Genomic DNA, 72,089 nt, shown 5'->3' with positions numbered 1-72,089 from the left:
CCCTTTCCTTCAAGGGCTGAGGCAAGTGGTCACTTCTTGCTGAAAGGGATGTCCTAAAAGGGCAGTCAGGGGACAAATTCCTCATGTCAGTTAATTCTGCTGGGGTTGGAGTCAGATCAATGCACATGAAAGGGAAGCGATTGAGTAGCCTCCTCAGTCTTTCCAGCTCTGTTGAATAAAGATTTACACTCAAAAAAGGCTACAGGATATTAAAAGGGGAGAAAAGAGTGAGAAGGGTTTGTTTTACTGTAGACAATATTCAAAATGTTTTGGAATTCATAGGCTTGAAAATTATAATAACTTTTTTTTTCCCCTGGGAGGGCAGTAGGCAAGACTCTTGGTGGGTCATTTTTGCAATTAACAGTGTACTATGACTTCTCCACCTTGTAACCTCTGACTTTGGCATAGAGTGTAAGAACTTCTCATGGGGTACGTTAAAAATCATTCTTTTCACAAGCCTTTTACACTATGTATGTAGGTCTAAATGGCTACGTAGTCCATCACAAAGACATTGCTGTTGCTTAGTTTTCGGCTGGTGAATATGTGAATAGGGCTGCCAGGGTGAAACTCAGAAGTGTGGTGGAGATCTTGTCTGAGCAGCTGAACAGAGCCCAGCAGGGCTGTGATTCTAGGGACTGAATGTCCCTGGGAGACGGTTTCTTAAATTCCAGAATGAGGTTTTGCATCTAAGTAGTAGGACAGAGTAGATGGGTCTGGTGCAAATTTTTGGCTGGGCCAGGTCTCTAAAGAATAAATGGCTTTTGAGATTCAGATGTTAGTGATGGTTCACAAATGTCTAATGTGAAAGGCAGCTATTCTGCTCATCAGCTTCAGCTAGGTTTAACGAAGCTTAATGCAAACATTTTTGTCTTAGCTTTTCTGATGCGCTGAAGAGCTGGGAGTTATGCTACTCCCCCAGAAACCTTTCCCAGAGGGAAAGTAAAGCTATATCTGAAATGAAATGTCTCAGCTAAGTTGAAATGGAAGGTTTGAAACCCAAAGAAATAATTTAGCAAATTACAAAAAAAAAAAAAAAAAAAAAAAAAAAGCAAGTTTAATTCTTTACTTTTGACTGAGCTATTTATGGCCCTGTAAAGTGGTAGAAAAGGAGTGTTTTCAAAAATATGTCATTGCACAGATAAATTTGAGATCTCAAATTTTTATTCTTGATTTAGGGAGAAAAACGTAAAAACAAAGAATATTCCAGTTTATCCCTGCTTGCTGTAGGGGTGCTTGCACACTTCTGTTTGAAAGTGAAAACACTGATTATGGTTGACAGAAGGACACTGGTCTTGGCAACCCACCAGCTGGTAACTCTTCTGTGTGATGGTCTAATGGGTTAAACCCTAGACTTGAGAACTGAAAACCCAGATCTGTTTTCAACCATCCGTTGTGTCATCTTAAGCAAAGGATGTCTTCCCATTTCCTTCTGGAAAATGGAAACTTTTGCTTTTGCGTGGTTTGAACTGTGAAACACAAGGGTGGTTTGTTATGAATACAGCTGAAATTTGCTCTTCTACCCAGGAAACAGGCAGCATGGCATGAAGTATTGCAGTGCAAATTATACTTTCCTTTATTTAGGCTTTAGATTATGGAACTAAAATTAAATTTAAACTCTTTGCGGAAAGGTAATTTTTCCTAATCACTCACACTGCTGCACAGATCTCTACAACTTGATTACATTCTAATTAGATTAATTGGATGGAGAATAATTTCTTCCTCCAAGAAGATCAACTAGAAAAGACAAGGAACTCTATAGACTATGCAGGGGAAAAAAAAGAAAAAAACAAAACAGAAAAAACAGCCCTCATTCAAAGCTTCAAAACCAAAGCACAAAATGCATAGTAATTAAATTGTTAAAGAATTTATGAGCATATCTGGTTGAGCTACGTTTCCCCCCCCTCCTTTCCCCTCTTTCATCATTTTCCCTCATGCTCTCCCTCTTTTTCTCCTGACCATAAAATGAGATGTGGAATTCCAATTCCTTCATTGATTTTTGAGATAAAAATTTAAGAAACTCGCCTAACAAAAGGTTGCACTCCTGCATTCTGCATGCAAAATGGATTGCCTTTGTTACGGGGCAGAAAATATTGAACTGTATAATGCTGAGAGGTCTTTGGCCTGAATACTAATAGTCATTACTTAACAGAAATGAATATAAGCCAAGGAGGTTCAGCTTCAGCTTATTGGCTTTGACATCCTGCAACTCCTTGACAAAGGCAGTGAGTGAGGGGCTCGAGGCTGAAACATGGGTCCAGGGGGTCCAGCACTTGATTCTTTTCTGCCTGGCCCAATATTACTGAGTTGAGCTGCTGAGACAGCTTCTTCCCAAGAAATACCTGATTTGTAGCACGTGTAGTTATTTCAAAGTGAATGGGAATGTAGTATTAGAAGGTCATGTTCTCGGTGTCCTCACCGGATGTTTCATTTGCTCTTTCCTCAGGCGGAGCTCACCTTCATTTGGCACGAGTGCAAGCTGAGGGGAAGCAGCGGGAGATTTCACTGGTATAAACTCAGCGCGGAGGTTCATCCTCACCTGGGACGCACGGTCAAGCACAAGTGCGTCCCAGCTCCTCCCCTGCCGCACTTGTGTGTGGACGAAACGGGCAAGCTGCAAATGCGAGAACGCTGCTGGCCTGGAACTCTGCGAGGGCTGCAGGGAGATGCCAGCTGGAAACTCATCCTTGAAGCTCCTGATGTCTCTCAGTACCAGGTTTAGAAGCGTCAGGGCCCGTTAACTTTGGGGAAGGACACAGAGGTGCCTCAATTGCTCTCTGCTGTGTCTTAAAAATCCATCTGTGATTAGAACAAAAAAGAAACTTCACTGATTGACCTTCAAAGTGCCCAAACAGATCAATTATAAGGAGCAAATGGGACCAGACGCATTCTAGTAACTCTCAGGTCAGCGCTGCTTTAGTCCAACTGGCCTACAAGGCTGCTGAGAAAATGTGCCTTCCCACTATTCAATGAATGAGCAAATTGTACCTATCTGCAGCTGCATTTAAGATCATTGCTGCTAAATGATACAGTATGTAGCGCTCTTAACTTGCAGCCATTAGTTTTGCGGTGAGACGGGTGGCAGATTTATGCCTTGCCAGTTCAGCGGCTCTGCAAGGTGTTTGGCTGGTTTGTGCTGAATGCTAAGTGAGCTCTAGAGTTTGAAATATGAAAAGTATTTGGATAAGGCAGATAGGCCACCTTGAAGACATAATCCACAGGAATAATGTCAGGGCCTAGCAAAGCCAAAGCAAGCAGTTAAATTAATAGCAAGAGATCTATTAACGGGATTAGCCACATGTTGTAACACTTAAAATGCTTTATCTCACAGTGGTTATGGCAGGGACTATATATTTCCTCAAAACAAATGGCTAGGGGATGATTTATAGATTAGAGAGGATGGAGAGAAATTTTACAAATTTGATTTTCCAAATCTCCAAGCTTTGGCTGAGGGTGAAGGATAGTCACTTGGCCTTTCTGAGGGCACCTCCATTAGTGTTTCAGTTGGGATTGTGATATGCTTGTGAAGGGATTCCCCCTGCTGTCCCCATCGATGGTATTTTGGTTCACATCACGAAGCCATCTCAGGAAGTGTGACTGGGCTTTGGTCCAGACAACCATAGCTGCACTCCAGGAGCAACCCAGTGTGTCCCATCCATGTTTGGAGCATGGGCTCCAAACTGGGACTGGGGCTGGTCCAAACAGACCCCCCAAACTCACACAGCGTAGACACTGTGGCCTCAGCACTCTCAGCTCCTACTGCACTGCATAACTTTTTAACATGGACGTAGGCGAGGAGACAAGCATTGCCCTCACTTTTAGAGGTGAGCTGGGATTTTGAGGACCCTTCATTTCTAGGGAGAAACTTTTGGGAGAGGTCAGAGGAGCTTCTGGTTTCTGACAGTGCAGCTCATCTGTGTAGCGCAGAATCATGTCTCTAAGGCTTATCTGTTTAGGCAGTTGAAATACCATGAGGTATTTTTGAAAATGCAAGGCCCCAACATTTTGTGGGTACTAAGTGAACAGCTGGAGTGTATATGTGTGCATATATACCTATACCTATGAATATTAAAATGGCAGATTTGAGCTGTTAGAGGTTTGTGGCGTCTGTAAGATTGAAAAGAAGAAAGGAAGGAGAAGATGGAAAAACAATGAACAATCAATGGCAGGGACAGAGCATCTCTTGGATGACCAGATCTGAAATATTTCCAGTATTCCTCCCCAAACCTGCCTCAGTGCAGTAACAGAAAAGCTCTCCTGAACTGTAGTGGGAGCAAAAGTCATTCTCTAATCCTTAATGTCTCACTGGCACGTGGCAAATTTTGGGATGCTCACAGACCTCTGAACTTCCTGGTTCATGGTGAAGTCTGAGCATATTCTTTTATCATTCCTGATGCTTGCTAGTTAATTTTAACGGAATAGAAAGAATGAAAGAATCAAATTTAGTCATTTCTTTTACAATGCCCCTAGAAGGGGCCTCATAAAATATGAATTCCACTGAATGTGCTTGTTTCTAAATTCGGAACATGTGTCCAAGTGAATTTGTAGTTACGGAAATGAAGGACAAACTACTTCGGTCAGGGAAATTTGCAGCAAAGTTGCTGCCCAGCAGTGCACATTGGCCCCTCCAGGCAGCCCTGACATTTTCACTCTTGGCTCCCTAAATATATCCCAGTGAAGCCACGTCGCTCTTGACCTGTGACTCTCCTGTCCAGTCCAGCCTGGTAGTCCCACCACATCTTGCCTGGGCCCTGATCCTTAGTATCTGCAATATTGCTATTAGGTGTGCACACAGGAATGGGCTGATGCCCTGTTCCTGGGAATGCCAAGGAATATGGTACCCTGCCTCACTATGACTCCCTTTAGCTCTATAAAACAAAATCAACACTTACGCTGGACGAGGAAAGATTTTCCTGCCCTGCGAAAATGTCTGCGAGTTCAGCAGATACCCTCTGCTGACCTCGCTGGGGTGGAAGGAGGAATTCGCTAACATTGTTTGCAATATGAAAGCCTGAGAGAACAAATTGCTTTTGATCTGTGAAAATAATTCCCTTGGCGATTTGGGGAGGCTTTGTTTCCATCTCTGCGGTGTTAACTTTATGTTTGTAATAATTAATTTCACGATAATCAGCTCAGCGTTGTGAAATGCTGAATCATTTCGAACCACAAATTTCTTTTATTTTGCAAATGTCAAAGCTGAAACACTACCAAAGATGAAAACGTCCTGGAGGTAGATAGAAAGCTCTTGAATATAGCCTTTTTTTTTGTGCAAAATTTTAGTTTTGACAAATAGGTATTTTCTGTAAGTCCCAGTTCCCTTCACGTACTGACGACTTAGCTTGCCTGCAGGTCAATGTTTTTCTCCTCCTCCTTTAATTTCCTTGTTTTTAAGGTGTGATATAAGCTCCCTAGAATCTTTTCCAGGGCTGTAGCAGTCGTCACTAGCGGAGAACATTTCTCTTCAGTAAGTGAATAGCGTACCAGGGAGGGAAGCACGCTATCAGAGCAATAGGGAACATTACAATAATAAGTTGTGTGCCATCATAAATTACCTGGCAGGGTGTGAGAGAGAGAGATGGGAGCAAGGGTGTTTAATCAGACGAACACCAAGAAGTTGCAGAACAGAATCACCCCTTCTTCATGGGAAAATTGTCCGGTTCATGACTGCTGTACGCTAGTAATTTATAAGCTGGTACTGGCCAAATAGATGTGATCCGCTGATATTAGGGGAACTGTGTGAACTTCTACTACTACTTGTTGATGATCTGAGACTTTTGCATTTCCAGAGTTTATACTGGGACAGAGAGCTGGCTTAGGACTCCTGAGTTCTTCTTTTGCCAGCTTAATCCTGCCACTCACATATTTTCTTCTTTCTGGAGCACTGTTTCCCCACTGCTGGAAGGAGGTGGGATACGGCACCTTTCTGCCAGAGTGGGTGAGTAGTGAGGATTTGAGCGGGGTTTCGCTCTCCTTGAGCTGGAAGGCCTCAGGGCCTCCAAGAGTTCAGTTTTGCTGCTTGCCTCTGCAGCGGGCTCTCTGCAAACAGCTCCTAGGGCTTCCCAAGACAAGTAGTTGTTGCTCTGCCGTGAACGCTGAGGCGTGGAGGTGTGCTGAGACACGGAGACTAGCAGCAGGGCCAAGCCTCCCACTGCCTTCGGGTGTGTGGTGCCTCTCTGTGTTCACGTGCTGAGATCAGGGCACGTTTGCACCTCTCCTCGTCGTGTGGATTCGTTCACTTTGAGCCTTGCACAAACCGTACGCGTGTGATGAAATAATGCAGCTGCGGGTCTCATGCACAGGGATTTCTTCTGGGCTAGAGAGCCTCTTCCACACCTTCCCCTGCCCTGGCTGCCCTCAGTTCACCGGTGCCTGTGATGATTAGCGTGGTGTTTAATTGGTGAGAGTGCCTTGGTATTTGCTAGCTTTCAAGCCCCGCTTCTCTCAGTTAAAACCACAAAAAACAAGGAGCGTTGAAAGTAATTTTATGGGTAATGAAAAGGGTCAAACACATTTGCTCTTTGATGAGAGAAGCTGTAGTAAATCCTAACTGGAAGCTAGATGGATCAGGGTTTCTGAGCATAGATAGATAGATAGAGAAAAAATTAGGAGGCTCTATGGGCTGATAGGTTGGTCTAGGAGGATAGATAGATGGGTAGATTAAATAAAGATCTACTTAACCATCCATCTATCCATCCTCAGTCTTCATCTAGGAGGATAGCTCACTCCCTATGATAAGAAATGAATCAGGATTTAAGAAGAAAGATAGATAGGTGGAGGAACAGATGAATGGCTGGATAGCTTTTTACCAATCCATCTCCATCCATCCTTACACCTAAATCTTTATCTAATCTATTCAATACAAGCAGATAGATAGCTGGAAATCTAAGTGCACAGATAGATAGAGGAGCTAGGGCAGTAGAGAGAGAGGTTATACGAATATTACTCCCCCAAAACATGCATATGGAGAATGAAAAGGCAATAGGACCTGGTGTTTCTAGAGCAGTCAGGTCTATCCTACCCTGCTCTGAGCTCAATCTCTTCAACGTGGCTCTCCCACGAGGCCACAGCCTCTGCTCTGGCTGTGCCAAGGGCTGTCGTCAGCATTGCTGTGCTGTCTTGCTCACTCGGGCCCTCACACATTTCAGAGTAGAAAAAAAAAGAGGTAAAACTAAAACGTTTTGCCTTGTGAGCTGCTAACTTCCCCTTTCCTCAGACCTGAATGCAGGATCACTCAATGGAAAGTTATGTGGAAAGTCATTGAATTGGCTTTTTCTATGCAAATAGTGCTGTGTTCCCTGCCCCACATCCATCCGAAGGTGACAGCTCTGGAGACAGAGCCTGGAGAAGGGTAGTATCAGCCCCAGTGGCCAGGGAGTCACTGCAGGAACATGGAGGGCCCCAAAGACATGTTCATCCCATTGCTGTCTGCAAGAACAGCAGCTCATCAACTGGCTTTTGGAAACTTTGCCTCCAGGCAGATGGTCTGGGAACTTTTAATTAGTATATCCTCCAGTTTGTCAGGAGAAGGAAGCAAAGGCAGAGCTGTTTAGCAGCTGAGTGCAGCAGTGAGTATCTCCTCCATGCTGTCATGCCCTGGACATCTCTCCTGCGCTCAGGTCGAGCCTTACTCCTCTGCTTCAGCTTGAAGTCTTGGTCCTCTGCTCTTCTAGACCCCTTCTCAAAACCATGCTACGCAGCCTAGTCCATTATTACGACTACTCACTATTATGCCAGCACCTGGCCAAAGCGGTGCCAGGCCCCAGGGTGCTAGGTGCTGTATAAACAGGACAGAAGGATAATTCCTCAGCCCAAAGCTTCTGCTCTTGCAGCAGTAGCACTGCTGGGCTTCCCTGTAATGCCACTGCCTGCAGGGCAGGGCTTTCCATTCCAGTAAGTGTTATTGCTCCCTGTCCATCAATACTGAGCTTTGCAGCGGAGCTGTTATTTTAACGCAGATTTGAATCGCTGCTTTATGTGCCAAAATCAATAAAGGAATCGTGAGTGATATTTCAATAATAACGATCATGATAATAAATCTGGATGCTGTTTACAAGCGTGGGGACGCATTCCCTACTTTATATTAAAAGTTCTTGACCCCCAAAAGGTTTGACACCGGGAAATCTTCTTATTGATTCAATGATCTTTGACTCAAGTCCTGGACAAAGAGAAGAGACAAAGAGGATGAGGTGGATGGAGTGGAAGCAAAGTATCAAAGAGACGTTTCTTGTTTGCCTGAGTTTTTATTATTTCACCTCATGAACCTCATCCTTTCCATGTCCCAGTGCTGAATTCGCCCCTCTTTGGGAATCAGAAGCTCACGGTGGCCCCCACCTGTCTCCCACTGGTGGCTTTATGGCCCAGGTTGTATGAGTCAGCCTGGCCCTGCAGCTTGGACGAGGTGTAAGATGGGTTAGTGGGTGCTGCTATACGGTCCATACTGTACCAGTGAGTGATTTCCCTGGCCCTAATCCCTCCCCCCCTCCGCCCAGGAAAATCCGTCACCCTGTGCAAGGTGCTGCCTCTGGGGCCGACGGCTGATGCACAGCGGCTGGGATGGCTGGTGCCGGTATGCTGCATTCGCCCGGCTGCTTTCCTCCTGGACAGTGCCTTGCGGAAAGCTTCTCTCCTGGTGAGACATAACCCTGCGATAAGCCTGTTGCTTAGCATGGATGAAAATCGACGGGGAGCCGAGTGGATGGAGGATTTTAATACCTATCCCTCTCTAACTGCTATGGAAAGGGGAAGTTCATTGGTTGTCGATATTACCCCGCTGTGATAAAAGCTTAAGAAGCTGCTTTGCAGATGCCCACTGCGAGGAGCATGCTATAAATGTTTCCAGCGTGAAGCGATACATCACAGCTCATGGTTGCTCCCACTGAGAAAGATCCCAGCTCTGGCTTCTTCCAGGGACACACTCCTGAAATGCAATCTACTGGCACCGGCACAATCAAACACATATTGTTCCCAGGTACAAAATTGGCCACCGGTGAATTAATAATAAAAATACCTTGCTCTTAGATAGCTTTTCCATCTGTCAGTCTCAAAGTGAGTTAAGAAAAGAGAGGTTATCATCATCATCATCCCTGTCTTACTGCGAGGGAAACTGAGGCAAGGGCTATGACTAGAAATGCCGCTTGTTGCTGCCGTGCCTGTCAGACGCCAAAATGACTGACTGCAGCGACTGTCTTTCCTGGTGAGACCTTGTTCTCCAACATGACTTTGTATATAGTCAAACTTTCTGAAGCCTTTGAGTCTGCTTTCCTGCAGAAGGCCAACTGAAAAGTACCTACGCTTTGTACGTGTGTGTGTGTATCTCTGCCACCTCAGGATATTTATTGTGAGTGCGCTGGTTGTTTTTAAGCAAATTTGACAGAGAAGCAGAGATTCACTGTGTTTCTGCAAATTTCATGACAGTAAGCGGCTGAGGAGAAAGTCCTCGCAAACACCCCGAGCGAACCTTGCCGCGTCATCGTGTACTTCATTAGACATCTGAGCCTCCGCGAAGGGTGAGCGGGGAGCAAGGAGGAAAACAGAGAAGACTTAACTGCAAAAAAGTTTCAGCCAGAACTCACAGTCAGCTACGAGATGTGAATCTGCGGGAAACAGGTAATTTGGAGTCCGACAGTTACATAACCATTTTCTTGTTCTCCTGATTTTCTAAATTATTACTTGTACTGCAGGGGGACCTGGAGCTGAGGGTGGAAGAAGGAACTGAGGAAGGAACCAGGCACATTAAGTGAAATGCTTAATACTCCTTTATATGAAGTAGCTGAAACAGGGGCCCTTTTCCTTCCCTTTGCCAGCCTATAACCTTGCCCCTGTGTCTGCCTTGACATGAGTTCACAACAAATTACATCAGTGTTTTATAGAGAAACACAGATTTCATTTGACCATTCAAGGATACATCTGCTCAGATGTTCTCAAGCAGCATCCTGAAAGCTCTGGAAAGTTATTTATTTCAGCCCATTTAAACTGATTTCACTAATGTATTCCATGGAGTGGGTTTAGCGTGTGAGCTCTTTAGTAAAATCATTACTGTATTAATGAGACCTAACCCAAAGCCACTAAACACGACTTTAAAGGAGTATCTCAAAGCTGCTATTGAGATGGATGGGAGCAGATAGAACATGTTTGTAAAGTTACATTTAGTCAAATCAAACTGGAACTCATTAAATACTGCAAAATAATTCACTGAATAATTCACTCAGGTTGAATATGAAAGATTTGGAGAACCTCGGGTTGTTTGATTGAAAAACAGCTTATTTATACTCCTGTGTATGCGACAAAGCAAAAATATGAGTTGAAGGTGGAGAGCTCTGTCACCTCGGCATCATGGGCCTTCGGTGCGGAAAGGTTCATTAAAACTGAAGCTTGACAAATTCTGATGAGAAATAAGGCAAGCACTTTTCTAACAGAGGGTAATTAACAGCAGCCTGACTGATTTGGGGACATCAGGGACTTTTTGCGTATTTGTCATTTTTTCTGCTCGCTGGGACGGCTCTTCGACAGGAGCTGCTGCAGCTCCCGGCGAAGCCTGGAAGTTGATGCAGAAAGTGCTGGCTGAGGGTCCTGGGTCAGCTCGGACCGGCTGCTCCTAATTGCTCTGTGTATCCATGGGAGAATAGTACCAAGCCAAGCCTTGAGAACAGCTTTTGGGGTAATAACCATGTGTCTGATTCCCTATGTACCACTTAATGTGCTCCTGTCCCTAGCTGTCCGTAGCTACGAGTGCAGAGCTGTGTCAGCCCGGAGCAGCGCTGTGCACGCAGCACGGCGTGCAGCAAAACCCTCCTTCCCTCCTGGCTTTGTCCTAAAATCAGCTCATGAATCCACTATGGGTTCATGTTGCATCTTTTTCTCCTGGCAGGCTGGAAGACAGCTCCAAATACAGCTGAGATTTGCAAGGGGGACAGAGTCTTGCAGCAACGACACCAACCTGCGTACCAAGAGTGCCATTCCTACGAGTTCACCTTTCCCCTTCTGCTTTTAAAGTAAGGAATAAACCATTACCCCTTTTGGGTAGGTCTGCAGGCCAAATCTCAGAGTTGGTCCTAACTCTTAAGCCATCTCACAATACAGAAAATTATCATCTGTGTTCTACATACGAGAAAACTTCAGCAGAGATAAGGTGACCATCTAAGGCATGTGTCTCCTCTCTGCACTCCCTGCTCCTTTAACCCCCTTCATGCCACCTACGAGGTGACTACAGCCACAGCCCAGGCCTCTCCAGGCAAAAGAAAAAGCTTTAAACAAAATACAATTTTACAGTTCATTTCAGTTAATCACAGAGTCTATGTTCCGAAATGATCTTCTCAGAATTGCCTATGGAGAAAAGCAATGGCTGATTGGCATTCCATTACTAAACAGCTAAGCCATTTATAATGCAAAAAAACAGACTTGATGGAAAGATTTGATTCAGTTTTCAAGCTAGACTAATTCAAAACCCAGTGCTCTATAAATCAGAGCAAATGTTCGTTATAAAAAAAATATAGCCAGAGCTCATGTGCAGTATCAGATCTATGATTTATGCCCATATTCCATTAAACTGAAGGACAAATGAGGGGAGCACTGGGCTGCTGCTGAATACTAGATTTTTGGCTGCCCTATAATAAACACGTTCCCAGTGACCGTGTAAACAGTCGCAATTGCAAAGAGCATTGAAGATGGTAGGTTTTTCTTAGGTCCAGCTAAGCCTTGCCCTCTCCTTGCCTGCACGGACAGCAAAGCCTGCAGAAGGGCAGAGGATGGAGGAGACTTTCTCACCAGCACCAGGTCCATGAGACCAGGCTCACAACTCTGCTGGGCTACTTCCAAGGTGGGCAATGCTCATTTAGGGTTACATATGCACTATGCACCATCCAGATGTATGTTCCCATGCACACTGGCATGTATACACACTTGGGTCAATGCTGCGTGCTGCCTGCAGACCGCATGTGGTGGTGGGTATAGCAGAGATCTGTCTTTGCTCCAAGGTGCAAGCTAGTAATTTGCTCCAGTTCCACTGAATGCGGAGCGTTACACGGGGAACCTGGCTTGTCTGAAGCCCAGAAGTTAAGATTTGATTGGAAATCCAAATTTTAAAGAGTTGATTAAGGAATGAAATAGAAGGCAGTAATTCTGGTGGAAAAATGCAAGACAATAACCCATAAATTTACAGAACTGGGCATCCCTCCCTGCACTGCCCAGATGCTGTCCTGTCTGCTTTCTGATGCCTCTCTTCCCTATGGCAGGAAGAGCCAAACCATCTCGAGGCCAGGCGATTTGCCCAGGTGAAACCTGCTGGAGAGGGAGAATTCGACCCCAAAGCATCCAGTCTTGGGCTGCAGAAGAACAAAGCAGCTCAGGAATTGCCCTAGATTCTGTTTCCTTCCTCCTAAATTTCCATGATGGCAGCATCATTGCTCTTTGAAAGACTTTTTCAACTTTGGTGCAATGAATGATATACAGATCGGATTTTTTTTTTTTTTTTTTTTTAATTCCTGCTCCCCAGGAATGAATTTGCTGCCTATATCCTGATATTGAGATACTGTTTACTTTCACTATAGTTCATAAAGGATGGGGTGGAGCTGGGGGCTGTTAACATCTGTTGGCAATCTAAAGCTCATAGGGAAAAAAATGCCATCTTCCAGGAATCGTCACTGACATTTTAAAAGCCATGTCTGAAATCCCCAAACAATTAAGAGGCATCTTTTTTACATTCCCTCAGTATCTGAGGCTCTATGCAGTCAAGGCACCAGCTGAGAAATACATGTTGATCTTGACAGGAAAAGCTACGATTAATGAATAATGGAGCACCAGCAATATATAACTTTCAGGCGGGGCCATCGTAATTCAATCCAAACAGTAATATCAGGGTCTTTTCTTGGAGGAGCCTAAGCAGCAGTTAAATATTAAATAAAAGAGATGACATTTTATTTTATTTTCCTTTGGCAATTCAGCATCTCCTGATTCAAAGTAGTAGAAGGTAGAAACTGCCACCTAGCAGGGGGAGGGAAAGTTTAAATGCAAATACATCTGCCCCTAGTCTGGACGAGCCCGGCAGCCCGGGGCTAAAGAAGTATCTCATGGAGGCACAGGAGGAGAACAGATCTGCGGCTGCTCTGCTTACGTTTGGGTGGAAAGATCAGGTGGGCAGAGCTTTCCAGCACGAATTTCCCATGGATTTATGCTTGTTGTTGTTCCATCATCATTCAAATTGCTGGGGTTGTGCTAGGAAAGGGCTTCAAACTTTTTTTGCTGGATGTGTGTATGTGTGAATATGCTTTTTTTAACGAAAACAAAAACAGAAAAAAACTCTCCAAATCCACACTAACTCACAACCTGCCCAGAAGCCTTGGTTGGAGTCATCCCTAGCTGAACCAGATTTAATAACTGCATGCAACAGGTCCCACTTGCACTGAATATGGCTTTTTCTGTTTTCCTTTTGTTTTTTCCTCTCCTCCTCTTCTATTTATCTGAGGTTCAGCTTCTCTGCAATGCCCCAGAGGCTGCCTTCTTGCTGCACCACCGCTCGTGAGGTGAGACTCCACTCCAGGCTTCTGCTTCAGGCTGCCGTGTTTCCAGTGTTTCAAATCACCTCTTAAATCCCCTGGGCTGCAGCTGGGTCCTTGCCTCCCTTCCCCAGCCCCGCGTCCCCGCTCCGTTTCGATGTTCTTGTCTTCAGAGCACGAAGCTCCTCTACAGCCCCCCCGAGCACCTCCACCTCATTGCCTCCTCATTTCTTTCCAGATCTCACATCGTTCCTTCCAGGGCACCGCTGTCCCTCTTTCAGGCTGTAGGGCCAAATGCTTTCATTAATTCCCCCCAGCACTGGCCACATCACTGCTTTCACTAATGACTCCATCAAGCATCTCCTGACATGTGGTATTTAACTCTCCTGACTGTTTTCACATGCATTTTGCATGTCGAGTGATGCCAAAGAGCTTTATTGACCCGACCACACCAGTCCGAGCAAGATCAGCACTCAGGGTGAATTTACACCACGGCAGCCACTTCTATCTCTTCTTGCATTAATATTTATTAAAAATACTGTGGCAACTGCTCCGTTACTGACCACAATCCCTCCTGTGCTAGGTGCTGTGCAAAAATGACAGTTCCTGCTAGGAACAAGAGAAAGCAAATGGGGGGGATGAGGAGCTCAGAAGGTAGCAAGAGGTACCTGATGGGCTGTGGGTGCAGAATATCTATATTCAGCCCCTCTCTCTCCCTCTCTCTATATATATGTATATATGTCTCATCCTGCAAATGTTTGGCAAATGCAAACATATGTGACTGTTTTTTTTTTTTTCCCCAGCTGAAGAGAAAAAACTCAAGTTCTTACCCTAAGGGTGCCAGGCTCTGCTAATAGCTAGAGTGATTTTCATGCGAGCAAAGAGCCACAGGCTGTGCGAGGAGAGCAGTCAGAGCTGCTTAGAGCATTCCCAGGACTGCAAACAAAGATTCAATTCATGTTAAGTCTGTTTTGCTGCGAGCTGAGCCCAAGGCTGCTTCCGAGACTTAACGGGGATGTCCAGTGACCCATGAACGTGGCCCCCGCCTCGAGCGGAGGGGAAATCACAGCAAAGGAGCCGGCTGGGAGCTGCGCGCGGCAGACGACAGGAAAAGGCGTCCTGCGAGGGTGCAGGCACCCGGCGTTTCCTCCTGGGACCCCAGAGGGGCAATTGCGGGTGCAGGTCTCAAGGCTGCTGTGAGCAGGGGGGTGCAATACGTAGCAGCGCTCGTGTGTCTGATATCATGGTAGGGCCGGAGCCAACAGTGCTTTAGCTCTGCAAATCACATGCTTTCAGGCGGTGTTTAATAGCCCGGCGATAAGAATAGGTGAGCGCTGCCTGCAGAAATCTGTGCTGCTCTCTCCAGAAGCAGAGAGAGGGTTGTATTTTCAGAAGTGAAGTCGCTCATAATAACAGGGCTGATCCATCAGATAAGGGAGACAAACAGGAAAGGGAAAAGGTACGTATTTTAATTCCTGCTCGAATACAGCGCTTTATTCACGAGACAACACCGCCCCCGCCGCAAGGCCCGTTGCGATAAAGCCATGCAGCACAAGCCGCTCCGTGAAAAAGTTGTGAAACAGAGGCACCGAAGTGGAAGGACTTAGAGAAACAACGGCACAGCGACGCAAACAGCTCCATGCATTTAGCAAAGGCCTCACCAGCCTCCACGGCAAGCAGGCAGGACAATACTAAACACAAACCAAACACAGTTAATCTGCAGCTGGGATCATTTTTCAAAGGCTTTCTGGCAGACCTGCCCCATGAGCAGCTTTCGTTTCCTACCACATTTCTTTGCCAGCCGCCCGTGCGAGGCTCATTAACTTTCCGATCCCCCTTTCACAGAAGGACAATATTTTACCAATCAGCTTTTATTAGGAATAACCTTTGCTTTCCAAATTAAAGGGTTTTTATAATGATTTAGAGTCCGTAGCGGTTTTGGAGAGGAGGGGATGGTGGTGGAAAAACACATTATAAGGCCTTCAATTCTATCCAGATAAGAGAAGTACACTGAATCATTTCCAAAAAGAGAGCAGGGGTTACGATAAAGCTCCGTTCTGCTCAAAAATATCTCAGTAATTCCATTAAAGAGAGAGAACTAGTCGAAAGCAAGCAGCTGAAGATAGAGCAAAATAGATTTTTCCCAGGAGTTTAACATAATTTTTGTCTTGATGGAATTAGAAAGAATTCTCTTAATGAACAAGCTTTTCATCTCCAAGGGAAGAAGAAAAAGACGTGAACAGTCAGCCTGAAGATGTACTTACAACCTCTTACAGGTTGTTAGATGTACTTACAACCTCCCACCCACCTGATCCGCCCCCCCGCAGCCTTCTCCAGAGAGCTGCACGTCTGCTGCTGGATGCAGGTCAGAGCCGGTGGAAGTTGGGGACATGCTTTATGGGACACGCTCCTGAAATGGGAACCTCAGTAGGTTCCCCGACTGAGGCTGGAATTTGTCTGTTGTTCTTCAACTGCAAACTAAGCTTTTGACCAACTCCTCCCCACCCCCCCCATGAGATCTGCCTGCCTCCTGCTGAAATTTTCAATATTTCATTGGGGAAAAACAAAATCCATGCCTGTTGGTTGTCATTTTATTTGTTTGCAAGTGAGATAGGCTGCCAGAATGTCGACATTTTTCCAATGAAAATGAAAGCTCCTCTTGCTTTAAATTGTCCATAAATCACTTTTCCCATTCTTCTACCAGCTGAGGCTACCTCTACCGTGTACCTGATTTCCTCAGAACAGGGAAGGAAATAACTGCTTTGCCCAAGGCTATTTAAAACTCTTTCCATGATGCATCAGTCATTCAGTCTGCAGAGAGCCTGCACAATTCAGCAGCCCGTCTTTCTTCGCAGAGCCGAGAGCAGCATGTAAGGGCTCTTGCTCCTTGCATCTTCTCCCCTGGAACAACCTCCCGTCCATGTTTCCAGCTGAATCATGCACCAGGCAGGCAGCTGTGAGCCCCTCTCGGGCTGCTGCATTGCCTTATAGCAGCTGAACAGCGCAGGACTCTTAAGTCCTATTGACTCATGAGTGGCTTAAATTGATACCTCCTGTGTAGGCGTGTAGACAAGGATTTGCAGCAGTACATTCTTTTCTCCTTTTTCTTTTTCTTTCTTTTTTTTTTTTTAGAGCATACAAAGTGTTGCCTCAATGAAGGGAAGCATCGTTACCATCTTTCCTCGAAAAATGGAAAGGCCAAAATGAGAGGAACACAGGAAGAAAGGAGCTGAGTTTTCAGCTGCCTTACATGCAGAGCATGCAGAGGGGCTGTAACTTATGACAACACTTACGTTGTACCTAGGGAAATCTCTTTTCTAACTACCATCTGTAAGGCTCTGGCTGTAAGAAAAATAACACAGATTAAGTTGAACTTTTAAAACACCTTTCAAGCAAGCATCTGAAAGCACTTTGCAAACAAACATGAAGGTGTTAAGCTTCACAGAAACTAGGTGAAATAAATGAATGTTTGTCTTCTAATTAGAGGTGTGGAGAAGCTGAAGCATAAGAAATAGATCTGATTCAGTATGGCATTAAGTGAATGTTTAAACCTAAACCTAGATCTAATGACTCAACTAGATTTGAAGACATGCTTCAATATACTGAGTTATGGACTTGGAGATTTTCAGTCGGGTAAGGGCATTAGGTAGCTATTGACCTATAGGGGATTAAACACATAATCCCTACAGATTAATTTGAGATCTGTCTCAGCACAACTCGATGCGTGGATGGAATTTTTAATCTGTTTTTGAGATGTTATTTTATGCCCAGGTTCTGAAAGACTAGCAGATCCTGAGAGCCCATTATGAATGGTTGTCTCCAGGGCTGTCAGCTTCCTGGTGGAATAGCTGTGAGGCTGGAAGTCCTGTAGTCCCAGCTCTGAACTGGGATCCCCAGGCAGAATTAGGGCTCTGGAAGGTCAAACTTTTCTGCTATGCTGTTGGTTGAGCCTAGAGCGTATCCATTCTCCAATTACATTTGCCCACAAGCACATACCCAGAAGCAGCTGTCTGAAACTGAACAGTCTAGAGCCAATCTTCTCCAATGGCACCAAGTCCATGAGATCCCTGCAGTTTTCACAAAGGCTGTTTGTCCAGCAGGACAGCCTAGCATCATCTGTCAATGTTTTCTTAGCATCTCCCATCAGTGTCTTCTTAGCACCCTTCAGTGGTCAAGAGCATCTCCTAATCAGGATTCTTCACTGTGAGGCCTAGCATAGCTGCTCTGAGATGCCCTTTGCTGTACCCTGCCCACTTCCAAGGCTTGGGCTTCAGTCTTTCTTTCTTGCTAGAGGAAAGAGGTCGCACTATAAGGGAAAAGACAGTCCAAACTGCTTATTAAAGAAAGGTTCCAGAGCTGTTTCCCTTTAGTTGCCATTTCTAAACAGACTCAGGGAGCTTAAAAAATCGAAACAAGTTCTGTAACCACCGCAGACCCCATCCTGACAGCTCCCTGCTTCCTAGGAGGGGCTGCATTAGCCCAATCTGTCATCTATCCCATCTTGTCCTCTTGTAACACAGAGACGCATTCCCTGTCATCTCCAATAGGGACGGTGGCAGGAGGGGAAAGTTATTACTTGTGGGAACAACACAACGCGTGGGACTTGTTCTGCATAATGAAATCTCTGTCTGTCATCTGCATTCATGTATCACCCTCTCCATTGCAATAACTAACAGGGAAGTGAAACCAGCAGTTACCCTGCAGTGCTTTCTGGCAGCACTGATGGCTCTGTTGCTGGAGGCAAAGTGACAAGTGTTACCTCTGCGAAGGCCAGGGCACCTGGATCATACGCAGGACAGGTAAGTCCTGGGCAGCCACTTCAGCTCTAGGATTGCATGAACAAGAGGGACACAGTTAAATGTGGGGTGGGTAAACGAGATGCAGAGACACATGGGGAGTATGCACCTATGGTGTGAGCTACTCAGTTCCCTTTCCCTCAAATACACCATGGGAAGAGTCAAAGACCATCCTTTGCAATCAGACCCCAGATTCCCTGGTTTTTGAAGAACTTGTGGTGCTGATCCCAGTATTTGAGCTGTGAAACCCAACTCATTCCAGCTTTGTTACCATACGAGTTTATGTTCTCTGATCCCAGACTTGTCCAAGGCCAGCCTGTTTGGAAGAAGATGTGACATCTGATCTAGACTGTGAGCAGGTAGTCATGTTTCTGTTGAGACAGGAACATATAATACCATGTTTATACTGACTTGGGACTTAATAGTGCCTTCCTGAAGACACTGGAAAACCAGTTGATCTGGCCTGGTGTAAACTCTTCAGAAACATAGGTATTCCTTCAATATTGCTTTCCCACTTGCTCTTTCCTTCCATGATCTGTCCTCAGACACTGGGCTAACTTTACTGTGAGCCACTATTAAACCTCTCTGTTAGGAGGGAGGAGCAGGCAGCCTTGGGCTGGTCTGAATAAAAGCCCCTGTGCCATACGCAGAATATGCTCTCCTTCTCTGTACAGGCACTTGAGAGGATCGCTCTCTGTCCCCAGGGTCTTGGTAAGAATATGTCAAAAACGGTGAAGTGCTTAGCACAGTGCTGGAAAAGTCAGAGCAGCACTTTAGGGAGGCACTGAGTGTATCAACAGCATCAGTCCACCCCTTTTCTGTAGCACCCTTGGGTCCTTGGGAATCCTCCTGGGTTTGAAAAACACCCAAAACTCATTCCAAAGGACTGAGCTTTGATGGGAAGCCTTGGCTAAAATTCAGCTGAGTGGGTTTTTTGGCCAGTATTGGTGAGGTCTTGTCAGAGCTCAGTGCCTCCTATCCTCTACTGCTTCTGCAGAGCCCTCACTTGGAGAGACCATAGTACAAAATTGACCAGAATAGGCCCTCAAATCCCTGTCTGCTGTCCAAGAGCAAGGAGAATTCAGCTGAGCCTTCTTCCTCTCGAGGGAAAATAGGAGGGCAGGGGAGAAGGACAGGGGAGTCTAAACTGGGCCCTCTGCACCCTTGGTTTGGGGTGCTCCTGGGGAAAAAAGATAGGCAGTCTTTTAGGGATTGGGGCCAAGTGAATGTGTGCCACACCAAAACTACCTAATTCATCTCTACAGCTTTCCCTGGGGAATCAGGTGTTAACGGGGTGTCATATTTATCTTGCTGACAGCTGGCATCACCGATAAGAATTAATCAGCTTTAAATAAATAAATAATAATGATAAAAACCCTCTGATATCTACTAACAAGGCCATTTGTCCCCCTCCTTTTTTTTTCAGTACTGCTCTTATCTTAAAAAGAAGAAGAGGAAAAACAGCAAGGAAGATAAAAACGTTGGGTAAATCCAGCATGGCTGGATTATGCTATTGGACCTAAGTTTTTCAGTGCTATGGAGCAGACACCTGCTTCATGCTCTTGGCTGATAGCAAGCACAGGTAGTTTTATCACTAGTTCTATTTCCAGGAAAATATTTTTCCAAGTGCAAGTAAGGTCTTTCAAAGCCTTGCACATACACATACATGCTCAACATGCACAAACAATTTATTTCTACAAGATTTGTGCTGGAAACAGGCTGGACAGAAGAGGGGAGGATATCTCAATAGGGTAGTTGTTAGCAAGCTGCAAGTCAATCAATAGTGTTGATGAAGACACAGTGGGTTTCTGTAGTCCAGTGGTTTTGATTTCGTCGTAAATAGAAATAATGGATCTCCTATTAACCAATACGATTGTAAATGGCATTGTAGATACTCTACATTTGTTCCTCTAGACGAATACTTGTTACCTTTCTAATTAGTTTATCATATAAGCCCAAGTTAGAGCCACATAAGGGATTACTTATACCTGCTCTGGTCAAACAAGGAGGCAATGCTGAGTCTTCGTAGTGACCATGTCCCACCAGGTAGTTGCCTCATGCTCTGCTGATGTGCCATGGGACTATGGAAGTAGACAAGCAGAAACCTTGGAGCTGGTGTCAAGTGACAGATGGGCTTCACATCTTCATGGTGCTTGCAAGTATCTCCCCTGCCAGCTTCAGACTCTGAAGCTGAAGGACTTCTCTCCACCCTGGGGAGGGTGGCTGTGGTGGCCCTGCTCTGTGCCCATCCATGCCACCCTGCTCTACGAGAGGAAGCTGTGCCATCCACTGATGAAACAGGGATGGCAGCTGACTTTGTTTCTTCTCCCCCTCATTCTTCTTTGCACTTTTCTTTTAGCACTTTTATGCTCATCTTAGGGTGGCAAATTTTCTTTGCACACCAGAGAGGTGGGGGTTTCTATGAGACTGCATGGCAACACCAAATAATTCTTGAGAAATGGAAGGCAGAAAAGAATCTTAGACTAAACAAAAACTATAGTAAGACTTGGCCAGCATGACAAAGTCACAGCTGGGGCCTTGGGATCATTCTATAACCTCCTTTGTCATCTCCATTTAAGCATCATTGCTCTCCGGTCTGTGTCCCTAAGACCCATGCTGACGGATTCAGGGGAGCAACAGCTACCTCCAGCCTATCAAAACTCCCTGGAGCACTACCCGTCTGCTTTAGTGACCCTTCATTCAAATCATAGGCCACCCTGGGATGATGCAGCTCTTGGTAGGATCCTGTGGCCATAGTTTAGCTTTAGCAATTGTCCTAAGCAAAAACACATTTCTAAACACCCGGTGCAGCTTACTGTATTTTCGTGTAAATATCTACGGGATCTTATCTGTTAAAGTCCCATCTCTTGAGCACATAATTTTCCCAAAGTCAGAATCTATTAGTAAAATCTCAGCCCCTGTGACAAGATAACAGAATTCTCAAATTAAATAGGGTTTCCGCAATTACAGCTTCTCCCTTTCTTTCCCAGTATTAACACCATAAACGCTGCTGTCAAACAAGATAAGATCTGAATTCTATCCTGACAAGGCAAATGTTATCAGAGATCAGTTAATTATACACTGGATTTCAACAGAGGCAAATAAACCCCCTGCGGGTTAGTGTGGAAACTGCTGTCTTCCCACCAGCTTTTCTCTGGGCCACCAGGCACGTTTCCCTCACCTCTTCCTGTCTCACTACTATGCTGAGAAAATGGCATCCACATTTTCTGCCCGGTTTTATGCCTTTTCTTGGGGTAGAAACGATGCCTCATACCATGTTGCTGATATAAAGAGGAGGAGGATTCAAGAGTCACCTGCAGGAATGGTCTTGCCAATGGACCTGTAAGGAAACCTGTTGGTTTCCTTAGAAAGCAGACCGCATGGCTCAGCAAAGAGCACTAAAAAGAACCAGCAGACCAAGTAGCCAAACGGCTTTCACTAGAGTTGAGATCCGACTATCTACAGGGGTCTCACCCCAAGGTGGAAGTTCCTTGGTCAAATTTGCTCACTGTTTTATCAAGGCTCTGGGATGCCCTAAGTCCTGTAGCAAAGCTGAAGGAAAGACTCATGCAGTGAGTGCACTGCACCTCAATTCTGCCATCTAAATTGGAATTGCCTGGTCTAAATTTGCCATCTAGGGCTCATGCCATGGTGAACAGAGAACCAGCTTTTTGAAGGTGCTGCTCTTGTTGATGCTGGTGAGATGGATCCTGCTCTCCTTACTCTGAATGGCATTTGAGTGAAGAAGATTTGGAGAGCCATGCGATCATGCTACAGCACAAAGTGAGGTAAGTCCACAGTGTGAGGACACTTTGATTTCAATGCTACTATCTAAATGTGGTTTGCCAAGGGATTAAACAATGCATATGCAAACCAGTATATGAATATAATGTCTTTTCAGCCTGCTGAATTTCACTCTGAGTTTTCTTAGGTGTAATTCAGTTGATGCAACAGGTATAAATTCTAGGTAAAGAAACCGCATTCTCTCATCCATCTCCTAGACTCAGCCATGCAGAATCTCCACTGCTTTTCCTATGTCTAACTTATTTCTCTATAGAATGTCTCACTCTGAATTTTCTTCCCCATCTCAAGATATTCTTAGCCTTCCTTTTTTGAAGAAAGATCAATTATTACATTTTTTTAAAAAGTTGTTTCCTTACAGGAATTGGCAGAATAGACATAAAAGGTATATATATGTAGTGCTGCAGCTGACTGAGACTGTAGCAGGCTTTTCTTCCCCTTCTCTGTATTTGCAAATAAGGTATTCATACCTTATTTTGGATGGATATCTGTGTTATATGATGGATGTTCTTAGGTTAGAGTGAATTAGAATGGTGCTGTATTCGGATCTTCTGCTACAGCACTGGAATTACTACTGATTCATCCCAAGAAACTGAGGAGGGTATTATAAACCTACTATTAAGGGCTGCTGGCCACAGTTTGCTATACAACTGATAGTAAGAAATACAGGCCAAATTCAGAAAATCACTTAGAAAATCAAAGGTTTTGGATATTTCTTTGTCCACTGCATGGAGAACTGAGCTCAGTCCTGCATGGTAACTGCTCTGAATTACTCTTCTCTGAACCACAGATACCACCGAAGGTGATGTCAATGCAGTCCATCATGAAGATTTACATCCGTTGAAGATATGATCCAAATCATCTTGTCTTTCTAGAGAATGGCTTTGTTGCATCTCTCTTTTATCTCTAAAGTCATGCCCCTCTCTATCAGCTCTGTCCTTTTGCCTGTTCTGTTTCTTTCTGTCCTGCAAACGTATGCAGGGTGTTCCTGCGAATGGCAGGGTTTACTCATCCGCTGATAACTCCAATCTAGTCTAACAAAGAAGTAAATGCACAATGACATCTCTTGTGCAAAGAGCTGTCATAAAGTGTGGCTGGCAATCCAAGTGGTATAAATGCTCTTTCGATTAAGTGCCTCATTGAGGTAAGTTGATGATGCTCCATTAGGCTGAAGTGATAGACTTCCAGTTCTTGATACGATTGGTGGGGAGAGGGACTCGGTGCTAGAGTAAGCAGTGCTACGCTCTTACTTTCTGTACTCTCCTGCAATTCTCTTTACTCTAGGGTGATACATTGCAGCTTTGCCATTTCTGCACCAGGGAGGGCTCCCCCCACTCCATCACCCTACACAACGCTCATGGTTGGACACCTAGCACTGTGACTGAGCTTCCTGGAGTCCAGCAACGTTGGGTGAGCCCTGCTGTGGGATGCAGCACAGTAATAGCTCCACAATATGACTGAGCTGGCAGGGGGAGAACTCTTGGGTTTCCTGCATCATTCCTTTCTCCCCTTATGCCCTCCACCTCCAAAGCTATCATCCCTTTCCTTGCAGCATGTTCCCACTAGGCCAGACTCTCCAGACTCTCTCGAGAACTGTGATCTTAGAGCAGCTTTTGGAAGTTGATGGAGTGCCAGGGATTTGTGTCAAGTCTGCTGACGTGTATTGTTTAGATTGCAATAAAGGAAGCCCTACAGCCCCTAACTGGCTATAGTAAATAGTATTGACATTTTGAGTTCAATGCCAGCTTCCCCTCAAGGATTCAGTGTTCCTGTGGCTAAGCTTTGCCCCAGGGAGGTCCTTCAGCTCTGTGCTAGGATTATCTTAGCTACAGCCAAGTCCAGCCCAAGCCAAGCAAGGAATTAAAATTCTCAGCATTTAAAGGGGATCCAGCTCCGTAAGAATGAAAGATGGTGGTGCCCCACTATTAATTACTTCAGTTTTACTTGTGATGGCTGACAGTTATTGCCATGGCTACTAAGACATGGGAGGAGCTCCATCTTTTACTGATGTTAATGGTGCACACTGGGAAATGCATGCTCACTGCCTGATTTCTTTCTTCCACTCCACATGCAGAACACTTTCTTCCCCTTATTAAACAGAACAAAATGGAAGAAAAAAATCGGAATATGTAGAGTGCTTGTTGCTTGCATTTTCCAGCTGGCTGGCATTTCCCATCAGGCTGTATGCAAGGTGTCCATTATTGTTATTCACCGTAGTACTTCAAATAGCTATTATTATTTTTTGTTACTTCCTTATTGAACACAAAAGCATCAACTTTCCCTCTCTCCTTAGTAAAATAGGATGCAAACGCTTTCATGGTTAACAAGTCCCGAGCAAATGCCTGGCTCAATAGGTGTGACAACTTCTTGGCTAGTCAGTGACTCCAAGGGATATATTGAAAACCTTCACTTCTAACTCAGAGTGATGTAATTTACACTGATGCTTTAGATGCAACAATAAAAATAAAGAAGCACTTAACTGCAGAGAAAAACATAGGGATAGAGATGCAAAACAAATTTTATTTGCCTGCAGAAAGCAGAAGAGGTAGGTCACCATCATTGTTTGACCACAGAACAACTCAAAGAGCCATTCCCTGAGAATCCTGGCCAGAATTTTCTCCTAACTCTCTAAGTACACATTCAAACAGGACTTCCATCATGTCAAACTTGTCAAAAGTGGGTAATACAGAGAACCACTTAAAAAAGACCTCATTTTCAGGACAAGCTGATCCTTCTTTCCTTGAAAAGAAAGCCCCATAAAAGATCTTAATTTAAGCAGTCGCAGATTAAGCTGCCCAGAAAGATTGCCTGCTTTCACTGGTGAATTTACTCTGGAGCATTTAGAAAATAGCATGAGGCTGCTAATGGCACATCATGCCTCTGTGACCCATCAGCTAAGAAATATCAAGTGGATGACTAAAACGAGACCACAGGACAGTCTGAAATGTGATGAAGACAGTGAATCCACTGCTGGACTCTTGCCGAAAGAGTCATGTCGTGCAAAGCCAGGAGCATGATGCTGTTGTCCTTGCCAGATCTGAACGCTCACACTGATCAGGTGAACACCACCACTTCTGGGAGCACGCACTTTGGAGAAGATCCTTTATATATAATTGAGGGAAATCAGTGAGGAAAGATGGCTTGAGGAGCCCTCTGAATGTGGGGTGGATTTAATGGCCTACTGGAACTCCATCTTTAGAGGAGGACACTGATCCATTCTTAGAGCTGGGGGACTCCCTGCACAGCCTTGGACAGACCCATCATGTCTTCCTCCTGCTCTCTGAAATGTAATACTCCCAAAGTAGAAGGTGACTCAAAACTGAATTGTTTAGAAGTAACCTGAGCAATGTCTGGGTTGCTGCTAGTGCTACTGGAAGGGGGTCATTTTTTTGGGAAGGGTTTAATGTCACAGCAGCGTGAGAGCTGGGGGCCTAGCTGGTATAAAAGGGTAAAAAAAGAGATGAAAGGAATAGTCGGAAGAAGAAATCAAGTGAACAGAACCCATTTCCTTGAGATATTTGAGCACTTGGTTAACCTAGTATCAGCATGCTGCAGGAAGCCTTGTTTATTTATTATTTATTTTTGTCTTAAAAAGAAATGTTCACTTGTTTGACAGTTTCCATCTGGATTTTTATGTCATTTTCTTTTCTCTTCTTTTCTTTTTCTTTTATTTATTTTTTTTTGTATGTCTTAGCAGAGCCACTCTGCCTCCATTTACATCTGTAGAGATGTAGACGTGGCTTCAAGGCGTGACCTTGGTGGCAACACTTTTGTCAACTGGGAACTCAAATAGCCGTAGGCTGCAAGCAGGCTCTGCCTTACACCTGCCTTCCCCTCTTTGCCCCAGCTCTGATCTGCCTGGCGCATCTCAGTGCTTTATATCACAGCCTCGACATTGAGGGATACTTTGTGCTGCTGATGCGTAAGAGCTAGAATTGAGCTTGTTGCTAGCTGTCCCTGGAGGATAACTTTTCATTATTGATGTGGAAAGTGGAAAATAAAATAGACTATTACACTTTTTATCTTCAGGGAACATCCCCTCCCCAACCCCTCCCTTCAGATATGAAAGCATTTCAGTTCAGAGAATCATTCTGAGTACAACGAACAGAAGTCAATTCTGAGAGCAGCAGGCACATTTATTTACAGCGCAGGTGACTTGCAACATGTCTCTACCATGTATGCTTTTATTATTCCCTGACAATCCTTGAGACAGGACGTCTTGTACCTGGAGTGCCATTGCTGTGCTGCTTTTTACAGTCATTAAATCTGACTTTGAAGTCATAAGAAAAACCCAATTCCTCAAGTTCAAGGTCTGCAGAAATGGCACATAAAGGAAGTTAAACAACATTCCTTGGATTGAACCACAAGCCAGAGAAAGATTAAAGGATGTTGGTGGAGAACATTTTAAAAATTCCATCTTTTAAGAGCATCAAAGTGCTCTCTGCCTATCCTCCACTTCCTCTGACTGTTGTGCCACTCAGGGAGAAAGCATCATCTGATGCTTTGCAGATGGCACATCCCATGGACATCTGTGCACAGCTGGCACACAGAGGTGCTTGCATTTGCCAGCTAGCTGGCCAAGTGGAAAATGGGTATTTGTAGGTACAAGGCCTTTGATTTTCTACTGGGAAAAGGACAGAGGCAGTCAGAGATGGGGGCATAAATCAGAATTCACTGATATGGATCCAAGAAAGCTTCCAGATCAATATTAAAAAGAGTGAACTAGTAAAGGAAAACTGCACACCCTCTCTATCCATCAGCTCTGCACATGTCTGCTTATCTGATCTATGTGCTCCTCCCAGGCTTCTCTCTTTCCAGATCTACAGCACCATCTAGCCCTCTAATCATTTTTCTGTGTTCGAGTCTCATTTCTTCAAGGGAAGAGTCAGAACACTTGGAGTCCAATGCTGAGAATACTTTTCAATATTTACTCTTTTACAGGGGATCTGGGAATAAAATTAGAATAAAAGATGCTGACACCATGGTATTCCTGCACAGACAGGTCATTGGCTGTACAGCTAGTTTATTGAAATCCGCTGTGAAAGACTGGGCACTGGCTTATATGCAAAATGATTAAAAAGGTTCCCTTAGCTTTGCCTGGATATTTCTACACCTGGTGCAGGCAGCTGAGATTTCCTCCAGCACCCAAGTAGCTCCAGGTAAGAGACCATCATTTTCTTTTTTTGCTTTGGTAACTGCTGGAGTCAGGAAAAACTGTTGATTGCTATTGAGAGGGTCAATACATTGTTAAATGTCAGTGTTGACTGGAACAGCTGCAGCTGTCTTAGTCCTCTGGGAAAATCACCCTTGGTGTCATAGTTGCCGCCCCTTCACTGCATTGGGACATTGCTTCCTATAGTGATATTACAGCAGAAAAAAAAGCCTGCAAACACACTCAAAAATGGAGAGTTACAGGAGCCTAGAAGGCAGCTTTCATTTTACAGCTTGTCTCTGCCTACTGGGACAGGGATTTGTAGCTGAAATGCCATTTGTACTTTGTAGGCTCTTATCTCTCTGGTGTGCTGAGATAGCACCTGATTACCATAGTATCGGAGCGTCTAACTCCGTGTGATGTGTTCATCCTTGTAGTGAGCCTGGGAATAGGTAAGTGCTGTTATCTTCCTTACAGAGATGGGGAACACTACACTGAGGCCCAGATTCTCACTTAGAAGTGCAGTGATATTGAGGGCAATATTTATTTATCCAAATGTAATTGTCTGTAGTGGGATGGGCATGAAATTCATCTCACTTAACTTCAGAAGTTGACAGGGTAGCCATCTCCATAGGAGTTGGCTGTCTAGAGTCCTTTTATACTTGGAGAGAAAACAATGCTTGAGCATCTCATTCTGCTGTTGTTACCCAAAACAGTCTAGATGAATCATGTGCGTAGTGTATTCATGTGTCTCCACTGACTATAAAGGTGGTACTGACATCTACCTTTAGACTCTCTAAAGATGGGTAACTGATGCCTTTACACTCATTGGAATGAGATGTAGAGGTATTCCTTGGAGAGTTTAGGCCTAAATGACCTACCCAAAGTGACCTTTGGATGGTTTGGGGCAGAACAGGTTATTGAACACTCTGCAGATGTTAGATCCCCAACCACTGGGCTATCCTCCATTGGTACAAGGACTGCTCAGATGGGATGAGCTGTCCTTTGCAAGCATTGCTCACTCTCACTGACTGTTAACCAAGCCTAGATGAGTAGCTTATTTTAGAGGCGTAACTTTAAGGTGGGAAGTCTACATTAATTAGTCAGGAAGTTCACTTTTTTCATGCACTTCTATTTCTAGAGGTCGCTCATGTTCTAGGGTTCCCAGTAGCCTCTTCTTGCAAGTGCTTTTGGGTACTATTTCAAACCAAGAATAGCGAAGTACAGGTATATGAGGGTGGGTGGGGTTGTGGGTGGGGTTGTATTTACATGTGTATGTGTACATGTGTGTACGTGTGTGCATGTGTGTGTGTGTGTGTGTGTGTGTGTTGCAGATTGGGGCAGGATCCTTGATGTCATTTAAGCAAGCTTTCCCAGGCAGTAAACTTCACATTTATGTGCAAATGAGGAGACAGTCACACTGAATTGGAGGGGGAGAATGTTAATGAATGTTCTTCTAGGCTTTAAGGAAAAGATATTGCCCAATGCTGTGGAAAATTAAAATTTGTTTCTAATATGTATGGTAAATTTAATGCTAAAGACCAAAGATAAATGGGAAGAGAGTTTAATCTGAGCTGACCCCATTTTGGCTGGAATGTCATTTGCTATGGTTTTTGCTTCCTTTCAGAAAGCAAGAGACACACTAATTAGTTCTTGCATTTTGCACATAAATTATTGCTCCCAAACATTTAAAGGAGGATGTAAGGGATGCTGGGAAAGAGGCTAAGGGAACCGTCCTGTATCCACCGTGAGTTTGGCCATGATCATAAATTGAAGGACTGACACTATATAAAGTCATTAACGGTTGTCAGAATGAAGCCTGTTCGCCTCCCGGTGCTTCAGTGTCCAATGTCTTGTTGGGGTCACTACTGTGAGATATGGTAGCAGTAGGCTGGACTGGATTAAATTCACTTAGGGGTGGAAAGACCTGAAGCAGGTCTTTCCAGAGGAAAGGCCTCAGAGGACCTGAAGCATCCTGAGCTTTGTCAGTCTTAGGGTTCTTTGAGATGGACCCAACTTTCAACTCTCTTAACACTCCTAACATACTCCCCACATCACTACACACACACACACACACACACACAAAAGGAGTCACATTTACATCAAATTGTATGACCACATAGACCGACCTAGCTATCTGAACTTTTGACTTGCAAAAACTCCCTTGCTCACCAAATGATGAAACCAGAGGACCTCTTCTAGCCTTCATTGCTGGAGGAAAACCTTCAGAAATGACATCATTTACGGAAGATAGGAATTTGAGCTTTCTCTTCCTTGAATAGTTCCTGATGATACTTTAAAAAATTTGTCCTACACTCTGGATTTTCCTATCTTTGCTGAGAACCAAGGGACAGGTTCCCAGAAAGCAGTGAACTTGCATAACTCAGGATAATGCAAAAGGTGGATAAAACTCAGAATGGCATCACTAGCATTAACGCACTGCATCCAAATCAGCATGCCTGACATCGACCCATTGCATCTGTCACACCGACCTTTGCCTACCAGCTCACTGAGAAACAGATCTATTCTCCCTGCTGGTGCCACACTGGTGGATGGCAATGAGCCTGTCTTCAGCTGACAGAAGCTCAACAGAAACTCATCAGCAAATAATCAAAGTTCAGAGTTCAGATGGAAGGCCTAAAAACTCATCTCAGGGAAGTTCTGGGCCCTTCATGCCCCGTCAGTGGAATTTCATTAGCTCATAACTGTGACAGGTTATAATCAACCTGTCCAACTTTAATCTTTTCAGTAGCTGTGCTTCAGATCTTTAATTATTTTTTTTTAATTTGCTTTATTTGAATTGTGAATGTACTCTGCTAAAAAAAAAAAAGACTCCCTAACCTGTTTGCTCCAGGCAGTTGGAAGAGAAGTTCCTCATACAGCCAGCAAGTCAGCAAGTGGTGTCTTTAGATGTCATTGCCCAGGGGAGAGATGTTCAGGGAAAGTGTTTCATTGGAAAGGGTTAATTGGACAAAAAATGGTTTGTTGAACTACCTAAGAGGAAATAGCATTAAACAGTCAGGCTAATTACCTATGTTATGTAGCTGCAAAATAACTTTCATTTAGGCCTTGATGCAGAATTTATCATTTTAGGACCTGAGAGAGGTAAATTGTGCTTAGTAGGAAGGAATCCCGGTTCCCAAAAGATCTTCCAACTGGAGCAGACAAAGCTCTAGAGAAAAAAGTAACTTATTCAGCCAGGAGAAACATGCAGGTCCCATAGGACACAGCTGGGGGACCTCACTCTAACTACCGGCCTCCAACTCCCCATTTTGCGGATGGATATGACAAGTCACAAGATGAAATCATAAGGGTAGGCCTTGTATGCATGGCCCTCTGCCATGTCCCTTAACTACTGCATAATACTTCTCTCCCTGAAAAGAACGGATATTTACATTTAGAACTGATTTGGTGCAACTTGTCTTCATTTGAACTGTGATCCTCCTGCCCTGTTCAGGTGAGTGTATTGAGGAGGAAGAAGAGAGAAGTAACCAAGCCTTGCGTGGGCAGGCTCTAGCTGCCCACCATGCTGCATCATGTTTATTTTATGCCAATCATTTGGAAATGCTTCCAGTGGGCCAGTGAGAAGTGCCAGCTCTCTGCGAGACGGTTTTGCATGCAATGATCTGGAGGTGCCTATCATCATTAGATCACTTTGCTTTCAAAAATCAGCTTGACAGAAGCGTTTTGTTCTGGAGGTGAGGAGATGATCTGAGAAGACATCTCCTTGGGCCACCTCAGGGACTGGATGTCTCCCTTCCCATTGCTGGCACAGCACTATGGGATAGGGCCCTATGCAAATAGCAGTAAATAATTTAGCACCTTCCCCCTTCGTCTGGGAGAAATCTGTTGGCTCTAGGGGGTGCGCGTGGCAGCCGGGAGAGCGGAGGCATGCTGCGTCTGTCAGGACAGTGCTTCAAGCAGCGGAGAAGAAGGGAGGAAACCAGCACAACATACAGAGTTTTTATACCGATATAAGTACCTCTCCTGGGCATGCGGGATATTTTTAGCCACCTTGCCTAAGGAAATTAAGCTCATATGATCATGTAATGAATGTGTGTGCATTTCTGCATGTTTATTCTGACCTTAATAATTTTTGAACCCATTGGCGGTTTCAAGCAGATTTGATGGGGGAGGAAAGTGGCCTCAGATACAATTAAGTTCTTATACACACCGTGAAAACAGTGGTCAGGCAGAGGAGAAAGAGTCTATTACTGCTCCCAGCCAGCATTCCTTGTCTGAACGGCAGGCCGTGGTGCAGGCTTCTACCTTATCAGACATCAAAGACTCCACTCTGGGGGAGAGAACTTACATATACCCCTCCGAACTGCAGGAAAAGATTAGATCAGGGCTTGCAATCAAGCATGAAATGCAGATCTTAAGGAAACCAGGCTTTGTTATTTCTTGTGCTGATGGGATTGCATATTAACTGCTTATTAGTTGGATCAGTACAAAGGCAAGTTTGGATTTAGTTAGAAGGTATAAAGCAGTCTTTTACTAACACAGCTTGTTCCTCTTCCCCACATAAGTGCATTTATGTCAGTAAAGCTGTTTTCTGCACTCAGGGAGTTATGCTGCTTTCACTTTGGGGCATAAACAGGGCTTAAAAGCCCTCTGTATTTCACATGGAGATTTCTGTGCTGAGCCGTCAGCTGGGGTGGACCAAAATAGCTGTCAGATTTGGTTCTCCTCTCTATTTAGAGTGACACAGATTAGACCAGAAAAAGGAGTTCTTGTGGCAAAAATCTGCAAATCCTCTGTGCTGCTTTACCTCGGAGACTGCAACAGAGCTACCCGGCTTTTACTCAGCCCGGGGAATGGACTTAGGGTGCTAAATTCCCAGGGAGCTTTTGAGAGGGACCTCCCCAGATTTGATAGCAAACAAAAGGGCATGATCCACTCTGCAGAACAACAAGGCTTCCTTCCTTCCATACAGCTTTTCAAGGTGAGAAAAGCACATCCGATTTGCCCAGAGGACTCCTACTTTTCCTAATGAATGATGGGTGCCTTCTCCTGGCTCTTCAGTTCTGAAGTTTGTCTACATCAGAGATATTCACGATGACTGAAGTGTTCTTCAAACATGCCTGTGAACATCCTTAAATTTAAAGTAGTCTTAATTCCACTCAACCTAATTTGCATTGGGGTTTAATACAGTTTAGCAAATCCACTTGAAATTCAGGCTTTTACTTTATTGAGATAAATTTTCCAGAGAGTTTCCATGTGGACAAGCCTTCAGAGAAGACTGGCAGCAGCCAAGGTTTGGCACGTGTGGCTCACGGGAATGGGCCACGTACTGGTTGGAACTGGCCAACATGAGTTTTGTTCACCCTCTTTCATGCCACAGTACAAGCTCCCAGCTATGTGATGGGCAAGTCGCTGTACAGCTGCACGTAATCTCTTCCAGCCTCGCCGTCCTCATGTCCAGCCCCGATTAAAGCATCAGCCATTGCTTCCCAAAGCTGTTCCCAAAGCAGCCGGGATACGGGAAATCGTGCTGCACTCTCACAGAGGAGGCCTAAGCTGCCAGGCAAGCCACAAACACTCGGAGGTGGAAAATGTGCCATAAAACAAATGCCTGGGTCCTGACAGAAGGGATTTCACAGGGTGATGCTGCAGGTCCTAGTCCAGAAACAACAGCATTTCCAAAAAACCCCAAGCCCTACTGCAGGGCAGAGTTTCTTTTCTCCAGGCTCAGCTCTCTCAGGTCTGCAAGATGCTCAGTGATACATTTACAGCTTTACAGAGTACCTTTAATTAATGGTCCTGCAAGGCTCCGTAAGTCTGTGTTAGTACAGCACTGCAGACCCCAGCGAAATAGCCAAAGGTCCCATAAACTCATCCCTTCTCATCCGCTTGCCAGCTTAGAGCAGCTGGAATTAAAATGATGCCAATACAGTGACTCCAACATCATTAAAGCTTTCCAGGACAAAAGGACCGTATCTCAAGTGTCTATTTGCCATAAACAAGCTGGATGAAACAACAGGAAATATTGAGGACTAACATCCTCATGAAGAAAATGGCGCTTTGCTGAACTCTGCCAGAGGGAATTGGGGCAGATGGCTGAGACTGCCTTTAAACTTGCACAGCTTGGGCCTGGGGCTTGAGCCTTGCACTGTGTGGAGAAGGGCTGAACACCTGTGACTTCCAGCAGCAGCACTGGGAGCACTGGGTATGGGGTTCTGGAAAACCTCCCCAGCTTCTCCAGGTGCACAATACCCTGGAAAGACCTGAATTAGGTGGTGCTTGCAGCGAGGCAACAGCAACTGTCCCAGATCAGCAGTACGAGAGGAGGATCAAAAAGCCAGGTGCTGGTTCCAACACCCAAGCGATGGTGGCGGTCTCTTAGGACCTACCAGAGCTACCAAACGCTCAGAGGGAGGCACAAGACAACGTGTGCAAGGTGGATGCAATATACAGTATCACCATTGCTTTCCAAGGTGAAATCCAGAGGGCATTTCAGCCTGTTGGGTTCTTGAGTAGGCTGGGATAGGATCAAGATACTCAGAGATTAAATGATTAAATTGCTTTCAATCAAACTGAAAGAGATACTAAAAAAAAAAAAAAAAAAAAAAGGAGAGAGAGAGAGAAAATCCCAAATTTTCACCTTGAATCCAACAAGCATTTTATTTGCCCCTCCAAGTGGACTGTTTTGTTTCAAGTGGGATTATTTAATCCTTTCCAAAATGTCACCCTCTTTGTTTTCTTCAAGAAGGTCAAGCTCCAAATGAAAAACGTCACCATGAAATGTAAAGTGAAAAACTCATTTTGAAAATACAAAACAAATGTAATTTTTGGATCTTGTCCAGCATTTTCATCTGCCAAAACAGTTTAATCTATCCTGATCTGAATTCAATGAAGAATTTCCATCCCTAATGTCTGCTTTTGGGGGAGGCTTTTTTTTTTTTTTTTTTTTTAAGTCATAAATTACGGTCCGTTGTCTCTCTCATGCCCAGCTTAAGAACTCAATGCAAAAATCTGAAACTGGGAAAGATTTGTTTATTGCAGCATTAATTAATGAAGGTCTGCCACCAGTAAGATCTGACCCAGCTGCTACGGTGTCTGTAAGTTAGATGTCCAGCTCCTATTGGTGATTTAGATTCACCTACAATACTCCCTTCCTACTCCCCAAATTAAACACCTATTTTTAAGATGATCAAAATCCTCCCTGTGGACATGGTGATCTCTCTTGACCTGGAGCATCTTAGTAGCTGTCTGTATAGCAGCCCAAGGTGTTTCCTTGTGGGTTGGCTAATTCGCTGGTGCCCACTGCATGAAGGACCTGCCTGCTTCCTTGTATGGCTCCAAGGAGTAAATTAAATGATACGATGAAACATATTACATTTGCATCTGGCTCAAAGGAAACATAACAGCATTAGGCAGCCCTGGTGCTCATTAAACGCCTCTGACTAGAAGGATGTAATGAACCAGTTTTATTGCAATAGTAATTTCTTCCTATCACATTTGCTGGTTATATATTCATGTGGGATGCGGGGAAGGGAGGGAGATCAGGACAGATGCATGCTCTAAGATATATTGCGTGTGGAAAAGATGACAGCAGAGTGTATGACTGACAGATAGGAGAGAGGTGAGGCAGAGAGTAGACTATCCCCAAGACCATTATAAGGCTGTCAAACTGACCTTTAAAAAAATTATAAGAATAATAAAAAGGGGACCCTCTGCTCCTGGCTTCTGATGCATCGGCGGCTCTGAAGCTGGTTTAAAGAGCAGCGATTGCTGCTAGCCCGACTGCCCTGCCGGAGCTGCAGGTGAGGAACTGGAAAGGTCCTTCTCGCTCCCTAACTGCTCTGCTGTCCCAGGCTAAGCGGTGACGGCTGGGGCTGCTTTTAACACGGCTGCTTTGCGCACGAGCCACAGAGTATCAGTGTTTTACACAAACAGGACCGGCATCACGTCCCCAGGCGCTTCGCCGGCGAGAACGACTCCCGTCGCCGCAGCAAGCCGGAGCAGAGCCGCGGGGACGCCTTCCAGCTCGCGTCGCAGGCGCAGGGCCAAATGCCAGCCCGGCTTGCAGCTCTCGCCTCCGTGTCGCTTGCGGCTCTTTCCTGGAGAAAATGACTCCAGGCAACAAAGTGTCCGGTGGCTCATGCAGGCAGGGGAACCGAAAACACGCAGGGTGCCCTTGCTTGTGCTCATCCCGGCACGTCCCAGAAGAAGCTAGCACCAGGTAAGAAGGTGCAGAAAGGACCGAGACTGTCTCCCCAGAGTTTTAACGCTAGACTTGGCCACCTTTAAGCAGGTCCTAATCAAGGTAGTTTTATAAACTTTGCACAAAGAGATAATACGTGATTAACAGCCATTCTAATAAATGTCTAATCAATTTATACGGGTTGCTGTAGAGTCCGCTAAATCAAAACCAGGTTGCTTATAACCGTGGCTCATAGCCATCTTATAATACCTTCCACTGATGTGCTTATAATAATCTGCAACATCCGCTACTGCTGTCGGCAGCTCATTTAAAACAGCAGCTAATGTTTTTTTAACCTGCTAAAAGCATAGGGTGAATAAATATTCCTCAAGGTTTGTAGGTCACATGACCATTCATGGCTGCAAATTTTGGGCCTGATCAATACCCCATAAAAGGCAAGGAAGGACTCCTGTTGCAAAAGAAGCTGGAACTATGATATAAATATAAGAAAGGTAGTACTGAGGTAGACCCAAGGTCTGTCTTGCCTGAAAGAGGCCAGAAGAAGATGCGTAGAAGGACGGATGTAAGAAAGAGGGCAACTAGACACCATCCTTCCTTTGGTCTATCCTGTCCCTTGCAGCAAATACAGTTATGGGGGCTTGCAGAGAAGCGAAGGTTATATCTGGACCTTTGTGTTCAATAGTCATGGATGGATTTATCCCTCATGAACATATCTTACTCCTCCTTTAATCTATTTTTCCTCTGGCCTCCATGAAGTCCTGCAGCAAAACATCCTGTCATGTAATCACAGAGCTTGTGAAAAGCACAATTAATTTAAAATTTGAATGAATAGACACATATGGATATATGCAAAATGTCTTGTGGAGGATTTAGATTTTGGATACAACATCCCAGCAGTATTTCGGGTGACTAATACAAGTGCTATTTAGTGGCCCAGATGTCCCAGCCATCATCCAGCTGCCTGTCCAGAAAGGCTTGTGTGCCTGGGCTTCTGCCTCCCAGCCTGTGAAGATAGCCGTTTCCAAAGGAGAAAAAGGGGTTAGCCCTTAACTGAAACCCTTAGAGGTCTTTGGCCAGAATTTCTGCTCTTTTCCAGCATTTCTGTTTTCTGGGGTCTCACGACGATAGAGGAAAATGATAAATTAAAGAAGTGAAGCAAACTGTGAGCTGTTTCCACAGCAGGTAAGTTTTGTGGTTTTGATATTCCTTTTTTTTTTTTTCTCTCTCTGAACCAGTTCACATAACCCTTTGGAAGAAGCCCCGTTTGCTAAATATAGACTAAAACCTGTAGCTGCCTGGAAAGAGAGTGTGGTGATTTCTGAAAAACCCAAGCCTATAAAAGCTGACACACAGCCCCTCACACTCTGTAAAAACCATCTCCTAGTGGATTTATTAGTCTTAAGCAACAGCAGTTGGTCTGAAAAGAAAATGTATTTAACCTTTCTTTTTAATTGTCGCACTGTTAACCTGTCAGTTCTACATGGGGCTGTTAATAATTCTGCTTTAAATGTCTCAAAAGGAACTTTCATGTTTAAATATTAAACATTAAAACTTGGATACGGTTAGAAAAGAAGTGATACAGCACTTTGAGCAGCAATGTGGCTCAATCCAAAGTCTGTTGGCGTGCCTGGGAATTGTCACGCTGAATTAAAGAGGCCCTGACACGGGGTATGCTGCAAATCCTGATCCTAGGTCAAATCTGAAGAGCTTTAACTGGTGTTAATAGTAGGAGTTTAGCTTTGGAAAGGACTGAGTTAGACCTTTCAAAATGGCTTCTATCAGCACCTTAAGATAACCTACATTGAGAGGGGAAATTAATTAATTTGGCTCTACTAACTTAAGTTTTAACTGATTTTGGTGAAATAGAAGTGAACACAAAGCAAGTGGGTTTTCAAGGAGGTTTTAGCTTGGAATCACCTCCAAGCTGCTTCGCAGACACGCACGGTGAATTAAAAACCATGTTGTTTTCGCCTTCAGTGCTATTTTAATCTAAGCTTAATGCACCTATCTTTTGCAAATATATCCTGAGATACACAGGAGCAGCCTTAGTGAGCTTTGCCAGGTGACACCACCGAGCCCAGGGACGAATCCTTCAGACTTGATGAATCCACCCAGGACATCAAGCAGTATCCATACAGGTCTGATAACGTAAGTGGTCTGATAACCACCTCCATATCGTGTCTTGGCTGTTTCAGTCATGATGCTTTCAGCAACCTGGGATGCCACAGGGTAAATTCAGCGGTGCTGTCTGAAGTGTCTAATTTAGAGCCTCTTAGCTTCACTATGGTTCCCTGGGCACTACTCACACCCTCTCTGCTGATGCATAAACCAAACTAAATAAGTGTAATTTATGCACGGAGGAGAAGGTGTGTGTTAATAGAACTCCCATCCAGAAAGCATCTAAATGAGGAAAGAGAGAGTAAGGGGAGCCTTAGCTCTATGCCATGTGGAGCACCAGCTCTGAATTTGGCCTTAGGCCTCAAGCCTTTTAAAAAACAGAAAGTAGAATTAGTTTGGATGAAGTCATACATCATCCTGTGCATCTTTCCGGTACTGCGTTACAAAGTCCTGGCCCAAGTAAGGCATCTACAAGCGGTTTTCAGAGTGAAGCTAACTGTGAAGCTGCCCTTGATGCTGATGCTGAACAGCATGATTTTTCCACCGTCTGTTCCTGCCCTCGATGCTTATACTTCTGCAAAGCAGAGATAAAACAAGGCCGTTCCACTTGGTAACCTATGTACGTGAATGCACGCACTGCGCGATGAAGGAATAGGCCCTTTGCATCTCAGTTATTCAGCACATCCCAGCTGAGTGTCTTTTTCTCACTTTAACGCACCCTTTCTGCACAGGACAAGTTGTTTTCCAACCAGGCAGCTTCTGCTGCTTCAGGAACAAGAGAATTTATTGCTATCAATACTTTGCAGTGACCTGAATATTTCCAAAACTTATGTCATCCTGCCCAGTGCACACTTAGTGCTTAATTATCACTAGAGGCAGTGCTAATATTGATACTTTGTGACCTGTCTGTAACCTGTGCCAGTCAATACTGCCGTGATGAGCACTGGTACGGTAAGTGACATTGCTGATGCTAGGCTGATAACATCATGCGCCGGTGACATGTGAATCAACCTCAGGGTAAGTGAGCTGATTTAGAATATAATGAATAAATATCCTTGGGTTAGAAGAGGAGATGCTGTCAAAAGCTTTCTAAAAATAGTTCATAATTGGCTTTGTATTAGGCTTATTATTGTCTGTGACGCGCTCAGAAGTTTTGAAAAAGCAGATTCCTCCTTGGGCTCTATGTCTGCACTCCAGAGCCATGCTCTCAAGGCACAGACGCTCTGCCTGTATGTCCTAGATGTAAATGCCTAGCAGAGGATTTTCTTTAGCATCATGCAACTCCCTGCTCCACACAGAGGTGAAAACAAAACTCTTCAATGATTTTCTAGAAGCACTATCCCCTGGTGCTTGGGGCACTAGTTTGGTTGGGGGACAGCTCTGCATGGTCCGGACCGAGAGCATAATTGCCAGTTTAACGCCCAAAGGGCGCTACCAACTCTGCTACCGATTACCATGAACTGCTTGTCACTGGCTCTGACCATGATTCTTGAACTCACCAAACCTTTCCTGCTACACAGCCTCAGCTTGGGAAAAAAAATCCACCTTTTCCACCTGAAGCATTTGGTCCAAGAGCTTCAGATCACCTCTGAAATGGATCTGACCTCTTGTGTAAAGCTCTCCGGGGTCTCTGCATGGAAAGGGTTTTGTTAGAGGAGCAGCACTGTCCTGTTCCCTCTAGGGCAGGTTATCGGGCTCTTGCACTGCTCCTCACACTCTTCAGAGACACTGAATAGCTTCTAGTGCCTCGTGGTCCTTTCAAGAACATCCTCTGTGGAGGCTGTTAGTGGTGAGATGAGACATTATTAGCCCTTTGAGGAGAGTAAGATGGGGCAAATCTGCTCGGCAATGTCTATTTACCAACACAGCGAAGGGAGAGAGGGGACAAGATCCCCATCCACCTCCACAGCTATCCTGCTCCCTGCTCCGTGCTGTATTTTCATGCAACCCTACGTGACTGGCAGGGCTTCTGAACGCTTCTGCACTGGGGTGCAAATGAGCTTATGTGCTTACAGCTGTACTGGGGATAATGATCTGTTCTCCTCTGGTTCCCAGTATCATCTTGTTGACAACCCCCTTGGAGGTTGACAGGTTTCTGTTGTGCCCAAATCCGCCCTAGCGGCAGAGCTCTGCCCCTTCTTGCTCCTTGCTGTGTAGGCGGGTGCTGCTCAGTGCAGCCCCCTCGGTGGACACGGCTCGGGGAGATTTGCAAGCTGTGGGCTGCAGACAGCAATCACTCCCCCACTGCTGGAGCTGCTGCTGGGATGAGTCCCGGGGGCTGCTCGATGGGCTGCAGCTCGGGGCCGGTTGTTCCGCGTCAAGCACATGCCATATAGACTGGGTGGTTATTAATATCACTAAGGGAATATGCAGATGCTTCAGCTAGGATCAGTTTGTGCTTGTGCTAAATGCCATTTGCGATAGTAAGAAAACATCATGGGCTGAGCTAGGGAATCGCAACAGCCTTTTTGTTGTTACAGCTTTAGAAGGCTGCAGCAATAGACAGTCACTTTCTGTTTGATTTTTTTTTTTATAGCCCCACACAAAGACCAATTCCTACCCTAAGCTTTCATGGAGAAGCTGCTTTTCTTCTTCCTCAGATTCACTGTCATCTTATTCAGAAGCGTGAACAGAGCAGAAAGGACCTTGTAATCTTTGTATGCAGAGAAACAGCAAGAATAGGGGCAAGAGGACCTTCAACATGGACCTCACAACTGCATACTCAGAGCTGAGAAAAAATCCCGACGGGAAGTTTTCAGGCAGTTCCAGACTCCGTTGATAATCTCCTGTGCATTTGCCCTCTGTATTGCGAGCTGGCTGTAAAGGATCCCTTAAATGACACAAACTCTTTACTTATCCACAGGCAGTATCCAAAAGGGATAAAATGCAGCAGAAATCACATCACTGAAACCTAATGGGTTTTTCAGCCAATATAGTGAAATCTGTAGAAGGGGCCTGGTGGAGGCTCTTGTTAGAGCATAAGAGTGGATGAGTTCAGCCTGTTTCTCACCGACTTAATGCCATTCTTCTGTTGAAATCTCAGTGCCCAGCCCAGGCTTTTCTACCAGAATTAAGCATATATATTTGAATTTATACTGCAGGAGGCAAAGGCTTGCAGTGATGAGCACAGACTGCAGCAGCTTCCCGCACAGTGCTGGCTATACTGCTGCCACCCCACCATTACTGGCTGATTTGTAGTAACACAGAATTATTTTTTAAATTCTCTGCTCTGCAAATTAATTTGGACCTTCCAACATCTCAGGTTGGGCACTCGTTTCCAGCTCAGCCCAGAGCAGAGGGCTTTATAACTAATACAGAATGCAGGGGACAGAAGGGTAAAGGAGGCAGGAGACCACATGGGTTCACGTCCTCACCAGCTCCTCAGGGGTGGGTGCAAGGTTTAGACCTGCTCGTGTTGGGCAGAACACGCAGGGCATGTGAGGAGTCAGGGCTGAGATGCATCAACCAATCCATGAGGGTAACTATGTCCTTTCCTTTCCTTTCCTTTCCTTTCCTTTCCTTTCCTTTCCTTTCCTTTCCTTTCCTTTCCTTTCCTTTCCTTTCCTTTCCTTTCCTTTCCTTTCCTTTCCTTTCCCAAAACCACTCCACTGTCTTCTGCTGTGTAGTCAAATTCTTACAGTCTGATAGGGTTTAGATGAGGTGTTTCTTCCTCAGGCTCTTGCATTAAAGCGTATACGTATCTTTAAGCACATGTGGAGGTAAGCCTTGAGCACTACAATTCACCCAAATCATCAGGGCTCCTTTTATTTTTACATTAAATGTTTTTGCTTTATGAAAGGAATAAAAGAACTATAACAATCACAATGAAATAAGAAAGTGAATGCCCAGAGGTAAGTACAATATAAAATCATATTCATCATATCATAATATTTTACATTTGCTCGTTGCTTTTTGTGGAGTAAAAAACCCTCAACCAAACAATCTAACAACACGAAGAAAAGAAGTAGAAGAGGAAGAAATGTGGGAAAAGCGATGTGCAGGTACAGGGGCCTGGGACAGTGAGGAGAGGTCTTGGACGAGGAAGTGATGCAGATCCAGCTGTTCACAGTTCTGCAGCAAATGAGCAACTCCGCGTGTACTTGGCCTGCTCCTTGGCCATAACTACTCGTCCAAACACGCCTGCTCTGCCTCGAAACCAGCCATCTCGGTCGTGTGAGCACTGTAGCCATGACGGCACAGCATGAGCTAAATGCAGGGGCTACTTTTCCAACAGGGCTTGATCTAGAAGTCCTGCTCCCTTGGTCTGCTCTGCTGCCTGAGCCAGCGCAAATGCAACCCCCCCTACCAGGCTGCTGGTCACCAGATTAGCTGGCTATTAAATTAAGGGGAAGAGCAGTGGAACAAATGACTTGGGGAAGCAGGGCATTCTTCATGTCCTGAAAGACTTCAGAGCAAGAATAAACGCCTTCCTGGAAGGTGGCTTTTAACAACATGTGCTGGAGTAGGTGCAATAGTGCAGGAGCTGAATCTCCTGCTAAGCTCCTACACTGGATCTCCTATACTAATCTCCTAAGCTGGACCAGATGCTCAAATGGCCTGAACATCACTGGATGTCTCTGGTGCAGGGAAGGGAGCCAGTGGGGTTTGGGCCCTCCGAACTTACTGAGTGGGAAACGTGGGCCTGCCATTTGGGAGCTCCAAGCAACAGCTTAATGAAATACTGTGAATTCCTTCCGTTTTCTGTTCTGCCTTCCTGCAGCTGGGAGAAGTTTGGCAATTTCTTGGTAGTAACATGAAGCTTGAATAGGTATTTTCCAACTGAACTGAGGGAGCTCCGGGGCTCAGCAGAGAAAAGAGTAGTTAGCTAACTTTCACACAGCTCTTAAATGTCTCTTCTAAAAGATCCACTAAAATAATAGCTTCTGCATGGGATTTGTTGGTGAGCAAGAAGGGCTTTTGTTGCTGTGTTTTTCTTCTTTAACCAGGGAAAGGAAGGGAATAAATAAAGCAGATCTTTCTCTTCAACATCCCAAGCTGTGACAGAGCCCGAGGAGGCAGTTTTGGTGTTTTGGAAGGCAACACAGCCACTTTACTACAAGAAAGGAACTTGCGCTGATTGCAGATACCATGCCTTCTGCATAAAATCCAACATGACATTTACTACCCTTCTTACAACGCTTTTAAATATATTTCCAGATGCTTCCAAAGAACACTTTAAATAATCCATATGCCATTTTTTCATGTGGCCTATAGACAACGCACTATTCTTATTTTCTGTAAGGCAACTCAGAACAATGCGTTGTGGCTTTTGTTTGTCTGAAATGAGTCTGCATGGCAAATGATCTGCAGCACGTTGATACTATTGTGCAACTTCTACAGCCCACGCTTTTCCCATGACTGTTTGCAATCATGGCACTAACATTAATTACGCATTACAGCCTTCCCACTGTGCAAGGATGCACATAAAACTGCGACATGAACTGCAACTTGGAAAGGGGTAAATGATCTTCCAGTTCCCCTAGTGAGGGCTCAACAGACCCGAACATGCAGTACTCAGTGGGCTGTTGGTTGCCCCGATCCAGCATGCTCACATCTCTCAGACAGAACGACACCCTCTTCCCCTTCCCCGTTAGGCTTTGCTCTGCTTTGGGGGCAGGGTGAGCTGGAGACCGTCAGCTATAACATCCTGGGAAGCCTGGGAACTATCTTGGGACGGGTAGTGGAGCCTGCACGGGAGTGGGGACACTGCTGGGCAGCAGCAGCAACTGAGGTGGCTGAGCAGGGCCCCCTTTTCCAGCCGTCGCATGTGCAAGAGCTCATTACGTCCCCCAGGCATCTCGTGGTCCTGGGAGGGAGGAGAAACCACCTGCTAGCCTCTGGTCACTGCAGCACGGCCCGTAGCCACAGCACAGCCCCACGTGCCTCCTCCAGATCCAGCTATAGTAATTGCAATTCTCCAGGGGCAGCTTGCCAGCAAACGTATTTCATCTCTTTCCACGGTCCCTGGTCCTTGTCTGAGACGTTCCAAGCCCTAAGATTCCTAACAAAGTCATGAAGCTCCCTCTTCCATCATCTTTGCATCAGATATCTCTACTTGTTTGCTTTGTTTAGCTCCTCATTACTCTACAAAATGAGCCAAATATTTCACCAAGACCTTACACTTCTGATCAAATTACTGCACACTAGGACTTCATACAGTTGTCCTATTTAACTCAACATCTATTGCTCAGAGGCTTAGTTGCTGTGACTCTTCACTGAGGGCATGTTTAGTACAGCTCTGCTCCTTTTTTTAATAATGGAATAATGAGAATTAGGTTTCATTATCTGCAAGTTCAAAATGCAGTGTAACGTTTACTTAAAACAACCGAGATGCTCACAAGGGAAGGGCACGGACAAAAAAACAGATGAGGTCTGCTCAGCTTGCTGCCTCCACTAACTCACCAGCACCTGACAGCAGACAGTTTGTTCCCTTGCACTTTTTTAGGAGAATTAGTATAGCAATTAAAACCATGCCTAAGGTCAGAACAGAAAGGACATGCTGTGGAAGGAAGGGAGAATATCTGGATTTGATATCTGGCTCTAGTGCTATGCTCAAGAGCAGCAAAAACATTTCCATGAGTGTCTCTCCATTTATGGTGAACACACTGATGGAGGCCCTGTCCTCAGAGGAGTTCACTTTCTTCCCTGCATTGTAAACTTGCAGCGGGGTTTGGTGAAGCTATTTTAAACATGTTAATTGCTTCTGGCGCTTTCCATCCTGTAAAAATACAAATGTGTAAGACGCTGAGCCTCCCAGGTCATGTCCCAATCTCCCAAGTGCTAGAGTCGGAGAATATAGGTTTTTTTGTTCATGCTGCCCTGGCATTTCCCGGCCGACTGCTCTGCCCTGATTTCCCGCTGCCCCGTCTTCTTGTCTGCTTGGCCCTCGCTCAGCCAGCACGGGGTGATTCAGGAAGAACAACTCAGCCTCTCTGTAGGTTTGCAGCACTCAAAATCAGGGTGCTTCAGCAGAAGGACTCGCGGCCCTTGTTCAGGGCTCACAGATTTTATTTTTGTCTCCTGTCTGCCTTGTACATAACTGGGAACTTGCAGAGGCAAACTTTGTGGCCATTTCCCAAGTGGTGCTTCAGCCAGAGCTTCCCTTCATCCTCAGGACCATCTTTTCTCAGCTTTTGTATTGCATGCATCACTCAGGGCTTCTGGTGGGACTGCCAAGTGCTCCTGCCACATAGGTCAAAAGAAAAGGATGTACAGAGCAATCCTCATTTCCATAGCTGAGCTGGGGTGTATGGAGGAAAATGCTCTTCTTGGCTTCAATTTTCTTTTTTCATCCAAACAAACTCAGTGCCAACACTCTTTCCAAAGGAAACTCAACAAGATAGATGGACACGCGTCCCATGTTCTTCTCCGAGTCACTCTTTGCAAGCAGCCAGCCCCTCAGCTGGCCGCTTGCTTTGCAGGCAAGCGTGTTGCTCTGCTAAGACAACACCTCTGCCAGTAAAATGGATTTAATTCCTTTATCTTTCTAGGTGCAGCCCATATTCTATCGCCCCTCTGCTGCCAGCGAGCCCTGCTCCATGGGAGCTCTAAGTGGGTCAGGGATCAGTATTCCACCGGGGCTTTTAATCAAACAGCGTTTTGACTGCCTGCCGCTTGCGTGTTGGAGTGTGGGCACAGGCATCAGAGGAGAGCAACAAAGAGCAAATAAAGGAGACGAAATGATATGCAGTAATTAAGTTATTCTTCATCTTCAAGATTGCTGCCGAGGACAAGATTGGTACAATGAGCCTGAGGCGCTTCTCCCTTCACTCCGCTCCATCTCAATGCCTGTGACATGGAAGATGAATATGCAGCGTTTTCTATTTGTGCTACTAAAACGCCCATTAAATGCCAGCAGGGAAAAACGATACTTAAATACCAGAATCCTACCACCCCTTGTGCCTGAGAGAGAGAAGGAAAAAAAAACAGCATTCCTTCTTCCTCTGGAGAGAGAGCTGCTTTCGGCTGGGAAAAGGGGCTGATGAGGGCTGCGGACGCGTTGGCCTGGCAGCCTGGCACCCGCTGGTGCTGCTCTAAAAGACAAGGAGGCCCTAGTCTGATGTCTTCTCCACAGAACCAGTAACCCGTCCATTTATTACACGTCTGAACCTCATTTTCCCACCAGCAGATGCTGGTAATGGATTTAGCTTGATGTGAAATATCCTCCTGCCCCTGCTCAGTTGCAAGGCTAGAAACAAGTGTCACAGGCGTCCGGAGCTGAAGTAGCCTTTAGCTGGCCAGGCAGCAACTAGTGCTCACTGGTGCAAATCTCACTGCATCATTGCAAAATTCACATCATTGCAAAAAGACTCCTTGCAATTGCACAGGCTCAGCGAGGCCATCATGGCACTCCAGGTGGGACAGGCTGCGATGACGGGGAGAGGCTGGGGCGCGAGGTGGTCCCCATGGGTCCCGCCTTCCTGCAGCAGCCCAGGAGGGACTTGCCCTTGATGCGGTGCCGTTACAGCACCACTCCTAGGCGAGAAACTTGGGTGAGAGCTGTGGAAAATTAAAATCCTGTGGGTTTCTCAGTGCTCTGGAGCAGGCTCTTGCTGTGAGAACATGAGACAGATCCTCTGATGGGGTCAGGCAGTAGTAGGAGGCAATGCCCCGCTGGGCGGCACTCGGCAGCACTGCCTTTCACGCACTCACTTTCGAGTTACAGTCCTGATTTCTTTTTTATTTTTAGCCCCTCTTGCCCCCCCCCTCCTTTAAAATCCATTTCAGAGCATTTGCATTTTGTAGATGGTAGGAGCTTGTCTCCACCACCAGCACTGATTTTTGAATATCTCCAGTCTCCCACCTTGCGGAGAACACTGGTTGCCAGCAGACACTCATTTCCATCTGCAGTAATCTTGGCAATATCTAAATAAGGAGAGCTGCCGGTGAGAGCTCCTGCGGGAGCCACCGGCGAGCCGATAAGCAGGGACTCTGCTGCTGATGCGTAATGCCAGGTTTCAAGCAACGGGGGGAGATTAGGATCACTGTGTTATCAACTGTTATCTAATTCAAGGAAATAACTATGTGCACAGCACATATTATCAGATGCACAGAGCTCCTCCAAAATGATATTAAGGCAGGAAGTTCACAGTTCCAGCTGCCACTTCATCTTTAATTCACTACCTCACCCCCGTGAGCTTCTGGATTGCCAAAGTCCCCGAGCGGTGGGTGGTCAGGTTGCCATATGTGCTCCATAAAGCTAGGTGAGCTACTGGTGGAGGGGATAACAGTCTTTAATTCTGACGCGCTGTGCTTTTGTCTGCTTAAGCAATAAGCAATGCTATTTTAATTTTTTTTTTTTTGGTCTTTTACACTGCCCACAAATGGAGAGAAGAGGGAAGCCAGGCACGGCTGCACCGACGCCGGTTTAGCCCCACGCAACTGCCCTGCTGATCTCGTCCCAGGGTTCGCCTGAAGTAGGTGCTCTACGCCACAGGGAGACGGTCCCTGCACTGGCACATGGATCATTTAAATAAACAAGGAGGAGAAACAGCTTTGGGAGTAGAGACAAAATGACTTGCTCATGGTCATGCCGCGGGTGGGTGATGGTGGCAGGGAGGGAACCCAGGTGCTCTGGCTCGCAGTGCTCCATTGCTGCACCCTCCCACCGCCTCTCTCTGTCTGACGCAAGGCAGGTGCTGATTTTCGTCTCCTACTTATGATCCAGCAGGAAAGGATTCTTTTTAATGGCAGGGGAACGGATGTGATGTTTGGGCATCATCTAGTGGCTTTTAAGCCTGACATGGCAAAGATTTACCATGCAGCTAGACCACCTATGTGGGAACCTATAAAAATGCCTCTGCAACACAGTTTCTTATTAAAAAAAAAAAAAAAAAGGAAGACATTTTAAATGGAGGAGATATTTCTGTTCATTGTCATGAAAGACTGAAGTCTTAGTTTTGGAAGCTGCAATTTAACTAGAGATGTAAATTTAAGGTTTATATCCAACATGCTGGGGAAGAGATGCCTCCTTATGGGAACTGACTGCTAAAGGCATGTCATCATACCACTGAACATTGGAGTTTACTATTATGTTTATTCAAGGTTCATTTTGTCTAGACAGAGGTGCATGAATGATGATACCTCAAAATCACCAATAACAGAGCTGATTTGGGGGGGGGGGACATGCAGCATGTGGCTCAGAAACATCCTCCTACCACCCTAACTCCGTTCATTATAACAGTCCCCAGGGATCAGGTCCCTTTGCCAAAGCACTTACAAGCTGAAGGAGGTGTTTGCTTCCCTGGACGAAGTCGAGGTTGGGTTCCTGGCCGCTTGGTGGAGTCCTGATCCAAGTTGACTGTCTTGGCGCTGCCCTGCTAACAGCATGGATGCCAAGGCGGTACAGCGGCCTGGAAACTGGGTCAAGGCAGGCCTTGTCAAGGGAGGTAGACCTTTGTGAAGTGACTCCAGGGTCTTTGCTCAGTTCTCAGCCACTGCGTGATAAACACCAAAAAGTAGACAGGCCTTTTCCAGCCCTATTTGTTCTATGAAGTGAAGTTGCTGGGAGTGGGATTGGAGCTGGAGTCTCTTATGTGCTTTTGAATAAGGTGCATAATGGAATTGTCCCATAAAGCCTCTGGTGCTTAATTTGCTATGCACTGAGACCATCCCTTTACATGCAAAATATGAGTCTTTTTGCCCCAGCAGGGCTCAAAAGTGAATGAAGCTTCACCATGCCCCCGCTGAGCCAGGTAACCCTCTGGTAACCCTTCTTCTCCACCACAAGCACATTTGTTCAAACCTCAGCCAACAGCTGGTGCATGTGGCTGGGATTGCACATGGTGCCTTCTACCTAGCTCAACTATCCCAACTTAGCCAGATCTGGCTTAGCTGGATCACCTGTCCAAGCCTTTACTGGCATGATGTGCCACATCATGGAAAAACCCACTGTGCAAAAAAGCAGCAGAAGTACCCCATGACAAACAGCACCGAGCTCTTCTTCCTGCCACTTGACTCTATCAGTGTAGGACAGCCGGTGCCACTGTTTAGGCTTCATATCTAAGTGACAGGAACACCACTCAGGTGGCATTTTGGGATCTTTTCCTGGGGATGGCCTATAAGCAAATTTCCAATTATTTAGCTGATCCGCTGCTACAGCAGCTGCATGCTTGTCCTCAGTTTAAGCTGCTGCAAGGACATTGGATATGGATCTAGATCCCCCTACTGAGTCTCAGGCAGTTGCTTGTGCCAGTTTAAGGTCAGGATCCTCATCTGCAATACAGTTCATGGCTCAGACCCCAGCTTACATCAAAGAGTGAATTTGGATCCACGAACAACCACGACAGCTGCACTCATCTGGGACAAGACAGCTTGCAAAGCCAAGAAGGGAGTGTGACAGAGCTGGGGACAGAGAGCTCTCTGTTGAGGGGGACCTGTCTCTGGAAATCTTCCCAAAGAGGTGGAGTGACCCAAATGACTGACTGCACGTAGGAAAAGCTGCACAGCCTTTCTCTTGGAAATGGTCTTTCTGTCTTGAGAGTGATACTCAGGACTGGCACTCCTCACTTCTGTTGATACATCCAAGGTATTCAAAACTCCCAAATATCTACAACCTTGGAACAGAGGGATGCAGAAAACTGCTCCAGGGAGTCCCCTAGAGTGGGTGTTTGCAATGTCTGCAGTTAGACATGTACGTATGCCAGCTAGATTAGCTCTCCTGAACCTGGAAAGATTGTCACTGTAGAGAGAGAGGCACCATGAATTGGGAAACCAAAAATGAAACAGCCAGAATATCCTCCCTCCCAACTGGGTAAGTGCAGATCTCTTGTATCACTGTGGTGGAAATGCTTCTTTTGATATCAGCCCCCTGTTTTCTTTCTCTCTCTCTTTTTTTTTAAAAGCTAACCATCTAAATGAAAATTAATATTGCCCTCCAGTCAGAATATTTTCATTTCAAAAAGGTCAAAAAGGGTTATTTCAAACATTTCAAATTGTCCTTTTTTTGAAGGAGGCGATATGCTGAGATCACTTTGCTGCTGTGAACGGTCCTGAAGTTGGAAACTCAGTAACTTCTGTAGGGAGGGGAGGGAAGGGTCTATTACAGACTTCTTGAGAGGCTTTATTTGATCTCTCTTAAATCCTGGTCCGTACACCCCATATTCTGCTCACTTGGCCCCTGCTCTCCCTCTATTTGCAGCTGCTGCAGCCTGGGGCGAGGGATACTGTAGCTAAACAAAGCCAAGGTCCAGCAGCAGGGACAAGAAAAGGTCTATTCTACATCACAAAAGCACAAAGGGTGAATAATCAGATGCATGTTTCTGTGGAAATGACAGAGTAGCTAAACAGGGGGGAATGGATCTGGCACACCTAGGACATAGAAAAGCAATGAAACCAGGCAGCATAATTAAAGCTAAATTACTCAGGTTTTATTTATTATTTGTGGACTGCACAGGCAAAAATAATAAAAAATGCAGCCTTTCAGGCAAAGTGCTTTCTGACCAGAATAATGGCCTTTTTTTTCCTTGGACTATTTACAAATGATGAGTAAAATCCAGGAAGCCCAGCTTGCAGCATGCTGATTGCTGACTCTCCTTGCCACGGTGAGCTGGTAGCAGAGTGCTCCCACAGGGGATGTGGCAGGGCTCACTCTGCATCTTGGGTCACCCAAGTTCTACGGTGCAGGGGTGGTGACAGCAGAGCCAGGCTGATGTTGTCTATGTGACCTATCAGCCTGCCTTCCTTTAAAACCCTTGCTCTGACCAGGAAGGTCTTTTCTCTCCCCTTTGGCTACAATCAACTTATCTCTGGAGAAAAGCTCTGCCCAGGTGTTTGCCCTGGAGAGGGAGGTGTGATAGGACATTTTCTCCAGTTCTTATCTAAGACTGACTTTGCTTGGGACAGCACGGAAGTGTTTTTCTAATGCTGCCTTAGGAACTAAATCCAGAGCCCCAGGGAGAGAGGAAGCATTCTGAAGGCCAAAGCAAATATCTTGCAGCAATGAGCTCCACAGATTTTGGAAGAAATCTATGTTGTTTCTCCACTTCTCTCTCTCACTTTCCTCACCAAAACACCAGAGAACCACAAACATCTATTTTGGGTGGTCTGGTGTTGATCCAGATGTATAATCATTCACTCAGTGGCACTGTAAACTTTCAGAGTTTGCATGTAACACGTAGGTCAGCAGTATCCAAATTTTCTACCTTCTGCCTACTTTGCTTTTCAAACATCAATCCAGCAAGTGATGTGAAAACAACCAAAAATGCCTAAAATCTATTGGGACATGTAATAATTGAGGAAAGAACATTTTTTATTATTATTATTGTAAAAAACGAAGACAGAGCTATTGAAAACTAGACTTTACCTATTAACTCTTGAAAATTGTCCAAGTCATAATAAAAAGAAGTTAGAACAGAGTGGGTGTTCGTTCCTGCTAGGTAGTCATTGTTACATTATGCTACTTTTCATGATTAATTGCGAGATGATGCTTCTGTACACAATTTTTTCCTAGTCTTTGTTCAAACATGGATTTTGATGGGAGGGAGACGAAATCAACTCTCCTTCCTTTCCCTGCCTTGAAGCAGCCTGAGTTGTTGTGAGGTTTTTTGCTATTTGAAAGTGGAAACATCAAACAGTCACAACAAAGTGGTACTGAGTAAGGATAGAGCTTGTGGCTTGGTTTGCCCAGTATGTGCCATAATATCACAGGGAAATATCCCTGTAGCTGGGGAGCCTTCCTATGTCCCCTTGCTTAGTTAAGTCTCTGAGACACCAGGAAGCTCACTTCCTTTCCGTGCTCCAGGTCCCAGCTCGCCCTGGTCATCCAAAAACTTCAGCAGAGAAATAATTGGCTTGCTCCTGCTGAAACACATCACAAAATGAGGGAGAAAAGAAGTCCTAAGCAAAAATTGCTGTTCAGGTGTCATCTTGCCCTGCCTTGCTCCAGTATTGGTAGATGGGAAACCAGGGGGTGGCTCAAAGCTGATGAGAACAATAAACTTAAAGCTTCAAAATTAAAGACCTAGCAGTGCTGTTACTGTGCTCAGTGTGGCTGGAGACTGGTAAAGAGGTGGCTGTAGTCCCGTAGGACTCCATCCTACCAGGCTTTTTACAGGGAAATATATATAAAACCAGGGTTGGAGCCTTTCAGGCTTGTTTCTACTTTGGTGGTTTTCAAAGCCCAGCAAGTGGCAAGAACCTTTAGGATCTGATCTCAGGGTAGCTATTCCCAATTTTGCTATAGAAAGTTTATTGCAATTTTACCATTTTTTTTTTTAAATCAAGCCTCAGTCCTGTGATTTTGAGAGAACCTCAGCATCTCTTCCGCTTTTCCTGCTGCTTTCTAGCTTTCTGGGTTGTAAACAAAAGAAAAGCAATCTATTTGCCCTAGGTTTTTAAGTCATGTAGACTTATACCTCAATGCCTATATTACATTCAGTCTCCTGACTCAGGGTGAAATACTTCAGACAGACGGATTTTGTGGGGTTTTTTTTGCTGTGTTTGAGTTGTGAATATGTTGTGTTGTGGGTAACATTTTGGCTTGCACCCCACCATCTTGAATAGTACCTTATCTTGGGGGAGAAAATAAAACAGTCACCCCAAGGGCAAAACCATCAGTGAGAAAGATACGACGGGCAGAGGAAGATTTAAAATATCAAGGTTAAAAGATGAAAAGAGGAAATGAAAGAAACAGAAAACCTGATGTACAAGAGGAAGAAGCATCTCTCTGCATGTCATCCTGAACAGATATGGCCCTGTTGACCCTTATCAATAATTGATGTCTATGAACATGGATTTTCTATTATTCTGATGAGACCAGCTCAATTGCAAAGATGTTGTTTGGCACCTAAAATTAGTTGAGCATTAAAAATTTAGTAAAATCCTTTTTTCCTTTCAGAGACAATCATCTTCATTTTTTCCCACTGCATTGCTGCGTACTATTGAAGCATTCTAGAATGGGCTTAATTTTCAGCAGGAGAGGCAGCCTGGAGAAAGCTGAGCACAGGCTCCAGGGCTCCTCTCTGCTCTGCTCTAGCACCGATAGTCAGATCATCTGCCTCAGCTCTTCCTAAGGGACACGTGCATTTAAAAAGAAAAGGCCTTCTCTATTTTCCTCAAATTGCCCTGCTGGCATGGTGAAAAGATCAGGGTGCTGACCATTGCCATAGCTCTGGAGGACCATGAGAGGTGCCCACTGCAAAGAGACACCAAAGCTCTTGCCCGCAGGTACTTGCAGCATCTGAAGATCCATGGCAGTTGCAATGGGGATACTGCTTCCTGGCTCTATCCAAACCTTCCATTTGCTCTTAGAGGCATTTTCTCTTACACACCCAATCAGCACAGTTTATAGCAATCTCTGAATGCAATAAGCATCCAGCACAGGGAGGAGGTGGATATCCACCCAACTCTTTTCCTTCAAGAGCTAGGAAGGCTTAGCTCTTCTTACCTTGAAAAAAAAAATCAATCTTTTTCCTCCTGCATCTTCCCACTGTTCTTAAATGTTTTTCCATCTCTCCTGTTACTATTTTTAACTCTTCTTTCAGTTAGAAGAGTAAGGGAATATGGGGAACTGCAAGAAAACCAGTCTGCCAATGGTTAGCAAGCCGTAAGCACTGATATATAGAGTCCTCACCATGATCTGCAGTTTGACATTGACCCAGGAAGTCGCTAAGTATTGCTCAGTCCGGAGACTGGGATCAGGTATGACGACAGTGTGTGTTATCTGCTGATCCTGTAACATCCACCTGCCAGGCAAAAAAAAAAAAAAAAAAAAAAAACAACAACAAAAAAAAAAACCCCAAACCCTTAAAAATAGACAGATACACTGGATTTTGTCATATTTTACAACATGAATCAACAAACTTCACCTCCAAAGTGAAACAGTTGTGCTTCATCTCTGGGGCACACACCACATGTCTGTGACCAAGAGGCTCCAAACTCCTGCCTTGAAGATCTGGAGGTGACCTATAGCTACAACGTGATACTTACTGGGCAGCAGGAACCTGGAGAGGTGGTACTGGCCTTGTTTTTCCAGTAACTTATAAAACAACAGCAACAAAAAAAACCTGGGAAGTCACATCAACTGAGTTGTTCATCCAGAGGGAATTGAGTGCTGGGATCTGTAAGGCCACTCTTTAAAACCCCAGCCATGCATGAAAATAAATCATCACTGAGGTCTTACTGCCTGCTTAGAAAGTCTCATTTTGGTCTGGTTTTCTGTCAAAAGTGTAACCATTTGAATTTATGCAGATTATGCACTCCTGCCAGGTGTTTATTTTATATGTTTTTTTTTTTTCCCCAGCTACACTGTGAAAGAAAAATTGGGTAATATTTGATAATGAGACAAGTGGGATATTCCTGAGCCCCTTTAACTTACAAGGAATAAAATATATTTTTTAAAAATTGCTGACCCTTTAAACCTCAACAGTTAGTTTGTCTCGAGGAGATGTTTCTTAGTCAGCAAAGGGTCTTCCCTGGAGGAGTTATTTGTAATTCATTAGTACTGGGGTAATAGCCACATTCCTAAATAACTCCTGTGCTTATAAAATACCATCTGGTATCATGCGCTAAGGGCCATATGCTTGGCTGGTGTAAAACAGGATAGCTCCACGGACTTGAATGAATTTTGATGGCATTACATCCATCTGCAAAGCTGGTCTGTGAGCACTTCCCAAAGGTCTCATGGACCCTGTTTTACATAAGCTCTCGCGTTGCCTCCTTGAATGGTGCATTGACGTTTGCACTCGGGGAAAAAAAATGCTATTGCGTGAAAAAACACAAAGCTCAGGCCTGACTGCAAGGGGAGCAAATCAGGCCGAGGGTATGAGCAGCTCTTGCAAGCTGTATTTATGGGTATTTGTATTAGACCAAGTGGCAAAGTCTGTGTCGATGAATAAAACCTGTCAAGAAACTCCAAGGCAGGGGGAAGAAAAAAGTCTGATTTTGAAATCAGTCCTTTCAGACCCTAACTTGAGCTTAAGCTTTGCGCTGAATTAAAAGCCAGAGATGGATTTACATACGTTAAAACAGATTTGCTGGGGTTATAGCCCATATTTTTTTCCTCCCCATTAAAAAAAAAAAAAAAAAAAAAAAAAAAGTAGTGAGAAAAGTAGTGAGCAGCAAGAGAGATTTACAGGACACAGCCAATGAGAAAACTCACAGTTCATGCTAATCAGTCTAAATGAAAAATATTTGCCAGTCACAAATCCCACCTACAAAATGGGAAACTGCTTCAGAACCTTCTTTTAAAGGATAAATCCAGGCAGGCAAAAAGACGGACTTGGATCAGCCGTCCACAAATCTGGATCTGGACCCAGTTCCTTCTGCCACCCTGGGCAATGCCAAAATACCCAATAAGGCTTAATAAAAATCAAATGCCTCGCACCTCCTGGCAGGTCCAGCAGCTCCAGCTGTTATTAGGAAGGTAAAACCAATCCCTCCATTGCTGGGTCTTCTCTGTTTCTACTGGAGCCGAGCTCCGGGGAAGATCATCTCTCCTTCTAGGTACAGATAGTGCTTTAACCAGAGCAAGATTTCATTAGGGCCTTTGTCTGTAACATAAACTATAGCTACAATAAAAGCTTGATGCCCTGGAAACTCAGTGAAGAGGAGAGAAGAGATGCTTGGTATTTTGCAGAATTGGATTCTTTTCACTTTCCTTTTTTTTTTTTTTTTTTTTGCAGGTGTCCAATATCCCAAACCTTAGTCTGTCTAATCTTTCTCTGATCCTCCTCCAGCACTAAAGCAACATAAAAGCTTTGAGCAATTTGTGTGCTGCAGTACAGGAGCTGCCAAGTCCCTGCAACCCTCCCCCAAACACAGCACCATACGCCACACACATCTCCTGAAGCAAAGCAAAGCAAAGGGCTTTGAAATAAATCATTTTATTTAGAATTTCTAGCCCAGATTTGTCCCTAGAAAACATGAATCAACCCCTAGATTTGTAACTCCTGCGAGTCCTGCGAAGGCAGCTTAGCGTTCTAAGTAAGTAGTAGTAGTAGTAGTTCTAAGTTAGTAGTTCTAAGTAGTAGCTTTAAAGGCCTTCCTGGTCGCACAGTTTCCTCCCTCTTATCTGCTCAAGGTGCAGGGACATCATCTTGAGAAACCTCAGTTTTTCCTCTGGGCTCCACTGAATGTCTGAGTAACCTGCAGCAACCCTTCTGTACAATGACGTTGGCCTCCCGTCCTTGGAAGTTCCTAAAGATGCATCCTGCTTCGTTTAGGAGAGTTTATCAGCACTGTTGCTCCCGATATTACCGCCCCAACTCATAGTGGCACCCAGAGCCTCACAGGCTTCCCACCATCATGACTCATACTTATTTTTAAGGTTAAAGCCTTATCTCCTGAAATCCTGTGATTGTTTGACATTTTTAAGACCCCCAAAATATAGAGCACATGTGAATTATTTCCTAAAACTCCAAGTGCTGAGCTGGCCCAATTTGTGACTTTAAAACCCTTGGTCATGTCCTACTGCCCAGATACAGGCTTGAATAGTCCCCTTCCCAGGTTGGGCTGGTGCCGTGACTCTGAGCGAGGGGGTCCCCTATGGATGGACAGGGGCTTGCAGCACCTGGAGGCAGGTGAAGGCGGGTCTGGGTGGAGGAGTTCATCTGGGGCAGCGTTGGCAGGACCCTGGCCTCTGAGACCTGCTTTGGAGAAGGGAGGCTACGATACAGGGAGAAGGAAGGAAGGAGAAAATGCACAGATGAGCGCACCTCCACTCTGAACTTACACAGCACCAAACTCTAGCTAGTTTGGATCCATAATTAGGTCCCCTAATTAATACAGTCATTAAGTGTAATAAAGAACAAATGAGTACAGGAACAGGAATGAAGCTGGATGTGGAGAAATAAAACAGAATCGAGCAGGGGGAGAAAAAAAAAAAAAAAGGCCCTTTCAGGTGCTGGTTTCACTGGCAATAAAGCCTTGTAAACCCTGCCCGTTTATCTGGAGCTCGCTCTTCCTCCTGGCTCTCTCCACAGCATTTCAAGATGCTGATATTTGCAGAAGGTGCAGTGTAGCCACTGGATAAGGCAGAAGAATAAATCCATCACGTCTTTCCCCCTCTCCCTCCTGCTCACCTGACAGCTTCAAGTCATAAAACTTGGGGAACGCAGAGCCTTCCCTTTGAGAAAGGCAGCCTGGAGACGCGGTCAATATAGCTTTGTATCCCACTGCCATTAAAACAAGCTTATCAGCAGGGTGCCAGGAGTGCAGAGCACACAGGCTGACAGGAAAATCAAAGTTTCATTTGCTTTGCAATTCATATCTGGGCCACTTGTCCTGCCTGGCCAGAGCGGGCTCCCATCCTGACTTTCACACAAGATCATGCTCGCTCTGCCTAGCTGGGTACCTCTGATTTTGCAGAGCTATTTTCTTTTAGGCATAGCCCCGTCCCACACAAGCCCCATCCCTCTGCACTTCCACGCAGAGATCATTTTGTGCACAGGTAAAAAAAGATCAGTTTGCCACTGAGATTGCAAAGCTGAAGCTGCAGAAGAGACTCTCAGAGTAACGTGTAAGGACTCCCAGAAGGTCATTTTGTATCCGTGCCATCCCAGATGAAAGCCTGACCACTTGGCCTACACTAGAGCAGCTGAAAGACTAAATTACACAAAACAGGTCAGGTCTGGTGTAGACCCACAGACACACTCTCCTAAGCATGGGCTCAAGGAGGACCTCTTGGGAGAGAGGAAGGGATGTGATCTACGTTGTCACCCCCCCCCCCCCAGGAGGGCTCATGGGAGGGTGTTTCTCATCTGTCTAACATGAGCCAGACATTTCTCCTTGGCAGGGGGTCACTCCACAGTACTACAGCCATAGGGCTCTCCTCTTTGCTAAGGTCACTCATGAGTCAGAAATGAGTTAACGAGTGGAAAGACACAAATTGCTTTGCTTTGTCTCTACCTCCTGATAGGAGATCTGCCCTCACAGAGTGATTGGTACTGCATGAAAATCTTGGGGTTGGTGGTTGTAATACAACCTTTCTGGGAGAGAAATGTCTTCTGAAGACCTTAGCTGATCTCATAGTCTTTGGGGAGATACATCTTCTATCCACCCAGCTTCCCAGAGAAGCACAAGACCAGTGAAAGCCAGTGCAATGGGCTTGCCAAAATTAGGCTGGACAGGCAGCCTAAAGCAAGCCTGAGCAAGGAATGGCAGCAGGATCGAAGGACCCAGTAGAATTTAGACAGCAAAGTGAACGCAAAATCGTGCTCTGCAGCTTCCTGAACAACAGCACCAATGCCCCTGACTGCATTAAAAACATCAAATAGCAGAAAGAGGACAGTCACACAAAGCTCTGGCTGCCCCCACCATCCATACCCCTTTAATCCAAAGAACTTCCTATAATAGATTTCAGATTGCTTATAATGTAGCCCCCTGGTATACAAATGCAGCTAACAATGTGACCTTCCACCAAAAGGCCTATTACAAGTTTCTTTCCAGTAATTAAGAGGCTTTTACAGTAGTACTGTGAATGGAAATAGGCATAAGCTATAATAGTCTGTGTTTTCATGCCCTCCCTAGCTTCATATTTGGCCTTACATAAACTTTTGTGGCTTGTTAGAGCATTTTCTTCGTTATTCTTCAGGGCCTCATGCTGGGCTTTAAGGCATAAGGCCCCCAGGCTCTCACCCAGAGGGTGAACTTCAGTGAGGTTGGTGGAGTTGCAAATGAATAGAAAGCGCCCAAGTAAAAGGTGAATCTGTTCCTAAGCCTTATTTATCTAGCACTCCCATTTCTTACCTTTCCCTATTTCATAAAAATACTATGTAATAATAGAAGGTTAAAAACAGAAACTGCAAATAGAAGGGTGAAGTCTTGCATACAGCTTTCGGGCTGTATTGGATCTCTCTTGGCCTCCTGGTCTTTGCAGTATCGCTGCTGGAAAGTGCACAGACTTTACTTTTCCCCTGTACATGGCTTAAAATGTTTCAATTCTTGGTTGAAAAGTCAGGACTCCACTATGTCCTTAATGTGGTATAAATGCTGTGGGCAACCATATGCATCCTGCTTGCCTTGTTCTTCTAGAGGGATGGGCTGCAAAGAATAATATTGAGGGACCGGACATCACAACAACCTGCCCACCTCAGGAAGCCTGGGTATGTGGACTTGCAGCCATGCAGTCCCATGGCCAGCACTGCTCTGCATGGCCAGGGCATGAAGCCAGCGGAAGAGATTTTAACTGCAATTTTAACACAAGGGTTGGGGACACCAGGATGAAAGTGTCCTGAACCTAGGACACAGTCTCTGCTTGCTTTGGTTTGAGTGCTATCCTATGCTATCATCACCAATTCTTACAGCAAGCTCTTCTTTCTGCAGTTGGAAATGCCATGAAACACTAGCACTGGTCCTTCTCCACTGCAGGGGTTTCAGTCGTTCTGACCATCCACATCTAACGACATCCCAGTGGTCAATAGCTGGAGTTTTGTCTCTAGCACACACATTCCTTTCCTCGGGACTTAGAGTACCCGTCACTACAGATACACTAGCTCTCCTCTCTGTAGGCTTTGCAGTCTAAAGCATTAATCATTAACAGAAGCACTTCATGCTCCATTGAGCCACGTTGCTGGGGTCCTGTCCCTCCTTTACACACTTTCATAGCAGGAAGCAACTCACAGTATCTTGCCCAGCCTGGGGCTGGACAGAGGCTCTGCTCTGGGGCTGAGGAGGGAGGATTTGCTCTGTGCAAGTGGTATGTGCAGTAAAGATGCACTCTGAAAAAAATACCTGCTTTCCTGAAAGTCCTAAGCAAAACATACCACTCCTAACATTACCATGGTGTCTTGGAGGCTCTGATCAAGACAGGGAGCTCACGAGACTAAATGCGTTAAAATCAGGGCAGAACAGATTACAACAGCTTCAACAACAGGTGGGAGGGGAAACAAAAATCTTAGGTGCCTTGAACAATACATCCAGAAGGTTTGAGAGCTGGGATCAAGCTTCCCAGCTTCTGCTGTGTATGTCCAAGCAAACTAGGGAGACCCAGATCGAGCTAAGCCAGAAATCCAAGCGTCAGCATGCTGAACTAGCTTTGCTCTTCAGGAGTAAGAAGGTAAGAGACATGATCTTCACAAGGAAGGAAAAGATATGAAAGCAGAAATAAGGTTCTTGTTTCCTGAACTTTATATTGTGTGTATATATGCATTTATGCATGTGTGTATATACACCCCCCCAAAACTATATATGTTTTATACACACAGTTTTGCACATCAGTGTTGCGCCCCGTCTTTTACGAAATTGCCTTTGTTTAGCAACATGCTGAATCATTGGGGCCATTTCCCTTTCATATTTTTGTAATTAGCCTGTTTTAAATCCATCAGCAGTTCTTTGGAAAGATGTTGATTATTTACAGTATGTGCAATTCAGATGTCACTGGATTATTAACCTTGGCTGTGTAGTCTTAAATATCTGGATTAGTGGATATGAGTTTGCTTCCTCCACTTCAGACTAGAAAAATTCAGGCAAGAACAACAACATAAGCAGAATTAAAGCTCTGCTTTGTGCTTAGAAAGTGCTCTGCTACCACCTCATGCCCATCAAGTCCAAGAAAGAGGAGGGTTATCAGCAGTAGTAATGTTACATTAAGAACATGGAAATCAGGAACTCCAGACCCAAAGCTGCCAGTACAGAAAGGCTCTTTGGACGATCAGGCTCCCCAGAAGACAACTAGGCTTGGAGTCAACCATGTTTCTGATGGCATTTGCCCTTCTACCTTTTGAAGGTCCACAAAATAGTGAATTTGCATCGATGTTCTCCAGCAAAGCAACAGCTGAACTAGGAAGTGCCCTGTCACCTCAACCACACACACACAGACAAGACTCTTCTCATTAAGGGAAAGTGCCCCAGAAGAATAGGGAGACTGAAGCTGAGGACCAGACTGAAGGAGGAAGCTTTCGTGCGACATTGTGATGCTGGGCAACTTCACTGATGCCTCAGAAGTATCCAGGTGATGCAAAGCTCCTATTTCTCATACATTCACTCACAATATCAGTCCAACCTCTGCCTCACTAGGGGATTTTGGTATTTGCTCTGTTTTTCTTCCCTTTGTGAACACAGATGGGAGTATACTTAGACATTATACTGAAGAGGTGACAGAAATATCTGCTTCTTCAGAGGCAGTTCAGTTCTGAAATATAGCTGCTAAAACAGTGCTGTGAGCAACCAGCTGTAAAATAGAACATCCCTCCAGCTGTCTTTTTTTTTTTTTTTTTTTTTTTTTTGGCGTCACAGACAAACATATCCTTCCTTGCTTCAAAAGCCATTAAGGTGGCTGAAGACTAATGCTGTCCCTTCCACCAGACCTGCATGAAGCAGGGCTCAGATGGACAAGAACATCTATTCCTTAGCATTCCTTTAGGATTTCGTATCCCATTTGTAGTCATCCGAGCCATTCATTCACATATTGAAAATACATGAGTGTGTGCCAAGAGGTGCCGCAGGCCACCAGGAGCAGTAAGCTAACAGAAGCACAACTATTTCCATCATGTCTGATGACAGTTATTAAGGAAATCCCAGAGATCACAAATGCAACAACTAGTCTTTCAGCTGACTCGTGACTCTGGCTCTGACATAGTACTGGGAGAGGTTGGTACCACGGAATGTCATACCAGTCATAACCTACGCAGACATCGGTTTGGAGTACATGGAAGTCAGCAAGCATGTATTTGCAACCATGAACGTAAATTTTGGGCTGATTTGAAGGTGTGTGGTTCTTGATGCACTAAAAATGCCAAGAAAAGAAAACCCCTTGTGCTGCCTCAAAATAGCTCACATTAATTTTGATCCTTTTTAGACAGCTGCTTTTACAATAAAATTAAAGAAAAGGTTGAAGTGCAGGGCTTTTGGGCACGAAGCCTTCCCGAGGTTTTCAACTCTGCATGGGCTTTCGTGTTTATTTTGGGGTAATTTTGCAGACATAATTTTACACAACTAATCCAAACATACAAGCATGTTTTAGTGTTGCCACTCTGTGGCTTTCACTGAGAGCAACTCACTCTATTCTGGTGAGAAGCAGCAGGAGGAACTCCCGTGACTACCACAAAAGTCAGATTACTTGAAGATTCTCATGCAGGTCTCAAAAAATTTGCTTCAGCTCCAAACACAGTGAAGAAAATGCCATCAGTGCTTTTCCCCTTGTAATTAGGTTTGCAAAGGTTGACTTGCAAGGAATTAAAATACGGAAACATTTAAAATATCAGTGAGTTCTGGCATCCTAGGTAATGTGACATTTATATGGTAATCTGGCAATTAAATATGCAAGCAAGGATGGTTTTACTTTTCAAACATGCAGGTATGGTACATTCAGAAAACAGCTTCTAGCATTTTACAGATTCACCTTCTGACTTGAGTGAAAGAATTTGATTTGTGATGTATGTGGGTGGCAGATGCTCACACCAGCATAGATTTGCACTAATTCAGCAGCATCTCATGACACACCACTGACCTGCCATACAAAACCTACTTAGGAGAGCACCAGGTTAAAGTCCCATGGCTTGATGCCTAGGAAGTGGGATGCTTATCATTAACATTTTTTTTGGGGGGGGGGGGGCACGGAGGAAGCCATTAGGCTTGTGAGACCCAGAGAGACACTATTTGCCAGAGGATGAGTTCTCGAGCAATGAGAAACCCCAGTGGAGGCACCAACAGTCTGGGTATGGTTGTAGTGTAGTGGTTATCACATCTGCTTTACATGCAGAAGGTCTTGGGTTCAAGCCCCAGTGGAATCAGCACCAGGAAATCTTTGTGAGGTGGGACTTGATGATCTCCAGAGGTCCCTTCCAACCTTACTGATTCTGTGATATACGCTCACAAGAAAGATCCCCATGGCCTAACCTGCAGGTGATCCCAGTCCCATAGTGCCCACAAGAACAGTGTCCTACATCAATAGGGTCAGATTTAGTCATCAGTTGGGCTCTTCCCAAAAACTAATGAACCAGGTTAAACCCAAGATACTTGTAGAAATAAGATCCTTCTCCAGTCCACATGACTGCATGACACCCCCAGAAGAGGTGGTTTTATCTGTGCTGGGTATGGACATCAGGTGAAGTGGGCAGAAAGTTCTCCACTCTCTAGGGCTCCAACTGCATCACCCCCACCCCTTTCCCCAACACACACCACATCCTTTCCATGCATCTCAGCAACTCACTTCCTCCCTGATGAATAATTTGGAGTGCCTCAGACATTATTAAAGATTCTTTTCCTTGCAGAAATAATTGAATATTGGAGCTGAGAAATTGAGGTCACCCTGAGCTCTGCCTGCTTTGATGAAGTTGCTCCCACCAACACTTCAATTCTACCTGGTTCCAGCAGAGCTGGGTGATTATTGGAGCTGCACAGCTCAGCAGGACTGATCTAATCGATGCTCATCCTCTCACCTTGGGAACAAGAGAGGAGAGGCTGCTGAGGGGGAACAGGGAGATTTCAAAGCTAGCATTGAGGCTGTGGTGACTCTCAAGACTCTCTCTCGAGAGATGAGGAACATAACCATGAAGCTTATGATGGACTGGACTACACTACTCAAAGTAGAGCCTGCCCTTGCAGAACCAGCTCTGCAGCTCCATCGTCTCTTCCTTACAGGAAGTGAAATACATGACGGTACTCTAAAGGGCTTGAACGAGCCCTGTTACCTAGAGGAATGAATCATTGAAATCTTGAAGCTGTACAAAAGCTCTTTCTCATCATCAGCCACCTCACTTGTTTCTGAAGGCAGAACTTCTTGCTGCTTGGCACAAACCCCACTGTTACCCTTGCTTTGTTTTTGCCAGCCACTGAGATGAGGGAAATAGCTAAGAAGTGTGAATCAAATGTCACCAAAGGCAACACAGCTAGGAGAACTCCAGCCCCTCTCCCAGCTTTCCATTATTGCTATGCCCTTAATCTGTGGCTCTCAAGTATATATTGCAGAAACATTTGCTACAGGTCAATTCCAAGTAGATGGAAAGTTATGGCCGAGATGTGTCCTCCTCTCTCTAGGACTATAATCTGCTGGGAGAGAAAAAGCCAACAAGAAAGCCTACCATCAAAGCAAGTCTGCACTTTGCTGCTCTGCATGGAGGTGATCCAGCCTACCTTTAGACTTACAAAGTTTTTCCTTCTCTACCTCCCCAAATACATTCTGATCTTGCAACCCCAAGAAAGAATTCTTCAAACCCAGGAAAGAATTCATGAACTAGGCTATTAGTTTTCTGTCTGTCTTCACATTCCTGTACATGCACTGATAAATAGAAAAATTCTCATTGACTATTACTCAAATAACAGCCTGTCCCAGTAGCAAAAATCCAATTCATATAAAATCCAACAGAGATGAAACTAACGTGGTTTTAGAGCAGTTATTACAGTAATCCACCCACACAATTCAATATTTTTGTAAGATTTTCCTGAGCTGCAGAGGGCACTGAGAGAAGGAACATTAAGTAATTGCATGCATGATGTACCAGACTTCATAGTATGGAGCTGATAGTGCAAACATTTGCTCACGTGTGGGGATGAACTCGCTGAATCATGAGACAGATGTGTGAGAAGTGCCAGCCCCCACAAATAAGAGATCTCAAAATGGAATCACAGCCTGTCCTAAATCCTGAAATCAAATACTCACACAACAATGAAGACATTTGGATAGACTTTCAGAGCCAGACTTTCTGCTTGGGGACTCTCCCTACTAATTATGTACAATTAAAACTGCTTAAAGAGCGCTAATGCATTTGCCATGCACTGAAAACTGTCATCTGCTCATAAATACATCATGTTGGATTCCAGTGTTTATGACAATGTGATGACTAACTCCATCAAGCTGAAGTGAAAACTTCCCTAAAGACCTGGACTGAGCATCTTGCAGAAAGCAAAGCTCTGCTCCATAGCAAATAATTCTCCCATCTTCCATTCACAATGAATTGCTAAGGCTGAAGAACAAGATCTCTGGAGTCCCATCTGCTTCTCTCTGGGGTCTGGATCAGTTGTGCCTGGATGTCTGCTAGTTTCCACATATCATAATACCGATAGAATAAAAATAGACTGGATGGTTGTCTATTCTTTTTTTTTTTTTTTTTTTTGTGACTTAAAAACCTGACTCACAAATTTTGCAGTCTACTACCTTCAGAAAGCACCTGCACATAAATCTGGGATTTCTCAGGACAAAAATGTCCATACCCCAGATGTGTACTTTTTTTTTTTTGTTGTTGTTAAAAAAAATGGAATTTCAAATTCTGTGCATCAATTCCCCAGTCATACAATGGAAGTAACAACAGAAGAAATCATCAGGAAGCATATTGATGGCTGCTCAGCACAAAGACCTTTGGGAACCTTGCTTAGTTAAGTCTCCATAAACTGAGCATATACTTTTATTAATCCTAAACAAAGAAAATCCATAATTAGAAGAGAAGACCAAATTGGAAAAGCCTGATATGTTTTTGGACTACCCTGATATCACAGTTCTACAGGAAAGTTCAATTTCAGATTTTCCTTGGCAGCCAATAGTATCAGTGAGACGGTATCCACCCAGAGCAGTCTATCCCCTCTTGTCTTTGAAAGAAGACTTGCAGGAGATGATGGTGGTGCTCCTATAACTATTTCTGATTTTGTTTACATGAGATTTTCTTTTGGGGAAGAACATTTCTCCATTATTTCAGCTAATGTGACCTTGTGGATAAAAGAAAGAGGCAGAGGAAAGAGAGGACAGAGAGGATTTGTACACACACATGGGGAAAGCCTCTTCCACCCCCAGGAGGGAAAAAAACACAACAGAATTGGAATTGTTCTGGGGCTTGTTTGAACTTCTGAAAATTGATTTTAGCATTGAGGAGTCTGTTCTTGCTTCATTCATCGTCTCTGGCTGCCAATGTGCAGCATTTTTGTCTCTGTTGATAAGGGAATTTTTAATTATTGTAATTATCATTTGAAAATTGGGTTCCTGCCACAGACAATTGAAATTAGATTCTGTTGCTTTTTATCTTTGTTAATGCCTTTTAATCTGAGGTTTCATTTCCTATCAGCAATAAAATATGTGTATGCATGCATACATGTGCTCAATCTGAGTACACGCAAAGAGACTCATGCACTCGTAAAACGCATGCAACTATATTACATATGCTAGACAGATTTTAGAGCCAGGAAGGACTGTTATGATCAGCTATCTCTTCCAATCTATTATGGAACAAGGGCTGTGTCACTTCACCCTGTAATTTCTGCATCAAAGTCACCTCTTTTAAAACAAACATCCAGCCCCGACAGAAAAACCAGTAGAGAATATCCTCACTTGACCAGCGGACAATTTTCAGGAGTGACTCCTAATTCAGGACTAATATGATTTGTATCATCTAGCATGGAGGGTACAGACAGCCTTGAGAGAAGAAAGGATGAAAAAGGCTTATGAACCCATTATGGTCCCCATGTACTTTGGTCCTTCTCCACTGACACAACTGTCCCATAGCAACAAGTTGGGAGTGAAAGTTTTTTTTTCCCGCTTGGAACAGGACTGAGACCTCAGGCACTATCTAACCCAGACTGTGACTGTACACCTGACAGGTGAGAAGCAACCATCTGAGCTCTATAAAAAAACAGTGACCTTGGCATGGAAATAGGGACAGCAGACACGATGCTGCTGACATGTCCTTGCATAAAACAGTCCTTCTTTCCATATTGTTTTTCCAGCTAAAAATCCACTGCTGTTAGCAGGATTCAGCATCCATGAGATGGTGGTCTGCACCAGATATCTGTTCCACATATGTAGCCTATTGCAGTCAGCTGGTCTACTTGGGCATAGCCTCAGCTGGCAAATTTGTGTAGGATTTGCAGGCAAATCCTTCTGGTTTCTGAGCTGCTGAATGTGGCCAGGAAAAAGCAGCCTGAGCTACTGATTTCCTGCTTCCTCCTCTCCCCCAAAGTCCTCCTGCTCCTTGTCACTGACCATGTCTCCAAGTCTTTCAGCCTCCCCCTTCCCTATAGCTGTCCCTCAGAGCCCAAAATACAGGAGGGCTCTTATTCCCCATATTTACTGCAGAGAGGCAGGGAGATCCAGCTAGAAGCCACAGGGCAGGAGTGTTCCTCTGAGGGAAGCTCCTCCATAGTCCCCAAAGGGCTTTTGCCTCCAGAAAAGCACTAGAAGAGTGGTGTTAGGAGGCCTGACTCCTCTTGAATTTGAGCCCTTTAGCACAGACTTGCCCATCTCAGTGTGGGAAAACCAAGGCTGGACCAGGCCAGTAGAAATAGCATATATTTGTCTCCATCTCAGAGCCACTTCCCAAGCACGGAGCGTTCTTCTGGTCTCCTCCATGCCTTGTTGCTGCTGCAAAACCTTGGGCTCGTTTCTTTCCAACTACTGGCCAGTGCTCAGCCATCTGGCCAGTTCTGCTACCTATATCTCCCAGCCAAGGCAAATCTTGAAGGTTTTGGAGCAATGTGTTCTGGGTGACCCTGACTGAGCAGGGAGATTGGACTAGATGATCTCCAGAGGTCCCTTCCAACCTCAACCATTCTGTGATTATGTGAAAGGTCATAAGGAGATCTCATTACTAGTTCTCAGCCTCTTTCCCTACCCCCCCCCCCCATCATTTTTCTTGCTCAGTTAGGATGGAGTCCTGAAGCAGAAAAGTTTTCAAAGACGAGCATAAGTGAGTTTAAAAAGTGTTAACCAAGAAATTACGTTTGGAGCAACAATACTTCACAGGTGCACATCTGTCCTGTTTAATGAGGACCACTTAAATCTGAGAGAGAAGTCCAAGAAGAAGATGGTCAAAAGAGAAAAAGAGTTAAATACAAGAGAAGCAGCTGAGGAATTTTATTTATTATTTGCTATATTATGAACTTCATTCAAAGCGACCCTGCACTCTCAGAAGTGATGAAATAAACCTTCTTGGTTTAATCTGCCTGCTCTGGAAGGGAAATAATCAGATCTTGCCTTCTGCATAGATGGAGTTTTAATTACCTCTGAAACTCGCCCGGTCCCATATGAGCAGCTTTTCAAAAGCAATCTATTAACAAACAATAACCCCGCTGCTTGCTGCCTCGTACAAAGCAGATGCTATCGCTGCCTTTGCGCACACTTGCTCCCTCCCACCCCCTGCTCCTGCCGCAACACGGATCAATTAATGAACTCGGCTGTTCTCGAGGAGAGGAGCACGGAGATAGGATTGCCAGAGCCACTCAGGTGGCCGAGATCAGTCCTGAGAGCAGGCCGTGGACTGCCAGAGCAAATGCATGTCTGGGCTATGAGCACAGCTCCCAGGTTCGATCCCCAGATATAATTCTTGGCGGAAGAGGAAACCGAACTGGCAGGGAAGGAGGGTGTAATCGGTAGCCCCATTAGTTAGCTTGCGCCAAGATAACGAAGCTGTGAGCTGCTGTCCTCTACTGCTGAGGATGAGATTGGTGTGTTGGGTGTCCCAAGCCCTCTGCCTTTCTGCAAAAAGAGCTAGAAGAATTTTCCCTCTTATTTCAAGCAGCAAAGGGCATTGGTGTTCCAGACTTGCAGTTAGTGCGAGATTGTGAACGGCCAAACCTGTGTGTAACAGCTGAGCAGCACCAGGCAGCGTACAACTGCCCATAAGAATAATGTAGCCTGTAGAAGCGAGTCCTTGACTTTCATTTGCCCCCTAGGAAAGGGAGAGACATTTCTAAGACCCCACAAGTGAAGCGGGGAAGAAGCAGAAAGACCTCAGCTTCCAGCCTGTCGGTTCAACCCTGGCTCTGAAGGCAGGTCCCCTGCTGCTGTTCGACCTCGTGCACCAAACCTTTCCCCGTCATTCCTTGTAGCGCCTGCAGCATTCACGCACTGCTCTGACTTTGCAGGTCACTACATCACCGCGGGACACGTGGCTCCAGGAGATGCATTACCACACTGTTAGCATGCAGCAGCAGCACTAAGAACTCCAGTAGAGACCGAGGTCCCATGGCTCCTGGCACTACACAAGCGCTTCACGAGACAAAGCCATCGAACAGATGCTGACATTTTGAAACACCAGCCACTCATTGCACCGTTTCCCATCTGCTTCTTTTGGGGACAGTCAAATGCCTTAAGCCATATGCAGGTGAAAATTTCCAGTCACTGTGGCTATTGCATTTGTATGCAAGAAGCCTTCATCCATACTGAGCACAAGCACAAATACCCCAGCATGTTTTGAGAGAGGCACCTCTTGGGGTATTATACTACGGCTGAAGTGGTGCAATACAAGCAGTGCTTGCTGCCAGGCAGTATCAATTCAAAGCCAGATTTTTTTCTTTCCCCTCTGAAAAAAATCCCCTAACAGGCCAGACCCCTGCCTAGTTTATTGTCAGCTCACATTGAGGGAATGGAAAGACCTTCAATGCTCTGCCTGGAGTAAAAGGTGCCAGTGAGCTGTATTAGTAGGGCAGCTGTGCGTGGTGCCTTGCCTCAGGCTCATACACAGTGGTGCAGCATGCTAGCACCCTCTCTGAAACACTTCCTTCCACCCACCTCTTTCTCTGTGTACATTCAGGACAACTCAATAATTTTATAGAAGCATTTCAATTACTAGTCTTTTATACTGAATGTCTGCCTTGGAGCTGATACAGAATTTATCTTTCAAATATGAGAGTCTAAAGAACCTAAAACAAAGTTTCTTTACTGCATCATCAACCTTCTCATGCATCTACTGTATTCAACCAACCAAGAGTAAATCTTTCTCAGACCACTCTTCCCAAGCAAGGAATACATGGATTCCTTCAAGCAAACAAGCTCTTATGAAACCAGGATCATTTACCCTCCAAGGCATCTCTCCCAGTTTCCCAACCCTTTTCCCAGGAAATGTAAACCACAGAAGCAGTATTAAAACCTACCTGCAGAGCCTGGATACTTGCCTTCCACATCACCAGCTGCCACTGCCTCTATCCAAGTTTGTTATAGAGGCCAGCCACCCTTTATTTAGTCTCGTTAAGAAAGACTAACAGGGCACAGATTGAGTGGGTTTGCTAATGGCACAGGGCTGGCTGCTCTGTCCTCTTGGCCCTAGGAAGGACAAGCTGCAGCACTCCACCAGGCTCCCAAGAGTCACAGCTCTGCACCAGGAACATTGAAAAGGGCTGAAAAAGCCAGGACATCTTGGCTGCCTGCCCTCGACATGATAATACTAGAAATCCTGGACAGAGCCCACGATTTTAGCCTATAGAGGTGGTAGTCTCTGGGCTGAGCCCTGTCTGGGGACTGCTAGAGGGAGTGCAAGAAACTGGGATCTGTGGTTGCTCCATTTCCCTTCAGAAAAATAGTTCCCACGAGGTCCTCTTCCTCCTCCTTTTTTTTTTTTTTTTTTTTTTTTTATGAAAAAAAACATGCTCCACATGACAGCAATTTTTAGCACCTCTCACCTCCAAGATCCAACCCTTCTTTGGAAAAAATAAGCAAAAAGCCAATAAAGACCTGCCTTTTATCACCTTTTACTGATGGGCTATGTGGTTCTGACTAGTAATTAAATGCAGAAGGTCAGGGACCCTGCCCAGTTGAAAAATGTTTCTTCAGTATTTGAGAACTGACAGGCCACTACAGAAAACAAAGGGGAAAACAAAAGGGAAAGAACAGTTTGATGCAGCCCTCGGCAGCAAATAAATCACCTCAAACAGACATTGTGCTGCCCAGCCGCTACGGCAGCGAGAACATCCTCTGCTTCCCCCTTTGCAGATACAGCGAATTTGCTCTTAGCTTGCAGATGCGGTAGCGATGCTGATGGTTCTAATCAATAATGTCTTGTTAGGGATCCTGGTGACAAGTAGCATGCGAAGAGGGATGTGCTGGCTGTCTCTGATATAGCAGAGAAGAGTAGTTTTTGTGGGGTGTTTGCCATGCTGATGAGGCTTGGGTTGGGATTTCTGGAGGAGCTGAATTCCTCCAGTGTTTCACAGGACTCCCTGCATAAAACCCACCGTAAGGATATGTGAACACAGCCAGCAGTATTTGGAGGTGCCTGTAAAAACATCACCTTCCCAGTAGCTTTGCTTCTTTGCCCTTTGCTCCTGTACCCTCAAACCAGACTTTTAGCTGGTGTAAACCGGCCTTTCTCCATTAAAAGCAGCAGAAGCCAGAAAAGCCTGTATTAAATTTCCACCAATTCAGAAAAAGAAACCTCCCTGCACCTCTCAGCCAACATTGTGGCCCTGGGAGACAAGAGCTGTGAGGTGACTGCATCACTAGTACCGAGAAAGGAATAGGAAAGCAGTGGCCTGGCTAGGTGTTAATGAGAAAGTGATTTGTCTCTCTGGGATGCCCTTGTACTTCCTTGGAAAGTCACAGAGCAGAATTTCTGAATATTTAATACAGCTTCTTAATTAAGAAAAGGGTAAAAGCCTGAGAAACACCATCCCTTACTTCCAAGTTCAAGGCCAAAGCTTTAAACACAGGATAATTTTCCACCTCAAAGAAGCAGGCTGTGATTACAAGGGGTTGCTTTACCTTTACATCCATCTGGATCTCAGTCTGGAGAAACAACCCCTTCCTCCTTCACTAGTAATGTTACGTGCAACATTTTTCACGTAGTCTGAAGGTTTTCAAGATTTTGAAAGTGTCTTTTTCCTAACTTGTCCCGAAAAAGCTGAAAAACTAAAGAAAAGCTCTAAAATAAAAACTATAGCAAAGTAATTTTTAAAAACTCTCTGGTTTCCCAGAATCATTACAGTTTGATAATTTCTGAAGGTTTCATTTCCATTTCAATCTTTCTTTTCATCCAGTGGCTGAACTTACATTTCAAAGCAAAAAGTAAATTTGAAACAAAATAGAAATAGTTTCATTTCTAGGAGTCACGGTGACCTGCTGATAATTTTAAAAACTTTTCTCCTTTTTTCCCCCAATTGTGAAATCTACTGAAATTGCGCCTTTACGCTGAGACATTCTGGCTTTGATGAATCAACATGCTATGATGACATTTTTATTTTTATTTTTTTTTGGCAAATTACTCCCAGGCACACTTTCTAACATTAATATCCTGTACGACAGCAGGAGACAATTTGCACTCAAGGACTGGGCTCAGATACAACGGATGTAGCTCCCATTCCTGCTTCTTCTACCTATTCTCTGTGATACTTCTCATAATCTTTGGGCATATTCAGCAGGTCTGAAGTGATCGAGAGGGTTTTCAGCCGCATCTCAGTCACTGGCCGCATGCACAGCGAACCGTGTCAAAGTAAAATGCATTTCCTTAAGGCAGATACTTGGTCTAAGAAACATCTTATTTGGCAAGGCCAGGCATACAGAAGCACATAAACTTTGTTACCGCAGCTCAGCTGACAGGTGGCAACTTCCTATGCTGCAGAACAGTCATCGGTGGTGAATGCATAAACTTTGTTTTCCACCTTCCCCCTTATCCCACGTGTGTTGTAGCCTCTTTGGGCCAAGGATTTTGTATGCACAGAGAGTTAGGTTGCAAGAGCCACCAGGTACGACAGGAATAGAAGTAATGCCTCAAGTAAATAGCTTTTGCCTATGCATGTGGCCCACCTGAACAATCTGCTGTGTCAACAGCAACAATAAAAAGAAGGAAAATCAAGGTTTTGATCAATTTGCATGAGAAGCAGTGGGAAGTAAACGTGTTGTACCATTAAGGGAAACATATTAGAAGCTCAAACGATTTGTGTGGTTGTTTTCTCCTGGCAGCAGGTGTACTCAGGGGAATTCAAAATGTCCTTGAACT

The sequence above is a fragment of the Rhea pennata genome, chromosome 23 (assembly GCF_028389875.1).
Source record: "Rhea pennata isolate bPtePen1 chromosome 23, bPtePen1.pri, whole genome shotgun sequence".
In the NCBI taxonomy this organism is placed as follows: Eukaryota; Metazoa; Chordata; class Aves; order Rheiformes; family Rheidae; genus Rhea; species Rhea pennata.
Note: the sequence above shows the minus strand (reverse complement) of the source record.